A 53,230-nucleotide genomic window follows, 5' to 3' on the forward strand; every position below is an offset into this window, starting at 1 on the left:
GGGAAATAATTCTAAAATCTTTTTTTTTAAACTTTTTAAATATTTTCTCCTGAAACACCAAATTTGTATGTTTTTGTTATATTTCTTTCTATGAGACTATTGAAGCAAGCCTTGCATTAGATTTCTTTCTGATTTGTTAAAAAATGACCTGAACACAGTTCTTGGCAGATATTTTCTTTTGCAAATGATTGTTTTGTAAATCTATTTGATCTTAATAAAAAATGATATAAGTACGTTATAACTGAAATAATAAGGAAATATGCCTGAGCCAAATAGTATCTACTATTATGCTTAGCATAAACTAGTTTAAACCAAAATATAAAACAAAATAATTGATTTCTTGAAAGAAATTAAGATGTGTCGCTGCGCTCTGGATGTTTTAAGTAGACAAAATTGGTTTTGGGAACCCGTGGTAAAGTTCCCTTAACTTTCATGTAAAGTAGTTTTATATAGCTTAATTAAACTTAATTAAACTTAATAATTATATACAATAAAACTTAATGATTATTATATTTAATAAAACTTAATAATTATTATATTTAATAAAAATTAATAATTATTACATTCAATAAATGTTAAATCACCTAGACAAATAAAGTAAATAAAAAAGGAAGAAGAAAGTAATGAAGGTAAATATTTTATTTAAATCCAGGGCACTTCGCACCCCTCGTTTTAGTTCCTAGCTTGACTTTCTTTACATACTATAGTTAAGAACAACAAAACAACAACAAAGGAATTGAGTTCTTGCCACAAACTCTTTCTAACCATTTTATCGTAGACATTAGATATTTCAAATTATGAATTATGTTAGTTCAAATAATTTAAGCTTAAATATAGTTTTACATCACTAGGTTCAAAGATATTGTGATAAGAAAACTAGAGTTTGTGGCAAAGACTCAATTCCTTTGCGATTTATTTTTCTAATTTTCTGCTTTTGTTATGAAGCTTAACCTTGACTCTGCAGTTTTTAGTATATACATTCGTATTCAGCATGAGTACGAAACGACTGAGAGTAAAAGAAAAAAAATATTCTTTTTTATAATTCTTGTACACTGTACTTGTAGTAGACCAAAGGCTGGACTCGGAGCTGAAAATCTTGTATTGAGTACCCTTAATCCCGATTGCTAAACCTCGGTATCCACTGTGAACACTTTTGATTTTCTTCTTATTCCTCTTTTCTGGATATCCCTGCTAGATTCCGACCAATGAGAGTTTTCTCATTCATCGCGCGCAAAATGTCAAAATTTCTCGGTTTCTATAATCGACACCCTTATTGGTTGCACTTAAGATATTTTTCTGAATATTAATTTAAGATTAACTTAATCAAGATTAATAAAAAGAGATCAAGCATTGATGTAGATATTCAAAATTCTAAAGTTTTCAGCTCAGGACAAAGAAGGACCGTACACCTTATTTTGGACTAACCAATGTTGTGATGTAACCTTTTTTCATTTAAAACGATTTCACCGACAGAAAAGTACAAAACAGAAAAAGAGAAAAATTTATTTTATTTAGGTCATTTTTTGGTCGAAAGTCAGAGCTTGTTGGAACAAGTTAAATCAGTGTGACGATTAATAACAATATGATGATGGTAAAACTCATTATAAATCAACATTTTTACAAAATTAAAAAAAAATTAAAATAATTTACAAGGAATTGTTTTTTTTTTAACGCTGATTGATAAAGATAACATAGTTTGATTGAGTATTTTCATTATAAAATCTTTCTTTATCAATTGTTTTTTTTAAGTGAAAATAACTTCATTGGACCTTTGTACATTTTTGAAAGTATTAAACATATTATAGTCACTGTGCACCAGGTTACAATACCTTTAATATTTAAGTGACTGCACAAACTATTTCTGGACTCCTGATGGAACTTGTTTTCTGAGAAACGATGAAGGTGGTATGTTGATTAACCAAACTTCTGATGGTATCCTTGGACGAAAGATAAATACTGTCCCATGCCCAACAACAACTACAACAACAACCACAACAACAACAACAACAACAACAACAACAACAACAACAACAACAACAACAACAACAACAACAACAACAACAAAATAATATTTAAATCCAGGATGACCAGGGAGCAAGTTAAAGATGTCACCCAAATCTCCAATATCAGAAAGAAATTAATTCTACTAGAATTATGGCTACGACTTTACGGCCTAATAACTCATTTTACAACCAAGATTGAGAAAACAAATATTTTTTTTTGTTGACACATAAAGATTTAAAAACTTTTATCTTATAATTAGAAAAAAGTTTGTTAAAAAAAAAATAGATTTAAAATAGGAGCTTCTATTGTAGTCTATACTAGCAGAAGCTTCTATTGCAGTCTGTAAGAACAGAAGCTGCTAAAATAGTCTAAAATAGCGGAAGCTGATATTATAGTTTTTAATTAACAGCAGCTTTCACTTTAGTCTGTAAAATCAGAAGCTTCTTCTATTATAGTCTTTAATAACAGAAGCTTTTATTCTATTCAGTAGTAATAGAAGTTTCGATCTAATGTAGTCTATACCAGCAGAAGCTTCTATTGTAGTCTGTAAGAACAGAAGCTTCTATTATAGTCTGCAATAACAGGAGCTTTTAATATAATCTGTAAAAACAGAAGCCTCTACTTTGCAAGAGCAGAAAACATTGTCCCGGAAGTGATTTTTAAATAGTTTTAACAACCAACTCTATACTTTATTCTATAAGATAATTGAAACGTATAGGAATACAAATCTTTTCATCTTAATACTTCATCGAGCCAATTGGATATTACGGCTAAAGTAGTACTGGATCTGAATTAGGGAAACTTTGAGGAAGCCTATTAATCATAAAAAAATTCTTAAGTCTATTTTTGTTTATATAGTTTTTTTTGAAACCCTATTATTTTAAGAAGGAAAAGAAAAAAATAATTGATAAAAATGTATGCTTTAAGTGACCTATTAATGCTGGATTTTTAACTTCATAAAAATCCAGGATATTTTAGCACGATACCAGCTTATGTAAATATCAGGCTATTTCACCACTATACATTTCTGTTGGTTTCCATTTCACTGAATCAAAGAAATGTGGAAAAAGATATTTTTTATCTACTCATCATAAGATCAGAAATTCTTACTATTTCTATTTTTCAAATTAAGAACAAACAATTTAGAAAAAATACAAGACACACAATTATTTGTAGATTACTTTTCCAAAATGGAAAAAATACAGAAATTACCAAAGAACTTTTATTGTTCTTTTTTCTTTTCTTATTCTGTTGTCTTATCTTGTTCTTCCTTTTTCTTTTTCTTTTTTCTCATCTTGTTCTTCCTTTGTCTTTTTTTTCTTCTTTTTTCTTTTTGTTCTTCTTTTACATCTTGTTCTTCTATTTTTTTGGTGTTCTTCTTTTTTCTTTTTGTTCTTCTTTTTCTTTTTGTTCTTCCTTTTTTCTTTTTGTTCTTCTTTTTTCTTTTTGTTCTTCTTTTATATCTTGTTCTTCTTTTTTCTTATCTTGTTCTTCTTTTTTCTCATCTTGTTCTTCTTTTTTCTTATTAGTTCTTCTTAATTTTTAGACATAACTATGATATCGGGATCACTTTCTACAAGTTAGCTTTGATTCTTATATAAAAGATAATAATAAAGATCTTTATATTTTTTAAGTGCGTGGTTGACGAGGTAGATGAAACCTTCATAACTTTCCTCAAAGTCCAGAAGGCGAGGATCGTCTTAACTCCAACACTACGTAGACTCCGGTAAAATTTAAATCAGATTTAAGACTTTTTTGTATAACACTTTCTAACAGGCGATATTGGGACCTGGGAGCCGAGATGAACTAGCTTCGTGTTGAGCGCTGTTTTAAATTGAAAAAAGTAACTTTTCCCGAATTATAATATGCTTCATTTACTACCTCGTATACATTAATAAATAGTACAACACAACATAAATTATATTAGTACATAATATCGATAAAATACTTTATATACCTAGAGCGATAATTTCGAAACCCATCGAAGTATTCGAAGATATATAAACCTTGAGAACATAAAAAAACCTCCTACTTTCCAATGTGTACTAGTACAAAGTAAAAAGTATCTTTTTCAGAAAAGAACAGATCAGGGAACCTGGAGATATATTAAATATAACATATATGAACGCTGATCCCACCAGGAGATATATTAAATATAACATGTATGAACGCTGATCACACCTGGAGATATATTAAATATAACATATGAACGCTGATCATACCTGGAGATATATTATTTGATCACTGATCATACCTGAAGATATATTAAATATAACATATATGAACGCTGATCATACCTGGAGATATATTAAATATAACATTTGATCACTGATCATACCTGGAGATATATTAGATATAACATTAGACGCTGATCACACCTGGAGATATATTAAATATAACATATATGAACGCTGATCACACCTGGAGATATATTAAATATAACATATGAACGCTGAACATACCTGGAGATATATTAAATATAACATTTGATCACTGATCATACCAGGAGATATTTTAAATATAACATATATGAACGCTGATCATACCTGGAGATATATTAAATATAACATATATGAACGCTGATCATACCTGGAGATATATTGAATATAACATTTGATCACTGATCATACCAGGAGATATATTAAATATAACATATATGAACGCTGATCATACCTGGAGATATATTAAATATAACATATATGAACGCTGATCATACCTGGAGATATATTAAATATAACATGTATGATCGCTGATCACACCTGGAGATATATTAAATATAACATATGAACGCTGATCATACCTGGAGATATATTAAATATAACATTTGATCACTGATCATACCTGGAGATTTATTAAATATAACATTAGACGCTGATCACACCTGGAGATATATTAAATATAACATATATGAACGCTGATCACACCTGGAGATATATTAAATATAACATATGAACGCTGAACATACCTGGAGATATATTAAATATAACATTTGATCACTGAAACTTTTATTTTAGTCTGTAAGAACAGAAACTTCTGTTCAAAAAAGTAATTTAAAAAAAAATAAATTTTTTAATGTTAACTTTTTTTAGTTTTTAGCTTTTACAGAAGCTTAATTATTAAAATGAAATAAAGAATTGTGGTTAGCAAAAATCAAATGAATATATTAATTTTAAATGCTTTTTTATTATAATTAAAAATATGATTATAACTGGACCTTTATTACAAAATGCATATATAATTTCTTTTATTTAATTATTTAAGTTTAATTTGAATTTAAAAAAAAAACAGAAATACATTAGCCTTTAAATTAAAACTTAGTTATAATAAGTTTATTTCCTTTTGTTGATTTCTATAAATTAACCTCCAACTTAGTTTAATAGTAAGCTGTGGTGTTCGCCCGATATATTATGTTATTTTACGTATGTGCATCCATGTCAAGAAGAAAGTAAGTTTTGGTGTGGATTATGGTGAATTATATGATACCATAAAAAGATTTAAAATGCAGTGTAAATATGCAGTAAGACGGTTAAAAAGAGGAATGGAAGTGTTAAATGGAGGACACGATATTGACACTGAGATAAAGAAGATAAGAGTAAATGTCAAGGTAACCACTAAATGTGTGAATGGAGTTACAGGTTCGGAAAATATTTCAAGCACTTTTGCAAGTATAAAACCTAGAAATATATGAAGATAATACTGCGGAATTAGATTATTTGGAAAGAAATATTACTGAGAAAATAACGCAAGAACATATTTCAGATGTGACAAGGATTATAACAACATTTGTAAAGAAAGCCATTTTAAACTAAAAACCTGGAAAAAGTGATAATGTATTTGATTTTACATCAGATTGCATTCAGAATTTATCTGATTTATTGATAAACCATGTTACTAAGCTGTTTCGAAGTTTTGTTCTATATGGAAATGTGCCAACATTTCTTTTAATCTGTACTCTTATCACAATAATCAAGGATAACCTAGGGGATACAGCTTCAAGTGAGATTTACAGAGCTATTGCAATAGGAAACTTAATTCATAAATGGTTCGATTCTTTAATTCTTATCATGGCAAATGCCAAACTAAATATGGATTTATTTATCAATGGATTAATCCAAAGCCTTTGATGTAGTTTCGTGGATGGAAAAGTATCTCCAGCTATTCTGAGACATTATTATAAATATACAGAGGACAAACTCATAAGGTCCAATGGAACAATTGTGTATCTAGACTTTTTAAAGTTTACAACGGTGTGAAACAAGGTGCAGTTTCTTCTCCTATCCTATTTTGTATATTCATGAACAAATTGATATCAATAATAAGAGTTTATGGCACTGGATGTCAACTTTTTATGGGAATATTTATATATGCAGACGACATTATATTGCTTGCTCCTAGTAGAAACGGTTTACAAAATATAATGAATGTATATTTGCAAACTTATCATAGATGAATTTAGTACTAACAATGTAGTTGAAAAGTCTAAGACTAAGTGTATAAATTTTACAAAATATCCAATCAATACTGTAAACATTTTGCCCATTTATCTTAATGATGTACCTTTACCATATGTTGATTATGTAAAAACATCTTGGATTCACGCGACAAACTGATAATTCATTTACTCGTGATATAAATCAGAAACGTGTACAGTTATATATGTATATGGATCCAATTTATGGAACCTATTTCATATAATGTGTTCAGAATTTATTTGTCTTGGAATACTGCAGTTAGAATTGTGTTTAAATTACCAAACACTTGTTAAAGATATTTTATTGAACCATTGTCACAGTCCTCTCATTTAATGACCATGCTCTGCAGTAGATTTGTTTCATTCATTTCTTCATTAGAAAATTCGTCAAAAATTTGTATCAGACTTTATAAATCTTTTAAAATTTGATCAAAGGTCAGTAACTGCAAAAATCTGAGAAATATTGCAGACAAATGCAACAAAGATTTGAATATTATTGACAAACAGATTGTAACAAATTGTATGATATTTCAAGAAATACCCATGGAAGAAGAATGGAGGATTCCATTTTAAATAAATCAATTTCTGCAATAAGATTGTTATCAATGGAGTTGACCAAGCTGAGATTGACGATATTAATAATTTTATTACCTAATTATATTATAATTTTGTTTATTGTATTTAAATTTATTTTGATATTTACTCTTTCAATTTATTTGTCTGCTTAGTAGTAAAAAATATTTAAATTGTGTATGTTCACGAAATTAATAAATTAGAAATATTAGTTTATACTTTTAGATCTCTGTTTCACCCTTCAAATTATGGGTCATGGGGCACTTATCTTTGAAAATGTTGAACTCTTGCATCAGTTCTAAGATTTTCTTTGACACAATTTTTTAAATAGAGATAATTTGGTTTATAACTTTTAAACTCATTCAAATATTTCTGTAATTGTGTTGGTCGAAAGAACAATGTAAATAAAACATTGTAACAGTATCAAAAAAACCTAGTTTTTTAACCTTAAATCAAACAATTTATCAACTTAATTTAATTTTTATCATTTTATCATTTTAACATATATGTTAGGTTGTTGGAAAGGAATATTGAATAATAAATTTTTTTAATATAAAATACAATAAATTTGAAACCTGGCCTACAAGATTTTGTTTCCCTCATGAGGATTGTATTCTATAGTGATATTTATATTGTCTAAACTATATAAAATCTTCATGTACTAAATATTTGATTTGATTTGTTTTGAATCAAGATTCATATATATATATGAACCAACAAAAATGTTTTGTTTAAAGGGAGTGTTCGCGAAACAGGGGCGGATACAGGATTTAAGTGAGGGGGGGGGGGAAGATTTTTTAGGAACAAAAAAATGAATAATAAGGAACACTTAAAAGACTCAAAAAGAGTCAAAATTAATGACTAAAGACTAAAAAACTAGATTTTTAAATTTTAGGAACAAAATTAAAGGATTAGAACAGGAATTTACAGTTGCCTGCTTTCTCTCTAGCAGAACGGACCTACTATGCAGTCCCAGAATTGCAGCTGGGGAAGCGCTGTGTTTAGTTACGCATCTAGTATCCTACAGGGGAAGCAAGAATTGTACATAGATTAAAACAAAACTTCGTCCCTAGCGCTTGGCTCTGACACCCGATGGAGGAGGGAGATGTCGGGTTCAGCAGTCATCTCCCTCTTCATTATGAGAAGTTTAACCCCTCCTGGGAATACAAGCCATGCACAACGATACCGGTTTTTTACTCGACCAGATGTGAGGACTGGACTACCATGGAAGATACCTCTCAAGAGAGCTTTCAGGGATCACAACTCCCCATTTTGCATATGGGGTGCAGTTATGGGTAAATTCCTTAATTCCCCTAACTGGGAAACAGTATAAAATGAAGGAACACAGGGAGAAATCCCCTATACCCTTCTTCCTACAAACCTCCTTATCTCTCTCCTACCTGCTCCACAACTCGATGTTAAAAGAACTATTTGGAAAGGCCTTATGTAAAAACAACAAACAAGAAGCAAGAAGAAAAAATAAATTGAACAGAAAAAAGTGGAATGGAAATCTCTTGACAGGAGAGATGGGTGCTTAAACCAAGATAAACAAGAAAGAAGAAGAAAACTTTGAACAGGAAAAATTAGAAGGGGAATACACAGGATGGCAGACGTCCCATCCCCCCCTCTATGTCCTACTTGAGATAAAAAAAACTGGAAAATGTGGAAAATGCCCCCCTCACCCCTCTCCCCCTCCAAGAAAAGCTAGGAATGCAATAGCTGACTCGACACTGTATCATGACTGAAGCAAAATTTAAATATAAACAAGGGGAAGAGTAACCTTGCTCTCTCAATATATAGAATATAGATAGATACAGGGCTTCAAAAAATAGTTCTACCTCTGCAATTTGGCTAGCTGCAGAAAACATCCAAAAAATTCATTTATTTTCATTTTCAAAATTAGCCATAGTGTGATTGAAGGATGGACAAGGAATGGAAGATCAAGAAGAAAGAATGAAAAACAAGAAATACAGAAGTCTCAAAATGTTTCCATCTGATATCATATTAAAATTTAAAAATATTGTAAAATTTAATTAAAATAAATTATTAAAGTTAAAAGAACAGGAATTTAGGAACAATAAAAAGATTGTTCAGGAATTAGAAACAAAAATAAAGGATTAGGACAGGGATTTAGGAACAATAAACAGATTGTTCAGGAATTAGGAACAAAAATATAGGATTAGGCAAATAGATTATCAAGTACAATAGGTGGCAACAGAGAAATCAAACAATTATGCACTACGTCACAAGTGTCAAATATAACAAGGAAAACAAAATTTTCTCAAATTATTATATATAATATTGTGACTTGAAGATCTCAGGTGAGCTCAATCTACCAGATCCACAGTGTTTGCTGAGGGAAAAGTGGTTGGCTTCAAACCCCATTATTGTACACATGGCGCAGGGTTTAGGAGGACGGAATCTCTGTGGGTCAGAAGAATTCAGAGGCCGAGGTTTAGGTTTAGAGGTTCCCTGTCCAACCACTTTGACTCCTATGTTTGAGAGAGCAAGGTCGAGGTCATAGAGATAAGGAGTGGATCGATAACTCTTCTCCAATTCGTCCACAAATTGGGCTAGGAATAAGAATGTGGCCGGAGATCAGACATTGTCCGGACACTGTTTGCGGAACCTGGAGAATTGGTCGTTGAAAGATGGTCTCACTTCTATGGGCAAGCTCTTCATAATGTTCTGTACCAGAGACTGGGTGAGAGCAACGTTGTGAAGATTCTCCTTGTTGTGGAAGTTCTCCATGATGTTCAGGTTAGCCTGTAGGGTCTTGATCTTGGGGGAGAGGTCCTCGGCGACATTGAAGACGACATTTTACAGAGGTCTTAAATTAATGGTTAACAAATATTTGTGCAGACCTGCTTCACTAATTTAGTGGGTTAATAGATGTCCAGTAAAACCAAAGATTTTGCTAATTAAAGATATAGCGAATCAGAAAATCTACGCAAATTTGAAGCATTTTCTGGGGTAGAGAAAGATCGTAACAAACGTCGTCTTCTCCAGAAATTCTACCAACTCTATGTATTTACCAAGCTGACGTTTCATAATGTCGTCTTTTGAAATTGTTACGAATTAAATAGTTATTTGAAAACAAAACAAGGAAACAACTTTAGTTTTTCTAGCTTGAAATATTTAATTTGTCCATAAAAGTTACTGCAGGAAAGACAATGAACATAATTTACAGAATTCATCTCTTTTAAAGTTGAAATAACGACGATATCTTCCTCATTGTTATTCAGATAAATGTTTAAATGGTACCGTTGCTGATAGAACCTTTAATGGGTTGGTAACTTACATTTATCAGTCCCTTAGAACATTTACTTTTGGTTTGAAGTATTTTAATAGTAATCAATTATCTCATTACTTTTTCAATTAAGATTGAATTCTCTCTCTACCTGATTTAAATAAATTATTGATAAATATAACGTCATAATATTTATTTCACCATGTAATAGTTTTTGCAAAATTGGGATCTTTCAGCGTAAGGAATTCATATGATCCAGTTAAAGAGCCTTTATCCAAACTTATTTCTTTTTGGATCTGCTGGTATTGTAAACGCAGACTCTTCTATTCTTGGTTGGCTTGGCAGTTGGGTATCATACATGTTACTTTGCTAGGCAGTGGCACCGATGAACCTGAATTTATCAGAATTGTTCATTGAACATAAAACTCCGGAATTTGAAGACGAAATTTAGACAATCTGCGTGTCCACTTCTCAATTGCGGTATTTTATGTTCATTGAACTATTTAATCAAAAATTGAGTCTAAAAGTCGTCTTTATATTCCCCAGTTTTATTTTCACCAATGTATTTCTTTAATCCACCTTTTTAAAATCCTCCAATAATTCATGCCTCAAAACTATTGTATTCAACTTAAAAGACTCTATGTAAAAGGTCGTCCATTAATTCGCATTTTTAACGAAACTTTCTGTGATATTTTTTTCTTTAATGGTGGATATTTTAAAACATAATCCCCATAAATCAATTGAGGAGTAAGATTAATACATTCATTTATGCGATATTATTTCTTTGCCTGAGATTAAACAGAAGACGACATTGACAAAAATATTTACCGTTAATAATATCGGATATTCCTGGTCCCCTCTCTTCTTCATCGCCTAAAATTCCATTCCACAGAATTTTCAAATTTTCAATTATTGGATATTTTTACTACAAAAGAGATGCGTAACTATATCACAAATTCAGCTATAATTCACCAGATGATCTTCATATCCAACAAATGATCAAATAAATTTTAAAATACAAATTAATATCATTAATTTTGGTTAATTTTTAGCACAAAACATTCACAATAGTGTTAGATAACTAAGGTTTTAATGTCGATCGTTAGACTCTCTAACAACCAAAATAACCAATGACGTCAAAATACATTTGTAAAGGCGAACACAATACAGCTGTACAGGCTTATACAATACAGCTGTACAGGCGTACACAATACAGCTGTACAGGCTTATACAATACAGCTGTACAGGCGTACACAATAGTCGGATAAATTTCCAACTCGGCGTCTTTATAATTAGCAAAATTAATAAAACTATTTGCTTTGTAACAACATCAAAGTATTGCTATAATGTCGTCTTACTATTTCATTGTTATTGAGTCCCCGGAGTTCTCCATAAAGTCCCAATGTCCTAAGTAGTCCCCATAGAGACCCCATGAAGTTTTCATGGAGTCTCCGGAGTCCCCATGGAGTCCCCATGAAATTCTCATGAAGTCACCAGAGTTCCCATGAAGTCCCCATGGAGTCCCCATGGAGTCCCCATGAAGTCCCCATGAAGTCCCCATGAAGTCCCCATGAAGTCCCCATGAAGTCCCAATGGAGTTCCCATGGAGTCCCCATGGAGTCCCCATGAAGTCCCCATGGAGTCCACTTGGAGTCCCGATGGAGTCCCCATGGAGTCCAAATGGAGTCCCCACGGAGTCCATATGGAGTCCCCACGGAGTCCATATGGAGTCCCCATGGAGTTCTCATGGAGTCCCACGGAGTTTCCCTTTGAGTCCCCCTGGAGTCTCCATGGAGTTCTCATGGAGTTCTCACTAAGGTATATGGAGTTCTCATGGAATCCCTATGGAGTCCCCATAAAGTTCTAATGGAGTCCCCGGAGTTCCCCATTGAGTCCCCATGAAATCCCCTTGGACTTCACTTGGAGTCTTCATGGAATCCCCATGGAGTCCCCATGAAGTTTTAATGGAGTCCCCATTGAGTCACCATGGAGTTCTCATGGAGTCCCCATTGAGTCCCTATGGAGTTCTCATGGAGTTCCCATGGAGTCCCATTGAGTCCCCATGGAGTTCTCATGAAGTCCCCATTGAGTCCCATGAATGTAGCAACAGTTGAAGCTTATTGCAATTTACAACGTATCTTGTTCATATAGTAATAATGTAAACCCTGTATTGCGATTAACCCATTCCATATTCGATATAGATATAACTCCGTCATATTGTGATTGCCTATTACGTATATATATTAACCACGCATAAGACATAACTTGTACTTATGCGGTTAATACCCCAACTTTATAAATATTAACTACGAAATATAACTCCGTACTGTTTACTGCGTGAAAGTAAACCTGAAACCCTGAAGCTTGTATTCAGGTAGTTCGTACTCGTTGATATCGGGATCGCTAAAGAGCTTGTTATATAGCTTGGCTTGTGTCCTTGTGTGGCATTCAGAGCAGTAGATCGTACCCCTTCTTTGGGATCGACAGATTAGCCGTGTGTCCTTGTGTGACATTTTGGGATCGCTGCAGTTAACTTGTTGTATAGCTTGGCTTGTGTTCTTGTGTGGCATTTAGAGCACCATGTTAGTAGTTGTATTTTGATAGCTAAGCTTGTGTCCCCGTGTGGCATTTAGACTCTGGGATTCAGTACTGTTAGAGTTTGCTAACGGACGAACCTGGATAGATATGTTTCCAGAAATTGTTATGGAGTAGGGATTTACTACATGGAGCCCCCATGGAGTTCTCATGGAGTTCTCAAGAAGTTCCCATGGAGTTATCGAGTTACCATGGAGTTCTCATGGAGTCCCCATGGAGTCTCCATGGAGTTCTCATGGAGTACCCATGGAGTTCTTATGGAGTCCCGATGGAGTTTTCATTGGGTTCCCATGAAGTTCTCATAAAGTCGGAATTCTCATGAAGTTCTCATAGAGTCTCCATGGAGTTCTCATGGAATCCCCATGGAGTTCTTATGGAGTTCTCACGGAGTCCCCATGACGTTTTCATGGAGTTTTTATAGAGTCCACATGGATTTCTCATAGTTCTCATGGATTCCCCATGGAGTTCTCACAGTTCTCATGGAGTCCCCATAGAGTTCTCATAGTGTCCCCAAGGAGTTCTCATGGAGTTCTCATGCAGTTTTCATGGAGTTCTCATGGAGTCTCCATGGAGTTCTCATGGCATCCGTGTCCTCGAATCAAGTGTCCGTGTCCTCGAAAAAATCATCTGATATTTAAACTCCAACTCAAGCTAAATTTGATCAGTTTTAGACTTGAGCTGAAATATGCTGGAGTTTAAACTAATCCTATTTATAATCTTAAATAATAACCTTGCAGAAACTCAAGGTAAAATAACTGCTACTAGCACTACAGAAACTGAAGGTAAAATAATTACTACTACAACTACAGCAACTGAAGGTAAAATAACTACATCTACAACTACAGAAACTGAAGGTAAAATAACTAACATCTACAACTACAGAAACTAAAAGGTAAAATAACTACTTCTACAACTACAGAAACTGGAGGTAAAATAACTACTTCCAACTACAGAAACTGAATTTAAAATAACTACTTCAACAACTACAGAAACTGATAGTAAAATAACTACTTCTACAACTACAGAAACTGAAGGTAAAATGACTACTACTACATCTATTGAAACTAAAGGTAAAATAACTACTACTAACACGACAGAAACTGAAGCTAAAATAACCACTACTACAACTACGGAAGCTGAAGGTAAAATAACTACTACTACCAATATAGAAACTGAATGTAAAATGACTACTACTACCAATATAAAAACTGAATATAAAATAACTACTACTACAACTACAGAAACTGAAGGTAAAATAACTACTTCTACAACTACAGAAACTGAAGGTAAAATAACTACTACTACAACTACATCAACTAAAAGTAGACTAACTTCTACTACAACTACAGGAACTGAAGGTAAAATAACTATTTTTACAACCACAGCAACTGAAAGTAAAATAACTACTTCTACGACTACAAAAACTGAATGTAAAATAACTACTTCTACAACTACAGAAAGTGAATGTAGAATAACTACTTCTACAACGACAGAAACTGAAGGTAAAATAACTACTACTACAACTACAGAACCTGAAGGTAAAATAACTACTTCTACAACTACAGAAACTGAAGGTAAAATAACTACTACTACAACTACAGAAACTCAAGGTAAAATAACTACTACTACAATTACAGAAACTGAAGGTAAAATAACTACTTTTACAACTACAGCTACTGAAAGTAAAATAACTATTTCTACGACTACAGAAACTGAATGTAAAATAACTATTACTACAACTACAGAAACTGAATGTGAAATAACTACTTCTACAACTACAGAAAGTGAATGTAAAATAACTACTTCTACTACGACAGAAACTGAAGGTAAAATAACTACTACTACAACTACAGAAATTGAATGTAAAATAACTACTACTAACACTACAAAAACTGAAGGTAAAATAACTACTTCTACAACTACAGAAACTGAAGGTAAAATAACTACTTCTACAACTACAGAAACTGAAAGNACCCTTATGCAGTCAAAACATAAACAAACAAAATGTGAACATAGCAGACGAAACTCTTAAAGATTACAGCTTTCTCAGTAGGTATCACTATACTAAATCAAAGAATTATTTGAATAGACGACATCGAATTCTTCACTGAATTCCCATATTTATTGGGACACCCTGTACCTCTACACTCGATAAAATATTTGTTATAGATGTTTGTATGCAGACAGAGTGCTTCTTGCCTGGATATGACTTAGCGGGGCAGGATATTGGTAGCAGATATATATTATTTTTGCCTAAATTTACTCTTTACTAAAATTCTATGTTTCAGTATCAAAAGTGCCAGTACCTTCTCCTGAGGAGTGTAGCTGTTTCTGCAAAAATAATTACAGGAAACTTCAATATTAACATACTCGATTTGAGGATAAACTGAGCTGTATCTAATGTAAACACTTTTGATTTTATTCTTAGTTCTCTTTTTTGGATATCTCTACTGTATAAAAGTTACGTTTGATAACAATTACAGATACAATCCTACATCGATTGAACTAATATATCCGACTGCTTTTAGAGCATTTAAGCAAATATAAATTTAATCGTGTTAATATGAACTTATTAAAAAATATTTTTTATCACATTTTAGGACAATTATCATTTTAAACGTTTATAGTCTAAACATTTATTAATCCAAAACTTACATTTATTTAATCGATGTTTAGGTCAATTGATATGACACAATTAACACCAGAAAAAAACGGGTTTTCAAAAGTTAAAGAGTACATCTCAACATGATACGCTAATTGGTTGAATTTTATACTTCTTCCTTGAATATGGAATGCGTATGAAAATAATCTTGGGTTTAGTAAAACCAGGAGTTTAACCCTATTCCTGCTGGGGGGGGGGGGGTCAATTTGACCCCCTCCCTGTAGTTTTTTTTTACATAACTCAAAAAGTATTGGTCTCAGGCTGTTGAAATTTTCTGACTTTTCCTACATACCTAAAGCCCTCCCTTTAGGCCTAAAACCGGGCTTTAATACTAACTGCCTGAGTCCTCAGGCACACTGCCTGAATGACTGTTTTTTCCTGTAACAAACTAAATCTTTGTTTTGACCCACTTCCACTTGTCAGATTTTGATAAAATTTAGCTTTTTGGAAAGCCTTTGACATAAGGAAACGAATTGCACAAGTTTTGCGAAAAAAATTGCACTTTTTTTGCAAACAACCTGTCTAAGGAAATTTTCACATTTTTAGTTTTTCTTGATTAAAAATTTGGTTATTTAAAATTTTGTAAAAATTTTGCCATATTGAAATGGCATGGTCAAGGGCTTTTCAAAAATGTATAATTTTTCATTTTTTGGACAAATTTTATTTTGCAAACATTTTTACTATATAACTGGATTTTGCGATAAAAAATTCTATTTTTGCAAATTTGCAACTTTTTTGCAGATTCTAAAAGTAGAGCACAAGAGCTTTCCAATGATGTATCATTTGTCATATTTGGACATCAAACATGGGATTTAGAGGGGGGGGGTCAAATTGACCCCCCCCCCCCAGCATATCCTGGTTTTCAAGTACCCCAGCAGAGATAGGGTTAAGCATTAATCTTGATATCCATCATTCTATAGTTTTCAGCTTTGTAAATATAACATCATATATTATATATAGCATACTATATTTGATATTTAAGATATTACAAATGGAAATATCAAAGTTATAAGTTTTGAAGAATGCAACGTTTGCTTTTCACAATTTATTACTTCATGTACTTTAAGTTTAATTGGAAGTTTTTAAAAGTTGGAGTGTGAGTTTTGTATGGTCTGCTGGCGGATGCTGGTGTAAACGTGCAATTCCGCCAGCAACTATTCATCCGGAAGTTATCGCTGGGATTTTCAATTGCTCCTCGAGCAAAACTGATGTCACTGGACTAAGGCAAAAAGGTTGTGAATTATGATCAAAAATTAGATTTTATGAAAGTTTTTGGTTGTGATTAGATCCCCAGACAAACAATATTCTGACAAACAATATTCTGACAAACAATATTCTGACAAACAATATTCTGACAAACAATATTCTGACAAACAATATTCTGACAAACAAATTCCTGGCAAACGAAAATTATTCTGACAGACAAGTTCCTGGCAAACAAACTCCTGAAAAACAAAATACTGACAAACAAAACGAGTCCTGAAATACACCTTAAAAACAGAATCCTGCCAGACAATCCCAATTTTTGGATTTTTAAATCCAACTTGAATATCTATATCTCCAAGTAGAAAATTATAATAGTTCCTTTTAAGTTTTAAGGGACTGTAATGTAACACGCGTAATTACAAGTGACCCTCCACAAAAAAGAGGGCAATGTCCGATATACCCTTTAATTAAAATCCTTATATTTAAACCTTTGACTGTTCATCGAGAAAAGAGATATTTTCGATTCAAAATCATGAAACCCACTTGAATCCCATCTAAAAGTAGGGCTGGGTAAAGTTCCATAAAAAAACGGAGTTTTTAGAAAATTAATGGAAGAGTTCATTAACGAACGGCAAAAACCGTTAATTTTTAAATCGTTAACGAAACAGATTAGCCGTTTTTAAAGAAAAAAATTAACGGTTAAAACATTAACTAAAAGGCTAAAAACGGTAAATTTTCTGATTAAAATTTTGAATTTAATTTTAATTTAAATATTATGCGTTTTGATGATTTCAAATGTTGTCTTCTGTGTTTACACACCGTCAACAATTTTTTTTTCGGCCGTTAACACTGTTAGTACTGTAATACACCATTAAAAATTGTGCCGTTAATGATTTTTTTAACGGTACTATTAACGACTAGAGTCATTAAGGATTGTTGAAACTTTTCCATTAACGCGGTTAATAAAAATGAGATCGTTAACTAATAGTAATTTTAAAAAAACGGAAAATGCCGTTCTTGGAACGGACGTTCCGTTCTTACCTTTAAAAATTTTATCTCAAAGGGTTGGAATTAACCGTTAACGAAACGGCTAGAAAAAGTTGGAACGTGCACAGCCCTATCTAAACGCAGTGTACACAGTGTGTACAGTTTAACCTATTGACCTATACACTGCGCTTATTGTATAATTTGACATTTCCAAATATTTAGAATTAAAAACAGTGTCCAAAACTTCTAGAAAATTAATGTTAATATTTTCAAAGCTTCAAACAGGAGTTTGTCCATCTATAAGTTTAATTTTCAGGAAATTGCCTCCCAACATGGCGCCAATCAAACGCATTCAAGAATTAAATAGATCATCAATATATTTCTAGATTGTCCTGGAGTAAAATACTGTCCTAAATATGGCGTTGAATATGAAGGGAGTAGTATTATAGAAGGTATTTAATATAGATGAATAATTACAGAAACTTTTTACAAATCTTCAATCAGACACATTTTGAGATTTTCATATTTCCTTATTGTTAAAGCAATTTTCTTTGTCAAAAACTCTGATTTTCTTATCCCTATATCTTTGCAACCCAATGTCGTTGACCTCAGATATTTCAAACTATGAATTGAATCCAACAATCTAAATTTGAAATATCAAAGGTTTACACCATTAGGTTGAAAAAATCTAAATTTGAAATATCAAATGTTTACACCATTAGGTTGAAAAAATTAAGGAATAAGAAAATTTCAGTTAGTGGCACAGAATTAATTTTCCCTAATCAATAATCTTGCGTTGGATTACATCCAAGTCTTAGAATTGATGAACCAGTATATCTAATGTTATTATTTTAGTTGGAGGAATTGAAACTTTTGATCTTTGTGGATGTCAATGTAGTCGAGTCAGGTTTAACCATTTAACTCTTTTCAATGACTCCTTTTTAATACTTTTATTTTTAAACAGTTTGTTTATGGTTTTCATGAATTTTTAAACCTCTCTTATCCAAACAAATATTTATTCTTTACAACTTTATACTAAAATCTGAAATATTACATTAAAGGGAGTGTTCGTGAAAAATGAAAGGGGGCATAAGCTGATTTCAATTGAAATTTGGTATTAATTGCTACTAATTTTACTTTAATTTGTTCCTTATGCGGAAAAAATGGTCCAACCCGCATTATACCCAAGAGTGTTAGAGTCCATATAAATCTACGGAGTTAAAACCCGTAAATAAATCAATTCAATTTAAAACAAATCATATAGATATTCCAAGTTATAAATATTGAATTCAATTTGGTGCATTCATATGAAGTAAACATATCATATTCTATAATTTTTATATATGATGTACTTTGGACGATGATTACTTGTCACTAGTAAAGTTTAATAAAGTACAGAATGAAAACTTAATTGAGTTATAACCAGGGGGCGGGCATAACTCTCCTAATTTTGCCTGGCTAGGTTTATACTGTACAGTGAATTTTGTCGAAAAATGTTTCCTTATGACTGAGTTGGTATCATAGAGTACAGTGGGTTTAATCCTAAGTACATCTATTTGTACGGTATTGTGTGGAGTGTGGACAGTTAATTTTAAAGAATTTGATAAGAAACAAGATTTTATTAAAGGAGAAGGATTTTATTTTTTTCTCTATTTGTCATGTCTCATTTTTATACAAAAATCATATGGGCTTGTTTTCTTTGCTAGAATATTGTAGGCTTCACTTTCAAACTATAATATCTTTAAACACTGATCTACGAATTATGATCCCCCCAGGTAGAATTTCTGATTGGGTCATTGTGTACAGTGGCTGTACAACAAGAAGTCTAAAATTCCAGATGCCCCCTCTATTACTAATATCTCAATGGTTATAACACTATATGCACACAAACTATAGTTATACGTTAGACGTAATATGTAATAATAATACTAAATAATTAAACATGATCAGAGTAGATATGAAAGGCTTCAGAGGTTTCTCCGCCTCGGTCAACGGTAGGCCAAATTTTTTAAATCGTGGGTTCAGGAGTTCTAACGGTAATTCTAGCTTGGCTTTATTCTGATACTAGGTATGAGCATGGCTCTATTTTTAGACTTTCTAGCGGACATCTAAGCTCCGTTTTAAGTTTATTTTCAAAATTTCTAATGAACAACTAAACTCCAGCTTGTGTCTTGAGTCAATAAAAATAATATAATCAAAAAGATTATAATATTTAAACTGCATACGAATGCCCCAAATCAAATTTTACACTAATAACGTTTAATATCTAAAACATTAGTTCTAAATTTAATTGATTTTATTTGATGATAGAAGCAGAATTAGCCTATACCCATTTCATTCATCGCAAACACTCCCTTTATATCTACGTATGTAAATCTTTCAGTGCCTGTAAACATTTTTTCTGGACCCAAGCTGGAACTTGTTTCTTAAAACAAGATGGACTTGGAGGAGAAAATATTTCTGCTCCTCATGGTATTTCTGGACGCATTCAGACGGAATGCACTCCTCCTACAACAAGTATAACTTTCTGCGAATATTTTGAATTTATATAAAAAAATTATTAAATTTTTTAGGTTTGCCGCAAACTTCGATTTTCCATTCCCTATATCTTTGCAACCCAATGTCGTAGACTTTAGATATTCCTAACTTTAGATTCTGTTAAGTTGAATAATCTAAATTTGAAATATAAAAGTGTACACCGTTAGGTTTTAAAGTTTTATAAACTAAAGTAAATTGCATGCAGGATTGAAATATGTTTTCAATTAATACACCTCTTATTGAAAAGCTATCAAGAAGAACAAAAATGGTTTGAATTTCTTTTATATAATTGGTTAAATTTGCTTTTATTATAATCGGTTAAATTTGCTTTTATATAATCGGTTAAATTACTTTTATATAATCGGTTAATTACTTTTATATAATCGGTTAAATTTACTTTTATATAATCGGTTAAATTTACTTTTATATAATCGGTTAAATTTACTTTTTCATACTTGTGAATGAATCAAAAATGGGAATAACTAGGAGGCATAAATTCGCATAAGAAAATGAGGCATTAATTAATTACACCTTGCCTTAAGTTTCATATAAGAATACAGATTTAATTTTTCTAGAAAACACTGAAACAACTACCCCTGCAGAGTGTAGTTGCTTCTGTAGCAAAACAAGGAAACTTTCTTCATTTTATCAATTTAATACTTTCTGTAGAATATTTCTATTTTTAAATATATGTTTGGCAAAAAAAATTATTTCAAAATTTAATTTTAAGGAATTCATTAAGAAAACTAATCTATCGCCTTAAATTCCAATTTAATCTTCAAATCATTGCAGCCTGAAGGCATAAAATCTTTAATATCTTAAATATTGACTTCTGATCTCGCAGAATCTTGTCTACAGTTTCATGTTGCAAAGGTATAGGGTTTGAAGCAAGAAATCAGATTTTTAAACTTAAATGAAGTTGTGGTTTTAGTAAAAGTGTAAGTTTTGCCTGGTCCCCAACTGGGAACTGCTGGTGCAAGAATACAATTCCAACAAAAAGTAGAAATGATCAACGAATCTCAGGAATATTTAACTGTTCCTCAACCCATGTCAATGTTCCAGCAATCACACAAAATGGTAATTAATTATTTGACATTAAAATTTATAATTTTTTTAAAGAGACCCCACCCTCACCCTTGGAGCAGAATCTGACGGTAGTAGTTGGGTTTAACTACCCCAACTACTATAGAAAGACCCCACCCCCACTCTTGAAGCAGAATCTAAATGGCAACTACCCTTACTACCCCAACTACTGTCTGCTTTTAGAGAGACCCCTCCCCCAGCCTGAATCTGAATCTGAATGGCAACTACCCTTACTACCCCCCCTATCGCCTGTCTTTAGAAAGACCCCACCCACACCCTTGAAACTAAATCTGAATGGCAACTACTCTTACTACCCCAACTACCGTCTGTTTTTAGAGAGACCCCACCCCCACCCTTGAAGTTGAATCTGAATGGCAACTACCCTTACTACCCCAAATACCATACGTCTGTATTTAGAGAGACCCCACCCCACTCTTTGATTATTCTTTGCGCATGGTATACTATATGGGTATTGATTCCCATTAAATCAATTGTTTTAAGCTTGTTTCTGGCATTCATTACACTCTCCGACCTTTACTATCCTCACCACCCACCTTCTGAAGGGTGCACATTTCGTAGTCGAAAAAAAGGCATTTTATACATANCCCCCAGGCTATACATAGATTCAGACCCCTCAGCCTTTATAGGGTTAAAGATAGGCGCGAAGCACACTAAAAGCCAAGTAATATATGTTTATTTTATGCAGGCTTATTCATTGTTTTAATATTATAAGTTTACCATTAAACTGGTACTGTAAACTGGTACTGTAAACTGGCACTGTAAACTGGTACTGCAGGTACTGTAAACTGGTACTGTAAACTGGTACTGTAAACTGGTACTGTAAACTGGTACTGTAAACTGGTAATGTAAACTGCGGGAAAGTGCTATTTCTATTTTACATCTTATTTGCAATTGCATATTGCTGTAGCCTTCTTTCATAGTTCATGGATCGCTATCTTATATTAAAATATTTCGGCACTTTTCCTCAAAAGGAATAGTACTATCTATCTTTAAATCTGAGGACAAGGAGTTTGTTGAGAAATATGATCAAAAAACCCTAATTATGTCACTCTTTCTTATGAAATTGCAATGTCTTACATGGAAAAATGAATAGAAGTAAACTGTAAATAAATACATGATTTTTTATATTTTTTTAAGAGTTAATTTTTATTTTCTCAACCTGTTCCTAAACAACTAATTAGTTTACTGTAGAATTTTTGTTATTTAATCATAAAAAAAAACAATTTTCTAAACGTACCCACCCAAATTGATCATTTTGAACGTTGATTTTGCGCTCAAACTCAGTAATTGTAGATCCTGAAAACGTTTTTGTATGTCTCAAAAGAATCCTAAAAATTTACAATAATGCAATCTCAGTTCAACCGACATACATTGCCGGTCACTCCCTTTGATCATGATTAAAAATTGTAAAAAACTATGAAAATAAAAATTGGTTTAGTGGAAGCACAAGCTTCACTTGGGCTAACTGGGGTTTTTGCTGGTACAAGAATTCAAAATCACATGTGGTAATAAATTGTGATAAGAACTGAAATTAAAGTTAAAATGATTACCAATAAATACTTCTAGATTGTCCTGGAGAAGCTTATTGTAAGGAAGAGGGAGTAGATTTTGATGGGAGTACTATTGTAGAAGGTAATTATTGAAGTTTGGTTATCGTTAAAAGATTTTCATATGATCCATTTCATTTTATGAATTTTGGATTAATCTTGTAAAAACATAATACTGGATCTCACATAAATTTCACTAGAAGGGGATCGATCATTTATTCGGTGTATTGGTATTTATAGTTTTATTTACAGATGGAAGATCATGGAAGTTTCACAGATCTCTCTTACAAATTAATAATTCACATGTCTTTTGAAAAAGATGGTTTATACTAAAATTGTCATTATAAAAACTACAAAAAGTTACCGTATATTATTGCTAGAAAAATAATTTCAATGCTATATCTATTAGTTGGTGAAATTCAAACATTTGAGCTTTGTGGATGTCAATGTACTCGTGTCAGGCAACTATTATTAACATATCATTTTAACGAATTAACTTTTATTTTCATTTTTATTTTTAAAATGTTGTAGCATATCTTCCTTAAACCAACCTAAACAAATGGAATCATTTTGATTTCATTTCTTATCTCATATTACATTCAGTGCCTGCACACACTTTGTCTGGGATGGCAATGAAGCTTGCATCCTGAAAAAGGATTTAGGAAAAAACAAAATTTTTAAAGTTCCAAATGGTATTTCTGGACGCATCAAGGGGGATTGCAGTTTTTCAACAACAACAACAATAGGTATACATTTTTCAATTGTCATTTTTGGAGTTAAAAACCATTCTTCAATAAATAAGTTTTAAAATGCATTAGATTTATTCTTTACTCCAATAATCAAAGGTGATTGTATACAGACAGAGTGCTATTTGCTAGGCTTTAACATAGTTGGATATGATATAGGTATCAGATAAAACATTGTTTAAAATTTATTTTTCAGTTTTTATATAATACTTTTTAAGGCTGGACTGATAACATATCTTCTCCTGAGGATTGTAGTTGCTTTTGCACCAAAATCAGGAAATAATACCTTACTTCAATAAGCAAAAAGTGCATATATTAATAATGAGTAAGATTATTATCTAATTTAAACGTATCAGACCTTTTTTCTACTTTCAAATTTTATTATTCATCTAAAATTATAAAGGATAGGATTTTCAGCCTCTCACTTTATTTACAAAATAACATAATATTATATTCAATATTGGTTTCCATTATTTTTCATTGTCCTTTTCAAATTTTTATTTTTCCTGAAAACGCATTCCCATTAATAATTATCCATTTAATTTTCTGATTTACTTCCCCTCCCAAGGGCGGAGCAAAGTTCCTTAAAAAAAACGGAGGTTTCCAAAAATAAACGGAAGAGTCCGTTAATGAACGACAAAACTGTAACTTTTTAAATTGTTTAAATTGTTAAATAAGCCGTTTAAAAGTAAAATTAACTGCTGAAAACGAAACGATTTTTTTTTTATAAAACGGAAAACTTTCTTTTTTTCTGCTTACAATTGCATGAAACTTGTTAAAATATTTTTTACATTTTTTGATGTCTTTTGCTTGTTAATGCCGCTAATACTGTATTAGACCGTTTTAAGCTGTGCCATTATCAATTTTATTGACCGTTAATGAAATTTTTCGTTAACACCATTAATAAAATTAAGATCGTTAACTAACAGTAAACGGAAAATACCGTTAGCAGAACGAAGTTCCGTTTTACCCTAGGCTACCTGTGATTTTATTTAAAATCGGTTGGAACTATCTGTTAACAAAACAGCTAAAACAAGTTGGAACATGTTCACTGTCCAGCCATACCCCCTTCCACTTAGCAAAGATATCAGAACTATTAAATCCTTATTAACAATAATTTTTTTATATAATTTCTGGTTGGAAAAAATATAATTCATAAACCATTATTTTGATCAATCTAATTCTTTTTGCACCAAATACAAATAAAATTTATTTGTTAAAATTCTTAATTCGAAATTAAATAAAAAGTATTGCTTTAGTGGAAGTTTGAGTTTCACATGGAATACGTTAAGCACTAAGTGCTTTTGCAAACATTCAGTTCCAACAACATTTGGCATCTTGAACATTGCTATCTCAGGGATTTACAACTGTGACTCTGCTGAAACCAATGTTATCCTACCCAAACATAAAGGTTATTACTACAACTTTTCCTTTCAGCTTTTATTATAAAAAAACCCTACTCTATTTATATACACTATGAGGGAAATGGGGGGGGGGGGCGGAGCTAGAACTTATGAAATGTGTCTTGTTGGCTTATAAATCTACAATTAAAGGGACCGTCCTTGTACCTCATAAGTGACCCCCCAAAAGTGATCCCTTCTTTATAAAACTTTACTTGAAACCTTAAACTGGTCAATAATGCGGAAGCAATATAGTTTTTTTTGATCTTTTTGGATTGATTCTGATAATTCCTCCATTTTTTTAAAGTAAAAAATGTAGATAACGAATTAGTTTCCAAACCCAAAGCATGAATATTTAATTTATACTTGATCTGACTAAGTATTGTGACGCAGACCTCCCAATCTATTAATGAGGCGTCAATTGAAATTACACTTATAGTTTCTTTAATAATAAAATTCAATATAATTTTAGATTGTGTTGAAGATAAGTACTGTCGTGAAGATGGAGTTGAATATGGAGGGAGTAGTGTTGTAGAAGGTAAACTGAAAAATATAGTTATTTTTAAATTAAAAAATTTTAATTAAATTAATTAAAATTAAAATTAATTTTAATTTCAATTTTTTAGAAAAACTTTTTCTCTTAAAGTTGTTCAGAGTGACAACACCCAATACCAGTTGACGATTTTGAGATTTCAAAAAAATGTAAAATTGGCCCCCTTTCTTGTATAATATACCTTTTCTAATTATTAATTTAAAGGGAGTGACCAGCTATGCAGTGTTGTGGAAAACTTCTTTTGGATTCATTTGAAACATATTAAAGTTGTTAAAGATCTGTAAATCCTAACGACGACAAAAAATGTTAACAAAACTCTACAGTAAACTAAGTAGTTGTTTCGGAACCGGTTGAGAAAATAAAAATTAATCTTATCATTGAAAATAAGTAATCTTGTTCAATTATTAGTTTCTATTTTCTCATTATTCTAGTTCTGATTATTCACAAACATTTTCTGCAGATTTTCTTGAATTATTTTTGAAAAGACGACATTTGAAGAATTTTGAAAAATCTGCGAATAAATTCAAAGAAAATAAGAAATTCAATATAATGATAAAAACTAAATAATTGATTCTCATTGATTTATTGACAAATTTCTTTTGAGAAATATGTTCCCAACCAACTAATTAGATTACTGTATGATTTTTACTTTATTTTTCGTCGTCGAAAAAACCGATTCTGAAAAGGTATCCACCCCCAAAGTAGGTGTTTTGAACGTCGAATTTGCGCTCAAACTCAGGATTTACAGATCTTTAAAAAGTTTTATATGTCTCAAATGAATCCGAAAGAAGTTTTCCACAACACTGCATACTCAGTTCAACTACCTTACATAACCGGTCACTCCCTTTAACTCAAAAGGACATTGTCGGCATTATTCATAAAATTATTTTAAATCAACACGACAAGACATGTTTCAATGTTCATTTTAGTTTCTGGAATTGAGAGTTTTGAGGTTTGCGGATGTCAATGCAGTCATGTCAGGCAATATAATTTATTTTTTCGGGTTGTACATTTTCCAGAATGATGTGAAAAATACAAAAAATAAAAGATCTGGCAAATTTTTTCTACTGACCCTCCTCCAGTTAAAGAGTTACGTCCCAAATTCCTCTCTTTACACCTTTGTCTGAATAACATTGAGATAAGCATCATATTTTATATATTAAAAAAACATGTTTTGAATAAAATACTGTTTTTCATCTAGGACCTGCACTAATTTTTTCTGGACAAGCAACAAATGTTTTTTGAAAAAAGACAAAATCATGGATACCAAACAAGCTGTTGATGGTATTTCTGGACACATTAAAAGTAATTCCCCTTGTACAATAACAACAACAACAACAACAACAGCAACAACAACAACAGAAACAACAACATCAACAACAACAACAACAATTACAACAACAGAAACAACAGCAGCATCAAGAACAAGAACAACAACAACAACAACAACAACAACAACAACAACTACAACAACAACAACCACAACAACAACAACAGCAACAACAACAACAACAGCAACAACAACAACAGCAACAACAACAGCAACAACAACAGCAACAACAACAACAACAACAACAACAACAACAACAACAACAACAATAACAACAACAATAACAACAGCAAATAATACAAATACAAACTTTACAACTCAAACAAAACACAATGTATCATCCTCAACTATTTTAATAAATAATACAACATCACCTTCAACAATCACATCTACTACAAATACAACACCTACAACATCTTCAACCACTACAACAACAACAACTACCACAACAAAATTTAAGAGACATTGTAAGTATAAAAATATCACTTTTTCCCATTAAGAAATATTTTTTATGCTTGATACAATATGCCTACTATCACAAGACTTTGTAGAAATAATACAAAAGTTATAAAAAAAGCCTGAAAAAAATCGAGATACGTCTGCATGTCTTTGATTTTTATCAAGCTATATAGTCTTGTATTTTTTCATCAAACTTAATATTTCATAACTTATCATTTAATTTCACATTTTCATTTTTTAAAATTAATTTTATTTTTAAATTCAACATAATTTTATTTCTTGTCTACATAAATACAAAAATTTAATTTTTACCTTAACATCGGTTTTATAACATTTATGAATTTACAAATTAAGAATAGACTTTATTTTTGACCATATATCAATTAGAACTTTGTGCTTCCAAGTATTTTATTTCAAATTTACAGGTTTGACACTTTTTATCAAACACGTCAAAAGTCCGCTATTTTTAACAATAGCATTTTCATATGTTACTTTTGGTCTTGAAAATGATTTTGGAAAGCATTTATCATTTAAGAAAAATTTGCACAAAGGTGCGAAAACCTTTTATTTCTAACGTAAATTGTATACTGTTATTATGTTTACATTAGCAGGAAAGTTAAAAACACCCAGACATCTAAACAGGTAACAGAATATCCAGACATTAAATTACAAAATAATAAGAATAAAAATAAATATTTCAATCTATGTTAACTTATCAATCCAATTCTAGTCTTTCAGATGATGAAAATTGATGGTAAATAGGCATATTTATATTTTTTGACGATTTTCATTGTTATTATTTTCATAAAATAACAAATCAATCACTTTGATAATTATGATATCCTGGTTTGTTTTGTGCGTAAATTTTCAAAATAAGTAAAAATTGAGTTTTCCTGGCATAATATAAATCCTCGCTAATGAATTATGCACTTATTAATAAACTAATTTTTTGCACAATTAGCTCAGATTAATTAAAGTAATTATTGTCTTGGTTTCACCAGAATTTAATTTATTTTAATGAATTACTTTAGTAAAAGTATTTTACTTTTTAAACTGTTTTGGTTTGTTGTACTAGGTACTAGCTGCTCAGGAAACAACTTTTGTTAAATTTTCACAATTAAGGTTAAGTTATTTCAAGGCATACATCTTTTTCTTCCTAGGCCTCTTACTTTTTATGTTTCCAATCACTTTTTTAAGTATTATGAGTTGAAAATAGATATTCTGGACTTTTTCAAATTTTTCATTTTTGGGATTTTAATTTCATTTATTCATAAATTATAAAAAAAATTGACAGATTTTTGTAAATTTAATTTAGTAAGCTGTTGGATTTTTATCCATTCCAATTATTTCTATTTCTAGGTTCCATCGGGATTCCTCCCATGCAGAATTCCTCCCACGGGATTCCTCCAATGGGATTCCTCCCACCAGGATTTCTCCCATGGGATTCCTCCCCCATGGGATTCCTCCCCCATGGGATTCCTCCCACACGGGATTCCTCCCACAGGATTCCTCCCACATGGGATTCCTCCCACAGGATTCCTCCCACACGGACTTCCTCCCACAGGATTCCTCCCACAGGAATTCCTCCCACACAGAATTCCTCCTACTGAATACAGTGTAGATAAGTGTATATTTATTGGAGCAGCTGACAATCTAGCTTTAAACAATCCTCCTGCCAGGCGAAAGTATAAAGTCCTATCAGAGAGACTTGCTGCCAAAAACACCTATCAGGCCAGCCAAAACAAATTGGCCTACCTCAGAGCAGTTGCTAACATTTTCAGCTCTGTATGAATTCTAAAGTATAAATTTAAAAAAAAGAAATTTTAAAAAATATAAAAGATGAATAAATAATAAAAAGAAATAGAAAAAATGAGAAAAAATAATAAGTTTTTTAAAATCAAGTTGTATATTTATAAAATCAAGTTGTATATTTATAAAATCAAGTTGTATATTTATAAAATCAAGTTGTATATTTATAAAATCAAGTTGTATATTTATAAAAAAAAATTATTTTAGATTAGTTTACTAATTTTCTTGTGAATCATAATTTCCTATTTTTTAAAAATACTTCCTCTTCTAAAATATTCTTCCCTAAAAAAAATTAAAAATGGCGTGCTAAAATACTTGACCTCCTCGTAGTGCATGCTTGTTCAGACAGACAAAGTATAAAATCATATATGATCACTATAATATAATCAAATGCAGGGATCTTATCAGATGTGGATCCTTAGTTAACAACTGTGGGAGGAATTCCATGTGGGAGGAATCCCATGTGAAAGGAATCCTGTGTGGCAGAAATCCCATGTAGGAGGAATTCTGTGTGGGAGGAATTCTGTGTGGGAGGAATCCCATGGGAGGAATTCCGTGTGGGAGGAATCCTGTGTGGGAGGAATCCCATGGGAGGAATCCCGTTTGGGAGGAATCCTGTTTGGAGGAGTCCCATGGGAGGAATCCTGTTGGGAGGAATTCCATGACTATCCTATTTATAAAACTTGCCTTCTGTTATAATACTGGACATCATATTTATATCGTTTAATTTAGTTTCATCGTTTGTGATTTAAAGGCTTGAATTTTAACCTCGAACAAACTAAATTAAGTAAAATCCCGGCAAAAATAAAATTTCCAAAATAATACACAAGGCAATTTTTTATATAAAGTTATTCCTTCTTATACCGAATCACCTCAAAAAATCTAAAATCCCAAAAATTTATTAAAAATCCAGAATTTGTCAGTGTTCTGTGTTAGTTGAATTGGCAAGGAAGATTCATCAATTATCTTCCTGGTTTCTGAGGCGTTAATACAGATCAAGGAAGGCAATCGAAAAAACTATCTGAGTGCCTTTAATCCAACTCAGAGACTTTATTGGAGATCAGCTGGAGTCCAGACCACCAACTGAACATGAGTTATTACAATTTGTGGAGAAAGGAATGGCTTCATCCAGTCTTTGGACAATCTACAGTAAGATCAACTCTGTGTTAAAGGGAAAATATTCATTTAGTATTTAACAGTACTACAGTCTTACAGAGTGACAATTCTGCTGAAAAGCCATGATGTTGATATCAAACAAAAGGCTAATGTGTTCAGCACCAGTAACATTAAACAGTTTCTTTTGGATGCTGATTCTTCTACTCCTGCTGTGATAACGATACCATTAAGGGCTAGAGCCGTTAACAAATGTTGAAAATTTTTCGTTAACGCCATGAATTAAATTTAAAATTAATTTTTAAAAAAAACGGAAAATGCCAATAACAGAACAAATTTTCTGTTCTTACTGTCAAAATTAACGGCTAACTGAAATTTTTATTTTTTGACGGTTGGAACTAACCAAGAACGAAACAGCTAGAAAAAGCTGGAATTAGGGTTTCCAGTCGTAATTTCGTTACGCGTAATTACGAATAACGAAACATAACACTTTCTTTCACTTACGCAGGAGCATTACGCGTAATTACGCATATATTACGTTTACGAAAGAAAGTCTAGTTTCGCGTAATTAAGGCGTAATTACGCGAAATTAAGCGAAATTACGTTGTAGAAATTACGCGAAATTACGCCGTAATTTCGCGAAATGGATATTTCTCCAATTACGCGTAATCCTGCGAAATTACACGAAATGAAAACTATTACGCGTAACTGCACGTAATTACGCGTAAGAGAATAATCTATTACGTTGGAAACCCTAGCTGGAATGTACCAAGCCCTAGACTGATAAACGAGCAAGTAGGTTTCTGGTTCCTAGTAAAGTAACAGTGCTGATATTGTTGACCAATACATCGGCACCATTAAAGAGAAGCTCAGGAAATTTATTGGTTGTCTTCTTTGGAAATGCAAAATCTTTCCTTAATCAACCAATGGGTTGCAATATGGTTTCTAAGGTTCCTTCTGATATGGTGGAGAGACTACAGCTGGACACCCGCGGTGGATATAATTTTCATTCTTAAAGGCGGTCAGCAGCAACTGCAGTTGCTAATGCAGGTGCCACCTCAGAACAGATGAGAGACTGTATTGGATGGGCCCGCACAAAGATGCCAGCTGTGTACATTTCAACTTCTAAGGCAGCTGTTATCAATGTTGCCAAAAAGCTAGCAGTATCTGAAAAGACCATAGCTACCTCCCCAGCTTCTACTACTGTTGAAGAGGTTGCTGTTGTGGATAAGGAGAAGGAGATAACAACCATGGAGTTGAACAGGGGGGATGTGAGTGAGGAGCTCTGGGATGTGGTGGTGAACCAGACTGAGGTTGTCACTCACCAACAATCTAGAGTCCCCAGCACCAGGAACATCAGATGAATCCCATGAAGATTTAGGTTGGAGGAAAAGTGTTTTATCTATCAAACTGTTTTATTGAAAACTTCACCTGTCAGACTTTTGTAATGATATTATTTATGTATTTAAAAATAAACTAATAAATACTTTTTTTCAGTGAAAATTTTAAGCATGTAATTTAAAAATCTTTTGGGGCATTACTTTTCATAATGTCCCAGGACAGGTATGAGATATTATAGCCCAGAAGATTTTCAAATTAAGAAAAATATATGGGATATGAATTCTCTCAAAATGGAATAAAAAATATAATTAGTATTGAAAACTAAAAGAAAACTATGGTTTCACGATAGATCGTAAGAACTTTGCCCAGTCAACAATAATTATTCAAATATTTCTTTTTTGGAAATCATTCCACAGCTAGCTTTTTCATAAAAACCCATCTCTGCAACAAATTTTCAACTTTTTTAGATTTTTGACTTTTAATCAAAAAAGCGGTTGTAACAAATAAAGTGTGATGCATAGAAAGAAAAAATTGAGAACTTCAAATAACTGAAAAATAGAGCTTTCAAAACACCTTGACTGTTAAAATTGAACGAACATATTTCCCTCCACACACCCAAAACCCCTACTGCAAAGATTTTTTGAGACATCCTAAATTTAAAATTGAACCCTGTTCTGCTCAAATCAATCATTGTTTTGGATATTTTTTGTTGAAACTTTATGATGGTTTGGATTGAATTATAAAACCCAATTTAAACTTTTAAAACTAAATGACATTTGGAATGTTTTAATAAAACTTTTTTATTTTGACCTGTTTTGATCAAATTCAATTTAAACTTTAAATTTGTTTCTTTTATCTTTTAAAATATATTCAATGCTTATGAAAGTTATTGGTTTTGAAAAATTTCTATTTTATAATTTTTTTTGATTTATTGAAAGATGTATTTGATTTTATTTAAATAGTGCATTGTTCTCACTTCTCCATCTTTTATGTTTTTAATGACATTTTTTTAGAATTGATAAGATAGGGTATATATCCTTTAAATTATTTTGTTCCCTTTTTACCTAATATTATTTTTTTTCTACTCCAAATCAACGAATATTACTTTTTCCTTTTAAGATGAAAATGTGCGAATTTTTTTCTCAAAAACTTTGCAGAGCAGGTGGTCATTTTACTTAATCGTCCAAAGGGAGGTTAAGTTACTTAATATCCCTGGAAATTGTTAATAACATTCTTAGCACCCACATCTTTAAAAATTGATATTTGAAAAGTAAAACTCTACTGACAAAAATAGAGAGGAAGGTATAGTTTCTGTCTTTTTTTTAACTCTTTCTAATATTTTAAAATTTAAAGATAAATTAAAGGAGCAAAAAGCTTAATTTCTAGTGACCCTCCATGGAAAGATGGCAAGGTTGGAGTCACAACGGTTCCCTTTTAAAATATTTATGTTTCTGATTACTTTTAATTGTGGTTTCTCTTAAAACTGCGCATTTCTACTACAGGAAAGCATTTAGGAATTATCAGAATTTAACACTTCTTTTAAAGCTGAAAAAACGACAATATTTTCCACATTATTGATCAGATAAAGGTTCCAAGGGTACCGTTGTGAATCATACACTGCCATCTTTATATGGAGGATCACTTGAAATTACTCTTACGATCTCTTTAACATAGACAGTGGCAGGCCCCCCTTTACAGTGCAGTGGAGTCTACTTAATCACAAACCTCGTTTTTAGTTTTCTTCTTGGAATTTCTCAAAATTTCAGAATTTTTTTAGTTTGTCTTTGATAAAATATAGTGGAGAAAATTAAGTAAGTTTCACAAAATTATGATATTTTGAGAAAATCAAAAACTGCCTTTTTATACTTTCCCGAAACTTTTTTATTAAGGGCAACTTGAGTTTGTAAAGGGTATAACTTGAGTTTGTAAAGGGTATAACTTGAGTTTGTAAAGGGTATAACTTGAGTTTGTAAAGGGTATAACTTGAGTTTGTAAAGGGTATAACTTGAGTTTGTAAAGGGTATAACTTGAGTTTGTAAAGGGTATAACTTGAAAACAATTATTTTTCAAATCAATTTTTAATGAAATATTTATAGTTTTATATTTCAATGGCAGTTTGAAAGGTTTCATTCAAACCAATCTAAACTTTAGAATATTTAAAACTATTTTAGTTATTTCTTTCATGTTTAATTTATTTTTTGGCTTAAAGGGACTGCCGACATAATTTCAAGTGAAGTGACCCTCTATTTACACAGGGAGTTACAACAGTGCTCTTTGAACTTGTGTCTGAGCTAAAACTATGAAAACCTCTATGTTTTTCTCTCTGAAAACTTCTAATTCTCATAGCTGATTTTATTCAACAAAGAATCTCATTTCCATCAATCATATTTAAAGATGGGTAAACGAAAATATCTCCCCCCATTGTTTTTCAGAAGATGAGGATTTTAAGGGTACCGTTGTGAATAGATTAGCTCTTGAAATTACGCCTAAAGTGCCTTTAAAGAGTAGGAACAGATAGATGCCCGTTCTGAGATAAGGAACAGATAGATGCCCGTTCTGAGATAAGGAACAGATAGATGCCCGTTCTGAGATAAGGAACAGATAGATGCCCGTTATAAAATAAGGAACAGATAGATGCCCGTTCTAAGATAAGGAACAAATATATGCCCGTTCTAAGATAGGGAACAGATAGATGCCTGTTCTAAGATAAGGAACAAATAGATGCCCGTTCTAAGATAAGGAACAAATTGATGCCCGTTCTAAGATAGGGAACAGATTGATGCCCGTTCTAAGATGAGGAACAGATAGATGCCCGTTCTAAGATAAGGAACATATAGATGCCCGTTCTAAGATAAGGAACAAATATATGCCCGTTCTAAGATAGGGAACAGGTAGATGCCTGTTCTAAGATAAGGAACAGATAGATGCCCGTTCTAAGATAAGGAACAAATAGCTGCTCGTTCTAAGATAAGGAACAGATAGATGCCCATTCTAAGATAAGGAACAAATAGATGCCCGTTCTAAGATAAGGAACAGATAGATAACCGTTCTGAGATAGGGAACAAGTAGATGCCCGTTCTAAGATAAGGAACAGATAGATGCCCGTTCTAAGATAGGGAACAGATAGATGCCCGTTCTAAGATAAGGGACAGATAGATGCCCGTTCTAAGATAAGGAACAGATAGATGCCCGTTCTAAGATAAGGAACAGATAGATGCCCGAAGGAACAGATAGATGCCCGTTCTAAGATGAGGAACAGATAGATGCCCGTTTACGCCTGAAGTCACTGTAAAGAGTAGGATCAGGTGAGGTATAAACACAGCAATTATTTTACAAATTTTTCCATTTATTTTTCAATTATCCCAAACTTAACTTAAGTACTCTAAAAAGTACTTTTTTGTTAAAGCAAAAACAAATGCATGGCCAAGACAAATATTTAACATAAATATGGGACTGTTCAGGACTAAATTATTTTGAAATTAAGCACTTAAAAAAATTGAGATTTCATCTTTGAATCATTTTAAACTTTATCTTTAAATCATTTTAAACTTCAAGTTTTTCATCATTTTATACAGTGAACCCCTTAATAACGAATACATCGGAAGAATTTATTAATTGTCGTCTTGACAATTTTTCAATGAGTTTTATACTATATTTCGTAAATTTCAGTATTTGCGAAAATAAATAAATAGCCATGAATATGCGGGAACAGAGTTCCATATCATCATTTAATTAAGAAACTAAATATCTGCAACATTCCATTATCAGAAAGTGAAGAATACGACATTTGATGAATTCTTTCGATGTATTCTTCATTAAGGGTTTCAGCTGTACTTCATCTTTAAATCATTTGAAAATTCATCTTCAAATCATTTAAAACTTTTTCTTTAAATCTTTTAAACTTAATCTTTAAATTATTTAAACGTTATCCTTAAATAATTTGAAAATTATCTTGAAATCATTTGAACTTCGTCTTCTAATCACTTTAAACTTCATATTTAAATCATTTTAAATTTTATCTTAAAATCATTTTATACTTTTTATTTAAATCTTTTAAACTTCATCTTTAAATCATTTTAAACTTAATCTTTAAATCATGTAAAACTTAATCTTAAAATCATTTCTGACTTCATCTTTACATTATTTTAAACTTCATCTTTACATTATTTTAAACTTAATCTTTAAATCATTTTAAATTTTATCTTTTAATTACTTTAAACTTTGTCTTTAATTAGCTCACAACTCATTTTGTAGTTAAAATATGTGAAAGATTTACTTTATTTACACATTTTACTATATTTTTGTTTAAAAAAGTAATTTGGGTCTAGACCAAAAGACTTAGTATTGACTTTTGATTTAGATGTAATTTTATCATAAATAGGTTAGAAAAAATCGTAAAAATTATCAAAGATTTTTTTTCAGTTTTTGATCCAGATGAAAGAGCAGAAAACACGACTTTACTTGATCCACACATTTATAACATGCACTCTAATCTCACCATTAGGGGCAAGGTTATTTTATGTGGACTTAATGGTTTCACTTTGCAACTTTTTAGCTCCTCTAGTTTTTTCAAATTCACTAAAAAGCGGTGAAAGCAAACTTATTTAATCATGCTTTTTTTCTAATTAAAGAACTTGGTTTAAAATGTTACAGTATAAATTAAATAAACTTTAGTTTATTTTGAATAGTAACAGAAAACATCCTCCAGTCTTCGCTAAAACTATCAGTATCCATTATTTATAGATATTTTAATTCATGTACTTTGTATATGTGAGTGTGAGTTCATGCATTATATATTGTTGTTGACAGATAACAGCAACACGCTAGACAAATCCGGATAATAGGCCGGTTAGGATTTTGAAAGGGGTGTTTATTATCCCCAGACGATTCTTTCCCGATGGCCGAACAATACACACACCACAGAGTAACCCCGTCACAGAAATTCGATAACAAAATCTTTATTTCCTAAAAAATAACATAAATTATAGGTCATGTTTAATTGTACAATGTTATAATGAATGTTAATAGTAGAAAAAATCTTACGAATTATTTAAGTATAGAAGGGGTGACTTATTTGTTGATCAGTATTGATATACGTTTTTTTAACTTCTGAAAAATTACAGTTGAATATTTAACGAAATTCACTTATGCTTCTTATGAAAGTATTTTGCTTAACTTTAATGATTTCACAACAACAAAAATATTTTAAGCTCCGTCGGAGGAGGACAATGGAATTTGCGGGCTGGAAATTTGGTTTGGCTGTCTCCGACAGGAGATTCCAGTATAAGACGACATTTTATAGAGGTTTTGAAATTAATGGTTAACAATTGTACCTTTAATCATGTTAATTTCAAAAAGCGAAATTTATTCTATTGTAAAATTCACATATATTGTAAAACTAAAAAATAAAACTAAGATTTATTATAGGATTTTACTTTAAAATTTTCCTGCATTGCCCCCCCCCCCCTGCACCCACATGGAGCATATTGCAAATACCTTGCAGATATACTAATGAAATCTTGGCACTCAATATGAAATTCAATATATAGAATCATTATTCGAGGGTTGGGTTTATTGTTATTTATCACCAGGGCTATATGTTAACAATAACAACCCCACAACCGAGCTGTATTTTCCTAATCCCCACACCGAGCTATAATATTTCTAAAATCAACCCCAGAGCCCAAAACTTAAGACAGGGAATCGTTATGAAAACCAGTTTTAAAACCCGGGTGTTACGAATGGGGTTAGGCAGTTTTGTGGAAATCAGTATTTTTGTTATGAAATATTTTTTATTTAGTTTCTTCATATTCTCCATTTTGTCGAATCTTTTAAATCAAAATCTACACAAAGTTAAGACCCCAAAAAGAAAACTAGAGAGTTATAGATGAGACTTCAACGCCGATTTTAAACGATCTGTGTATTAAGTTTTGAGTTCTTCTTTTAAATATTTTAAAAGTTTTATTGTAAAATGTAATAATCTAATGAAGAAAGAAACAAGTTTACAGCTCTGCAGAAAACAAGAAAGTCAAGCATAAATAAAATTCCTGAAGCATCATCTTTTGTTGGTTACCCTTTTATAGCCATATAGACTTTAAATGACTCCAGGGAAGGTTTATATCCGGTCTTAATTTAACCCTGGGATAATATCAAAAATCATTTACAAAGACGATCTTAAATTTGCCACATAACTTCCATGTTTATTGGCAGAATTGGCAAACCTGTATGATACAGTGATAACAAAAAAACTCTGAAATAGGAAGACGACTTTTAGACTCAAGTTAAGACTTTAAAAAGTCCAATGAACAATAGACACGCTATTGAGCAGCGTAAACAGACCCATTTCACTTTATTAGCGGTTTGATAAGTATATGGTAAAACTATTTGCTTATAACAACATCAAATACACTTACGGGGTAACACACAAAAGATGAGGCTGTAAAAACGACCTAAACTCTTAAAATATGACGATCCCAAGGTTAGATCAAGTCTTATTCTTTTAATAACTTATTTAATACTTCAAAACAGAAAGAAATAAGTTTACAGTTTCAGGGAATCATTAATATTAGGAAACTGACAACAAAAATTCCGTACAGTCGTCTTTGAAGTCTCAGCCTTTCTGGGGAGCCCTGTAAGTATTACTAAAATGTCGTCTTCCTATTTCATCGTATTCTGATTATCACTGTAGAGAAATGAAATGATAGAAAGGGTGTATCCTGGATACAGAAGATACAGGATGTGTTTGAAAAATGATAAGAATGATAAAGTATATTTACACTATAGACAGGTGTGTGTGCTCTTGACAGGGGCGGACACAGGATTTAAGTGAGGGGGTGGCAAGATTTTTTAGGAACAAAAAAATTGATAATTAGGAACAAAATTAAAGGATTAGGACAGGGATTTAGGAACAATAAAAAGATTGTCCAGGAATTATGAACAAAATGAAAGGATTAGGACAGGAATTTAGGAACAATAAAAAGATTGTTCAGGAATTAGGAACAAAATTAAAGGATTAGGACAGGGATTTAGGAACAATAAAAAAATTGTTCAGGAATAAGGAACAAAAATATAGGATTAGGACAGGGATTTCAGGTGGGTCGGACACAGTATTAAGAACAGGAACAATTATAGGAACATTAGCAATTTAAGAACAAAAAGAAATTACTAGTTTCTTACGAATTTCTAATTCTAAATTTATCGTTAACAATAAAATTTACTTGTTGTCGTTGATTTTTAAATTAAACTGAAGAAAAGACTCAAAATGTGCAGTGTGCCGCGTACCAATAAAACAAAACAGTAAACACAATGTCTGTCGTCGTATACTTACATCATTGGTTAAAAACTTATATTTATTTTTAACAAGCTAGAAAAATATTTTTTTCGTCCTTCTCTTCTGATGATTCAATTTTTCAATAAATATTAATTATTATATTTCCATTAAATAAAAATTATCAAATAGCTTAAAATTGAAAAACACATACGATTTATCAAATTGGGAACATTTTTTGCCTCGAAATCTCAGGGGGGGGCTACGCCCCTCCCTGAATCTGTCAGGGGGTGGCGAATGTCCCCCCGCCACCCCCCTGTGTCCGCCTTTGGCTCTTGATACATTAAATGTGCGCGCATCCCTCCCTTCTTTTTACGCGCGTATAAACCAGGTTTAAGGGGCGCACCATTTACGGTGCACGTAAATATTGTTACTATTTCATAAATAAATAGTGGGTTGTTTATATTTTATCTTCAAAACAATTTTAAAACATTTCCTCTTTGTTAGTTATTTCTTTCAATGTCGTCTTACTTAGAACTATTTACAGTAATAGAGGGTTACACACTGTAGATAAGACTGTAAAGACGACCTGAAACTTATATATTATGAAAATCCCAAGTTTGAATTAAGTTTTCTATCGTACATATTCTCGTTGAATGATTTTTTAATTTTTTTTTGAAAAGATCCTAACAAGTTTATAGTTGTAGGTTTGTGACACATAAGTTTCGCTAGAAGGGGGTCATTTATTTGGCGTACCGTTCCGTTTTTTCTTGTACACCCTGTATTTGTGCTGTACAGCTTGATCTCTGGCTTGTTGAATTTCAGAGCCCATTCTCTCCATAGAAAGTGTTCGTGTATTTCACGTACTTTGGGGGACGATATGTTGGCCGCTAGATGTCTGTCTCATGCTAAATTCTTATCTGATAGATAGATATTTCTCCGTACATTTCACGACCCAAATAGGAGACGTCAAGTTGTCGACCAATGTAGTTTATGGAAGGAATGGCCTCAGCCCTGTACATGAAATGAACACTAGTGTACAGTACTGCACAGTGCTGAAGTACTGTACTCGGAAATACTTCATCTGTTCAAGAAAAATGAAATAGCTTTGATGTCCTATAAAAAATGCTTATTTTTTATTTTAGTTTCTCTGTAAAAGTATCTAACCGGCGGGTAACAGTCATAGATAAAGATAGATTGCGCATAAGACGACATTTTTCATCTTGAAAGATATAAATGTACCGAACCGAGATGTTTTAAAGATATTCCTATTATATAGATTAACTAGGTCCGTTGTGAACATTGACTGTTCTTATGTCATTGAGTACTTGTGGTGTACATGAGTTCTGTAGAGAGAAATTCAAGTTAGTTTAGTCCTTCTCATGTCCTTCTTCAGTTCTCGTCAATATGATATATTGCTCAGTGAAATATTGTTGTTCAAATAGTTCCATTCCCGGAGTTATTTTACACTCTATTATGAAATCCATTAAAATACCAAACCACCCCGCTTATCATTGAATTACACTTTGACCCCAAGAAGTATGAGTTCGCGGACTGTACAATTCTTGGTGATTTTGAGTACATAAGCTATCTAATATCTATGTTTATTTATTTATCTATGGTTACAGTGGACAACAATTGTTGGAATTAACACTTCTATATAAAGCTCGAAATTAGAATAATGGTACCATTGTAAATCTGGTATTCCCCTCTTTAAATGGAGGGTTAATTAAAATTTCAAGATTATGTACCTAGGAGGATGCACTAAAAGTGTGTCATAAAGACAATCAGCCCAATAAACCAAGATTTGAGAGTAGTGAAAAAAAGAATATTGTTTACAACGGTATCCTTGAACCTATATTCTAATAAAAAAAATTTGACTCGAAAAATGGTTATTTCTGTGAATTTCTCCATTGCTTTTCATAAGCAAGGAATGCGCAATTTTCTTTCGCGGAGAAAACGCAAATGTAAATAAAACGTTTAAAGATACAAAACATTGATATCTAATTCATACTTGATCTTTGCTTGCAGGGTCACAATTGAAATTACGCTTACAGTCCCCTTAATTCTGCAGCATGATATACAGGGAATAAGAATAAAGGGAAAGGAAATGGCGCTGGTCTGGCATAAGAAAGCCAGTCGCACTGCTTTGCAGACGAGTTCGTTACCACACACACACACACTCCATTGTTACAGAAACAACATGACTACAGTCAAGGAAATTGCAGAACAATGTCCTTAATTATTATTAAGCTTGAATAACGAGAAGTTTATTGTAAACTTTAATCAAATTATATTCTTTAAATGAAAAATTCGGCTTATAGTGTTGATGATATTGTTCTGTTGCTGTTCACTTTACTGATTGAATAAGAAGTGTTCTAATAAAGAATATAGCAAGATACCAGATGTATGGGGCTAGGGTCGGGGGGAGTTTTACTGTTCCTAGTTTTGTAAGAAAAATTTGGGGGTTTAAAAGAAATCCCACTGAGAATGTTTAAAGTTGTAGATTTACAATATTGAGTAATCCTATTACTACCTTTATACTCACTTGTAGGGCGTTACAAGTCCTGTGAGCTTGCATTTTTAACGCTCTTTCTTTCAGTATATCTTTGAAAATATTTTTTTAAAAAGCTGGTTCCTGTTTTTAAGGGGGGGGGGGCAAAAAAATTTGTTAGGTCGATTTGTATTTTTCCAAGGTTGGTTATCTTATCTCCAAGGAAAAACTTTTTTTCGTTTCATGTATACATGCAAAGGTAAAATTTAACCTAACATAACCAGTATGAGCTCAATAGCTCAGGATAAGGATAGGTCCATGATGTAACCCCTTCAGTCATAATACTGACCCGGAGCTAAGCTCAGATTGGATAGTTTTATTGATGTAACCCCTTCAGTCCTCATAAGGACCCGGAGCAAAGCTCAGATTGTATATAGCCATAGATCAGACAGAAAGTAGTGCGGATGATAAGTCACCTCATGTAAAATGTGTTGAGAGATGTGTCCGTTAAAAGTGCCATCCTAGAGAACATACTTTTAACGCATGTTTCAATGCGTGGAAAACCAAGCTATTATTGACCCCGGAGTTCTATTTGAATTCAAGCCAATAGGCTTGAGCCACGAAGGAGCAGAAAATAGGATTTCCCCAGACTAAGGCGAAAATAGAGTTAGTTGTCATGAAGGATTGGAAGAATAACCCGTTATTGGAGGCGGAAGAAAGGCGGAGAGTCTGCAGGAGGGCTTTATTCGAACCATTTGTATCAAACTTTATTTATTCTTTTTCATGATGTAAATACATTTTTCTATATTTTTGGTATACGCTTTATGTTTCTATTATTTAAAGGGACTGTAACTGACCCTTTGCAAATATGACAATGCTTGATTTACAACCAAACCATTGAATGTTTTGTCTGATCATGAAAAACATATTTATATGTTTTTTTGTTGTTTTTAACTATTTATTTTCTATTGGAGTTTCCCTTCAAAAGTGACTTGCGCATTTCTTGCTTATACGAACAAAATGCAAAAATTCACAGAAATAAATACTTTTCAAGACGTTATCAGATTAAGATTTTAAGGGTACCGTTGTAAATTGGCATTAATATCTTTGCATTAAGGGTCACTTAAAAGTATGCTTACAATCCCTTTAAGTTTCTAGCAATCATATCTGCAGCTGTTTGAATGACTAGATAATGTGTATGTAGCAAATATTGCGTAAACATGATATTATGTAAATCTGCATTACATTGCACATTAATTATTAACAATTTACGTTGTAGAGTAATCCTGAAATCCTGTTTTGATAAAACAGGTCGGATCGTCCCCATCATTTGAGATCGATATATAGCTTGTTTGATAGCTACCTAAAATCCTGTTTTGATAAAACAGGTTGGATCGTCCCCATCATTTGGGATCGATACATAGCTTGTTTGATAGCTACCTAAAATCCTGTTTTGATAAAACAGGTCGGATCGTCCCCATCATTTGGGATCGATACATAGCTTGTTTGATAGCTACCTAAAATCCTGTTTTGATAAAACAGGTTGGATCGTCCCCATTATTTGGGATTGATATATAGCTTGTTTGATAGCTAGACGACTGTGTCTCTGTGTGGCATTTAGAGCGGATCGTCCCCATCATTTGGGATTAATATATAGCTTATTTGATAGCTAGGCTTGTGTCCCTGTGTGGCATTTAGAGCGGATCGTCCCCATCATTTGGAATTAATATATAGCTTATTTGATAGCTAGGCTTGTGTCCCTGTGTGGTATTTAGAGCGTTGGATTGTCTCCATCATTTGGGATCGATATATAGCATGTTGGATAGCTAGGCTTGTGTCCTTTTGTGGCATTTAGAGCACTAAATTAATAGCTTGTTGGATAGCTACGCTTGTGTACCTGTGTGGCATTTAGAGCCTGGATTAATAGCTTGGTTTGATAGCTATAGAGATCGAGCCCACAGATAGTGGCTTTGATAGTTAGAGGGATTGTAACCGTGTGAATCGTGTCCTGGTAAACTTTGACGGGTTGGACCTGGAAAGATACATTTCGAGAACTTGTTATGGAGTAGGTGTTTACCACATGTAAACCCCTGGAATGATGAATTATACAAATCCACCTTAAAGGGTTCATCGGTCATTATACTATTTTCATTATTCATAATCAGACCATATCTATCTATCTAGCTAGCTAGATAGATATATATATATATAGATAGATAGATAGATAGATAGATAGATAGATAGATAGATAGATAGATAGATAGATAGATAGATAGATAGATAGATAGATAGATAGATAGATAGATAGATAGATAGATAGATAGATAGATATTATGAACGGATAAAAATTGACAATCATAGCTAACGGATCGTTTGAGAAGTAATAAATGATTCAAATCTTCCCAAAAAAGTTTGTAAAAAGATGAACTATACTTGATGTTTGAATTCATTAGAGATCTATGTAGATCTAAACATGAGTTCTTACCACGGTGAACTAGCATTTTTTTACGCGGCACAAATAAAACATATCAATCGATTTAAAAACAATCATTTCTCATTCATCATTTTTAAAATGCGAACTTTTACTTTCCAATTTTCTCATTTAAAATTCAACTGATGCTATAATCTTTTATTATGGACTCGAAACTAAGCTTTGAAATGGAAAAGACTTTGAATCTGAGATTTTCTTTTTTGATTACAAAAAAAAAAAGCTTTTTTTTCTGCCAATTTTTATCAATTTATTAATTCAATGCTGCAAGCACGCAATAACAATTTTTCCATAACTATTCATATTTTATTTACTTTTTTAAAAAGTTTTCTATTTTTAAGAAATTCTTTGTAAACATCTGTATAGAATTTATTAGAGTTTGCTGAAGTTGGTAATGGGACACATAATGCTGTATATGTTTAAAATAAATGTGAAAAGTTACAGAAGTTTTAGGACGCTTTGATTTATATATTAGACATTAGAATTCAGGTCAAACCTGATTAGTTATCTAAACATAAAAGCTACTATATTGCTATGACTGAAAATGCCTTATGTTGCTACTTCAATATATTTAGCTACAAAAAACGTTGTATGTTTCTCAGAAAACATGTTTTATTTCTAATTGCTTGCTTCATTTCTAATACTATAAACCAACACAAAGACAATTTCTAATAAAAAATATTGTATAATATCTGAAAAAATATTGATTTGTAAAAATTACTAATTTGGATCGATTATTCAACTAAAGAAAGCTTACATAATGTAAAACCTTTAGGAGAAAAGTTATGTTTGATTGGATATAAGAAATCGCTGAGTGAATTCTTGAAAATCCGCAAAATAATTATTCATACAGCGTACATTGGATAAACACTACTAAAATTAATATGACGGGCTTGAAGAAAATGATGTTGGTCTTTCCTGTTCTATCCTTTCTGCTCTTTCTTTATGCTTGTTACATTTTACAATGGGAAACTGTAGAAGTTATCTTCTGTTCTATAACTGCAAATGGACGTAAGTTTATCTTAATAATCATTATTGGAAAGAAAAAAAATATGGGTAGTGGTTCCCCTTAGTTCTTTGTTTACATTGGTATGATATGGATCATATTGTTGAAACGACATGAAGACTTAATTCAAAGAGTCTGGATCTATTCAATACGGCAGCACTTATACATTTATCTAAGTGACGATGCCGAAATGTATATGTCTAGGACTACAAAGAAGTATAAGTAAGTTGGTGAAGCAAAACCAAAGACTAAGGCGTTACGACACTTTAAGATCGAGGTTGTCTACAAATTTGAAAACTTACTTTTAAAGCTATCTATGTGTATATCTTAGGGTTTCTCACGGTGCAGTGCTTTAACGAATGTATCATTGAAATATTATTTAGTAAATGTGGCATTTTCCTTCTACACAACCTTGATGCTATTCGTTCCAACCACATTCCATTGGAATTCCCCAAGACTGGCGTACATGCACATCATGTACTTTACTCTTCAAACTATCCTTTCTCTCATCAATACATGTGTAACCGACAATGTGGAGTTGATGTTTATAAGCCTATGCCTCTTCTGTTCTGGCTGTTTTCAGGTAGGAATGATCGTTTTCATTTATCTGAAAATTGAATTGATCGTATACCGAAGTAAAAAAGGAAACGATCGTTGCAAAAAAATAATCGTCTTTTTTATCCAAAAACGAAGTATTAGTTTTTATTTTTTATTCGTCGTTTAGTTTCGTTATCGAAGGTTGAACGTTTTCGGTTTTGGACGGTCCTAAATGATCGTCAACAACCATACTTTCGTTAACAAACGTCAACGTTCTGCAATTTTTAAAATGCCAAAAGGGGAAAAAATTGTTTTTAAAAATTTCCATTAATTAACGGTCACAAACGTTACTACCAAATGTAAGATGACTTCATGAACTTCTCTTTCCGCAGTATCTTATCAAATTCAAATTTACTTAAGCAAACATTTACAAAAACAATTGTTTTATTCAATATCTTCGTTTCTAAAATTTCGTTAGCTTTATACCTTTGTTTTTTTTCTAAAAACAAGAGTTAGTTGGTTTTAAAAAATCATAAACGAAATGAAAGCGATTGTTTTTCTTTTGTTTTTAAAATCGATAACAACCCTACTTTCAGGTGGTTTTAGTCTCCTTTCTTTTACCCCTGCACCTAGGACAGGAGGAGGTAGGGATTAATGGAGATAAACCTGACGCAGGAGGTGACAGGGTTCGGATACTTATACTGGAACCACATGATGAGCTTCATTGAAGGGGTTCCAGCAATTTCACGAAGAATCATGTTTTATATTTGTAATATTTACGAGTTGAATTGTTTTCAGTGTCAAGCAAAAGAGTTAAGCTATATAACATAGCGAAAGTTAAACCGGAAAAAACTGGAACGATCAAAAACCCTTTAGTTCTTATTTTTTTTCTAAAACATCAAAATATGTTAATGATAACTTCTTGTATTTAGCACTTTTAAGATTTATGATATGAAAATAATGTAAATAGTTAACCTTTAAAACCTTTCTATTCTTATAGTTTAGCTTTTAACCAGTGCCCATGCTTAAACGTCATTTACATTTGCACACCAGCAGGTTGCAAAGATATAGGGTTTAGAAAATTTGAGTTCTATGCGAGTAGTCAGTTCTTTTACAAAAAGTGAAAAGTAATCAAAGCAAGGTTGATTAATAAGGATGGTTACTCTCGATGCGCTCCAATGTACGGAAAATCTCGTCTCCTAAGATAGATAGATAAAAACATATGACGTCACTCTCCCTTCTAAAATCAGTGATGTCATATGAGGTTTTTCTTGTACCTGGATAATATCCCAGCATGTAGGGGGATATTGGCAATAAGTTAGAAAGATGGTGTAGGATAGGGGAAGGAGAGAGGCAAATCAGGAGATGGGGGGGGTATAAAAGGATGTTATTAACACAGCTTACACCCTCTAAGCGCCTACGAAGGAGTAGGAAGTGAGGGGGGTGTATCCTTACCTTAACCAGAGAATAGAACTAAAAATAGAATATTATTTAGATCATGTTAGTTCAAACAAATTCTTTAACAAGCGTAACAGATCTCCGACTACACAGAATTTTATATTATTACGTAGCATTTGATTAGCATATGTACAATTCTTTCGATGTTTTTTTTCTTCTGTAAATCTGACCATTTATCCGACAGTCTATCTGTCTGTCAGTCTATTCTTTAAAGTTTATTATATGTTTATCTATTTATAATGCAATGTTGTCTTTCAGTGTTTCTAGTATTTCTATTTCTCTGTTTTACTGTCTGTATACCAATCCTTTATTTAGATTATGACTTCAATAAAACTATTGTATTAGGGTTGATAAAGTTCTTTACTTTACTACGAGTTTCCTTCCACATGTTCCTGCTTAAAACTAAACTTAGGTTGCAACTTTGTAAATTTTAGCATAAACTACAATGCCTGAGCTCGATATCCACTGAGGAAACTCTTGAGTTATAAGTTATAGCTATTAACTACAGACTGTAGACTGTAGACTGTAGACTGTATACTGTAGACTGTAGACTGTAGGCTGTAGACTGTAGACTGTAGACTGTAGACTGTAGACTGTAGACTGTAGANGACAGAATTGTCCAAGGGGAGGGGAGAGGGATTGAAGGAGAAGGGGGGGGGGGAAGTTTACTAATGAGTATTCAAGTGATAAGAGAGAGAATTTTCGGAGTCATTTAAACTTGTTAAATTACTAGAACATGCTTTCTCCGACTTCGAAACTGGAATATAAAGTGTAGAACAGGAAATCTAGTTGTTGTATTTTTTTTTATGTTCTTACTTTTTTGTCTTATGGTATTTCTTATTATATTTTATTTTAATCGTTTTTTTATATCTAACATTGCTATTTGTTACAGAAACCAAAATTTTGCAACGAAAAAATTTACAATTTTTTTTGTGGATTTTCAAAATTTTACGAAAATCAAAAGTTCTGATTATCCATAAACCTTGAGGTCAGTATTTTAGTACTTTATGCCCTAACGTGGCCAGATAAAAAAAATAATCTTCAAGGATTAGAGCCTTGAAAACATGACAATGGAAAGACAAGGATTTTCAGATGTCTCGGACGAGAAAATGAGAAGAATGTTGCTAGGAAGAGAAATATTGTTGTGCAGTTGCTGGCGAGGGGTCGCTAGTAAAGTGAAGTCTTTTAAATATAAAATTCGAAATGAAAAGCTTCTAGAAATTGTATTTTCATGTATTAATTTAAGATGTATTCTAGAAAGAAATGTACTTGTTGTAACGAAATTTTCTCATTTCTTATTCACCGAAAATTTCCCATTTTTTCGCGAAACAGATTGAAGCGAAATTTCGCGAAAAATTTCGCATTTTTCTCGAGCGAACGAAATGCGAAAAAATGAGAAATTTTCACAAAACGATTTTTCCTTTTCGTTGCAAATCCTAACGTGTATTGTATTTACCATCATACTATTAGTAATATCAAGGATTGTTTCTCAAATACCAAAATATATTATTTCCATGGTTGGATTTTGCAGGCAAATAATAACTATGCAAAACTGCAGCTGTTATCATGGTTCAACGCTTTCACCCCACTTTGCGTGCTTGTTTTCACAAGCAGGTATTTATCCAGATAAATCCATGCAGAAACAGGCAGGCATTCACACAAATTAATGCAAGCATAAAACAAGTAGGAATTCAAGCAGATTAATGCATGCAGATCGAAACAGGCAGGAATTAAAGCAGATTAAGGCATGTATAAAACAGGAAAGAAGTTAGGCAGGTTTGCAAATTATATTTATTTTCAAACATGCAAAAATGTAGCATTTCGCATTTGAAAAGAAATCAAAGGTTATGCATGATAATAAGTTCTGTAATTGTTAAAACGTCAAATAAACAAATTAAAGCTTCAAAATAATTGTGGGTTTTTTTCAGTTTTTGAATCACTGTGCGTTAAAGGTTGAAAGCTCTGTAGCAAAAATCGATGAGAATTTTACCGATTACTTCTTTAAAACCAAAGATTACAAGTGCTATAATGTACATGTAAAGGGCTACAGAAAAGCATAAGTGAGTTAGAGCGGTAAAATAAAAGCCCAAGGCGTTGCAACACTTCAAAGTCGACCCTGTCTTAAAAATGTATGAGACTTTTTATATAAACAGGCTGATTCTATGTGGAATGTTTCGTAAATCCGCGAAATATTTAGAAATAATGCCGCGTGTTTGTTGTTTTCTCCGGAACTAATTTTCATTTAACCGGAAGTGTGGATGATAACCAACATGAGTAATAAAGGTAGGAAAGCATGACCACTGTTTTATTGTTGTTTAAATTGAACCCAATCTAATCTTACTTCTATGTTTGTAATATAATCTAATCTGTGACCAGCACCCTCCTTCCATAATATATTCAACAAAATATATACCCATTCGTTATGTATATTTTGCTTGTTTGTTTGTTTGTCTGTCTATCTGTCTAAATCCAATAAACGTCAAAATTGCTGAACCGATCGAGCTTCTGATTGGTCGAAGTAGAAAATTTGAAAAAAATGACGAAATTTATTACGTTTTGAAAATTCACTAATTAAAGCAGAAAAATCCGCAAAATTGTTTTTTATTACCATGTCCAGATTTTATTTATTGACTTTCATTAATGAAAAATTAAGAATCGGTGCTGTTTTGAACTCCTGGTATTAAATAAGGATTGGTAGAATTCGTTAAGACGCCATTTGAGTAAATTTCTCACAGTAACACCGTATAGATATAAAAGTGATAGCGCTGTATAGAAATTTTATTCTGATGTATAATAAATACATTCTTTAGTTCACGAATCTTTTATGTTTGAAAAGAGTTATATTGGATACAGTACTGGTCACTGGTCTGGTCTACATTAATTATTTATGATATACTATACTCTCTCCCCACTGGTCTGAACATCTTAAAGAAATGTTAACCCATGTATAATTCATAATACTAGGTATATTCTTCAATAATTCAAACTTTATCAAATATCCACCATTTCATCTTGGTAATTCACTTTTTGTCCATAAAAAACAAAAACTTTATGTTTTCTTTGTATTCTTTGGTAACTTTATAAAATCTTTGCAAGTTTTTTGGTCTTTGGCTGAAAAACTCTTAAAAAACAACCAATTGTCACCCAATTGTGTAAAAATCATTATGTTCTTAAAATAAAATGTTCTATCTATGCAAAATGTCTTTTCTACTAAATGCCCAGTAGTCTTTAAAATGCCCTGCAGTCTTTTAAATGTCCGTTCTATGAAATGCCCTGTCTTTTATAAATGTTCTAAATATGAAACGTCCTGTCCATTATAAATGTCCTGACTAATATGATATGTCCACTGTCCAGTCTCTGAAATGTCTTTCTATAAAAAGTTCAACACTCGCGAGCTAGCATTGGTTTGATAATGCATATCCCAATATTGTGAGGCGCCCCCATCCCCTACATTTTACCCCCCCCACAATGCATTTTTTTATACAACATCTGTTAACTGCATAACTGTTACTACAGTTGTTGGAATTGTAAATTTTTATAAATGTTTAGTGTTGTATACATGAAATATAATAAATATTTAGGGTTTACTGCATAAACTATAATTTATCTAATCTTCATGACAGAAACAAATCTCCAGACCAAAATATATATTATCTTTAATGTGGAAATAACACCTTCTTTATTTAATACTAGCTTAAGGGCCCGGCGTTGCCCGTGGAAAACAAAAACAAACAAAAAAAAGTTTGAAACATTTTTTTTTGAAAAATAAAAAAAATTGAAAAAATAATAGATTGTTCAGCCTATGTCACCCCAAGGCTACCGTGAGTGTTCACAATGAATGTCAGCCCAATCGGTCCAGCCGTTTGGCCGGCCAGAGGGAACATATATATGAATGTTTTTATATATAGAAGATAATCTGGTCAACAATATATTTTTATATTTTACGTTTGAAATAAATATATAAGCGACTAAAGTTGATGGTTAAACCAATTATAAAAATATATGCCCCCCCTCTTCTCCTTGCCCCCCCGCTTCTCCTTGCCCCAATCTCTTTTCATATCAGATGTTACCAGCTGCTACTGGATGTGGGTCAACATTTGGTTGCCAGGGCGCGTGCTGGTGACCCCCCCCCCCTTCCCCTCCCGTTTCCTCAACAACTGTCTATAACCAAACTTTCATTAATTTACAGTCTTTTTTAGTCTTATTTATAAATTACAATTTATTGAAATATGCATGGTATTAAATTAACTTAAAAATAATTTAGGTACCCACCGCATTAAACTAAAGAAAACTACACGTAAAATTGAATATTCTCAATCATAACTCCTATTATTGAAAAGATATGAGTATAGAAAAAACTTTTTGAATTTCTAACTAATACGTAAACAATAAGTTTGCATTTTTAAGTCATAGCGTCAAATAAAAACTAAAGAAGCTACAAGTTGACAAACCTTCTCCTACGACCTGTCTACTCTCTAGGTTGTTTACATTTTATGTTTTAGTTATTTATTTCGACCCAAACCCCGCTAATTCATTGAAAACTCTTAAAATAGGATTTTTCAACATGCTTCTCTGACTAAATCAAGGTTTTGGCGTGCTGCTGGCGCCCCTAAATAATTTCTACATGCAACATGGCTATTTATATATTTAGATTATCCAGAAACACTTTATGTGCTTTCTTGTACTTTTACTATAAAATATTTTTTTTCTTTCAAAAAAGCTTGCTTTAACAAAGACTTCATCTAAATATATTGCGGGTTTACAGGATTCATTTAAGGAAAAATATATCAACGGGAAAAGTAATTGTAAATTGAAATCATAAATCAATGCAAGCTACAATTGAAACATTGTTTTTAAATGAATTAGGTTATCACAATATATTCATTTCATCAATTCTCAACATGCATTTAAAGAGGAGTAATGCGGCAAAAACCAGTCACCTGCACCCCTATAATATTCCACCTAACCCCCCCCCCCCCATTAATTTAGATGATCAAGATCTAATCTCCCCTGCAGACTGGACCCCACAACAATTCCCAGAATTAGTCCCTGAACTTTACATTTTTTCTAAGAAAAAGAAAAAATTGGAAATTTAAAAAATTCTTGATAAAGAATATGATATCCAATTCTTCAGTGGATACCAACATTTCAAGGTAATATCGGAAAACGACCAAATGATGGTTCATTGCAGAGTTGTGAAACTTTTAATGGCTGCAATTGGCAAGATATTTCAAATTTGTAATTCTACCGGTTGGATAGATTTACAATTTAATATCAGGAAATTATGACTCATCTAGGTTTTTAGAAACCCAGGCAACGTTAAACCCTGCTATGCGCTATACCTTCAATTCTTGGAGGGGGGGGGAGGGGCATTTTTAACTATAACTTAACTAATATGTTATAACATCATGACATTTTGAAATATCTTTCCTATTTTTCCTTTAGTTACATTTATGTACAAAATGCAATGAAATCTGTAATTTTCGGTAATGGAATGGAATGACTCAGAATTTGGGTTGCGAAATTTGAATTCTCATGGGAGACTTATAAATCCCCAACCCTTCTATATACATGCCCGGGCCCACCCCTCGTATACGGATATTTCCCCTGTAGTGCCGGCTTAATGCCCCACCCTCCCATGTATGGGAAAGCAGAAAGATCGATCTGGATAGTTTATATTTCCCCCGCTAGGGGGGTTTCTAGTACTCAGTGTCCCGTACCGGCCAGTTCAGTTCACCATTGGACAGTGTCGTGTAGAGAACGGGTGTGCAAACAAGGGATAACCAAACCATTTGACTCAACAGCACTGGTTCAATGTTTACAAAAGTTTGTTTACATTCAGATAAGAACTGAGTGCTCTGTTTACTATTATATACGTGTAAAGATAATATATTGATCAGTTAACAATCCGACATCTTTAGTGAATGTGGTTTAAGAAAAAGTTTTCTTAAAATATATAAAATAAAAATATATATTTGTTATTCAGAAAGAATACTTAGTGAAACTATATATATAAGGACCAGGTGTTTCTCAAATAAAGAACGTGGATTAATGAGAAGAATAAAACTGAGTTAAGATTTCAAGATTAAGATCTGAATTTGTGTACACCTGGTTCCCAGATTTTCACAAGGTTCACATCATTAAACAATTAATTAATTGTAATTCATTTCACCTTTTTAATTAGATCTTAACATTTTTAATTGGTGAACTGCTCATAGCTGTTTAAACTGTTAAAATATATGTTTTTCATAAAGAAATTTTACCAAATCTCCCCCCTTCAAATGATTTTCAA

General features: G+C 32.1%; 3 protein-coding genes across 3 annotated transcripts; all 3 read left to right on the forward strand.

Moving 5' to 3' along the window:
- The first annotated feature begins 13,650 nt into the window (after window positions 1–13,650).
- On the forward strand, window positions 13,651–27,856 carry LOC111707152 (mucin-22). Its single transcript, XM_023480183.1, has 14 exons — window positions 13,651–14,876; window positions 19,699–19,784; window positions 20,829–20,916; window positions 21,218–21,363; window positions 22,957–23,022; window positions 23,347–23,398; window positions 23,541–23,683; window positions 23,783–23,842; window positions 23,902–23,959; window positions 24,943–25,094; window positions 25,556–25,621; window positions 26,566–26,617; window positions 26,838–27,048; window positions 27,851–27,856. Exons 1-14 carry the CDS (start codon window positions 13,933–13,935, stop codon window positions 27,854–27,856), a joined length of 2,130 nt encoding a protein of 709 aa, XP_023335951.1. The 5' UTR covers window positions 13,651–13,932.
- Window positions 27,852–29,234, forward strand: LOC111707153 (uncharacterized). Its single transcript, XM_023480184.1, has 2 exons — window positions 27,852–28,067; window positions 28,785–29,234. The coding sequence occupies exons 1-2, from the start codon at window positions 28,021–28,023 to the stop codon at window positions 29,044–29,046; spliced, it is 309 nt and encodes a 102-aa protein (XP_023335952.1). The 5' UTR covers window positions 27,852–28,020; the 3' UTR covers window positions 29,047–29,234.
- A 15,529-nt stretch (window positions 29,235–44,763) lies between these two features.
- Window positions 44,764–46,467, forward strand: LOC111707162 (uncharacterized). The gene is made up of 3 exons (XM_023480210.1): window positions 44,764–44,948; window positions 45,327–45,526; window positions 46,077–46,467. Exons 1-3 carry the CDS (start codon window positions 44,822–44,824, stop codon window positions 46,206–46,208), a joined length of 459 nt encoding a protein of 152 aa, XP_023335978.1. The 5' UTR covers window positions 44,764–44,821; the 3' UTR covers window positions 46,209–46,467.
- The last annotated feature ends 6,763 nt before the right edge of the window (window positions 46,468–53,230 follow it).

The sequence above is a fragment of the Eurytemora carolleeae genome, unplaced genomic scaffold (genome assembly GCF_000591075.1).
Source record: "Eurytemora carolleeae unplaced genomic scaffold, Eaff_2.0 scaffold680, whole genome shotgun sequence".
NCBI lineage: Eukaryota > Metazoa > Arthropoda > Copepoda > Calanoida > Temoridae > Eurytemora > Eurytemora carolleeae.

What these genes read in the sequence shown, in the direction of transcription:
- LOC111707153 (XM_023480184.1), top strand. Translation starts at nt 28,021, where the DNA reads ATGTTTACATTAGCAGGAAAGTTAAAAACACCCAGACATCTAAACAG. An exon ending in ACACCCAGACATCTAAACAG is followed by an intron (nt 28,068 to 28,784) that starts GTAACAGAATAT and finishes TTCTATTTCTAG; the next exon opens with GTTCCATCGGGATTCCTCCC.
- LOC111707162 (XM_023480210.1), top strand. Translation starts at nt 44,822, where the DNA reads ATGACGGGCTTGAAGAAAATGATGTTGGTCTTTCCTGTTCTATCCTTT. An exon ending in TTCTATAACTGCAAATGGAC is followed by an intron (nt 44,949 to 45,326) that starts GTAAGTTTATCT and finishes AATATTATTTAG; the next exon opens with TAAATGTGGCATTTTCCTTC. An exon ending in TCTGTTCTGGCTGTTTTCAG is followed by an intron (nt 45,527 to 46,076) that starts GTAGGAATGATC and finishes CCCTACTTTCAG; the next exon opens with GTGGTTTTAGTCTCCTTTCT.